The sequence below is a fragment of the Sminthopsis crassicaudata genome, chromosome 1 (genome assembly GCF_048593235.1).
Source record: "Sminthopsis crassicaudata isolate SCR6 chromosome 1, ASM4859323v1, whole genome shotgun sequence".
NCBI lineage: Eukaryota > Metazoa > Chordata > Mammalia > Dasyuromorphia > Dasyuridae > Sminthopsis > Sminthopsis crassicaudata.
The window spans coordinates 253,625,760-253,697,848 of NC_133617.1; the positions used below are offsets into that span (position 1 = coordinate 253,625,760).

Here is a 72,089-nt window from a genome sequence, read left to right on the forward strand (position 1 = left end):
ATTCTAAAACAATAACATATGGGAGGATTATAAAAGGTTTGCATCACTAAACATGTCAGAAGCATTATAAGAAAGCCTTTTGTAATCTATTGTCTTGACTGCTATAACAAAACAGCAAAGCCCACAAAATTAAAGAATGTATGATTTGGAAGGAATTTCAATGACCAACTAGTACTATCACCCTGCACAATAATCCCTGTTATAATGTATTTGATAAGTGATCATTCAGCATTTATCTGAATACCTTGAATATTATGGAAAGAACCAATTCTTAACACAGTCTTTTCCATTTTGATCTTGCTATAATTCTTGGGAACACTTTTCCTAACATAAAGAGAAAATATGCCCCTTTGCTACTTCTTTATCTCTAGTTCTTTTCTCTGGGGTCAGATAAGTGTAACCCAACTTCCATTTGACAATCCCATAACCCTCAAGTTATCTTTTCATCTCAATAAATATTGCCAATTTCTTTGCCTTGTGAAGAGGATCTCAAACTTCTTCAGTGTCCTGGTCACTCTTGTCTGACCATATTCTGTACTTGGTATTGTAGATAACAATAATCAAAGTTAGAGCACATATTCCACCTTTAAGAAACTTACATTATGTTTAACAAGGGGAAAACCAAATTGTTTATATGTAAATACATATATATGTAGGTATCTATCATATATATTTGTATTTACATATATACACACACATACACACCAAAATTATATACATATATTTATTATTACTAATAAGTAAACTTGTTGTTTTTCCCCAACAGAATGTGCTATACATCTATATATAAAATAGATTGTCCATATATGTATATGTATTCATATATGTTTATATACATATATGTATTTATGCACATAACCATACGTATTTGTAGAGAGGGCATTTATTTGTAGTGGTCATGCATTAGTATGGGGAAATCACCTTATGTGGGAAGGGACTTGGCAAATGTCTCACAATTGCTAAATATTTGCAGTGAAATTTGAACTTACCCAAAATGTTTCTTACCCAAAATCTAGCACACATTTCTCAACCTCAGAAAGATCAGATCATGTTTTAAAGGTGTATGTGTGTGTGAAGGAATATAACACACACATAATAAAAGAAGTGCAAAATGAAGGGAGAAGGCACTAGCAGTTTGGAAGGAGGAAAAAAAGTTATTGATGGTATTATTTGAATAGAATTGCTTCCCCCCCCCATAGTATTTTATTTTTCCAAATCTATATAAACATTTTTGTAAGACTGTGTTCCAAATTTTTTCGTTATCCCTCTCTTACCTCATCTTTCCCTAAGACAGCAATCTGATGCAAGTTTAATATGTACAATCCTTTTAAATATATTTCCATATTTGTTATGTTGTGCAAGAAAAATTAGACCAAAGTGGGGGGGGGAACATGAGAAAGAAAACAATCCCACAAAGAAAATACTGTGCTTCAATTCACATTCAGTCTCCATTGTTCACTCTCTAGATGCAATTGGCCTTTTCCATCCCAAGTTCATTGAAATTGCCCTAAACCACAACATTTTTAAGAGTCAAGTCCATCATAGTTGATCATCACTTATCTTGCTGTTACTGTATACAATGTTCTTTTGGTTCTGTTTACTTTACCAGCATCAGTTCATGTAAATCTTTCCAGCCTTTTCTGAAATCATTTTTATATAACAATAATATTCCATTATATTCATATACCATAGCTTATTCATCCATTCCCCAATAGATGGGCATTTACTCAGGTTCCAGTTCCTTGCCACTACACAATCAGCTGCTACAAACATTTTTGTATATTGTGGGTCTTTTTCCTTCTTTTATGCTCTCTTTGGGATATAGACTCAGTAGTGATACTAGAAGACAAAGGATATGTACAATTTTATAATCTTAGGGAATTTTGAATAAATAACAATTCTAAGAACCACTGATTAAATGGGGATACATTTCAGAGATGGATTGTTTTGCCTGATCAAAATCAGGAGGGGCCTTGACATCAGTTTTTTTCTCTGTCAATTGCCACTTATATACCCAGAGGCAAATCTTCTGTCTTTTTTGGCCCTTGGTTTTTCAAACTCTAAAATTAGGAATTTGAATTGATAATCTCTGAGGTCTTTTTCAGCTTTAAATCTATGAGCCTTTGATCCTGAGATTTTTGTTCAATGTCAACTATCTATCTATCTATCTATCTATCTATCTATCTATATATATTTTTTTTTCTTTTATGACAAGGATCTGTGATTTCATCCAAATGTGTCTTCATTTTAATAAGACAACTCTAACCCCCTCTGACTTAGCAGATGATCTGCTCAATTCCTGAAAGGGAACAAATAAAACAAAAACATTCACTGCAGTCAATATGCTTATGGGACCTTTTGGACTTGGTATCTTATCCTATACCTAGATACCTATATAGAAAAGACCTATTACTGGTTCCATATTTATGACAATTCCATTATGATAGGATCTGTAAGTCCTCAAACTTTTCAGATAAAACCATTTTATAATGATGCATCCATGAAGGCTTTTTGAAAGAAAATGAATAACAGTACAGTACATTTATGGGTAATATTAGAATTTATGAAGAGCTTCATATTACACTGTTTACCTCCTATAGTTGTTATGAATATGTTTTGTTATGTTAACAGATGAATTAATAATTACAATAGCTAGAATTTACATACTGATTTATGATTTGCTTTAAGATATATTTATTTGACCCTCAGAAAAAATCTGTGAGGAGGTGTGCTATGATCCTGATTTTACAGATAAACAATCTAAGGCTGAGAGTGGGTAAAGAATTTGTCCAGCATCACCCAAATGGCAATTGTCTGAGATAGTACTAAAATTCAGATCTTTACTCCAAGTCCAATGTTTTATCCCATTGCCTATTTCCCTTTAATTCATTAGGCAGATGAGCAGGACAAGCGTTATTAAATTCAGATATATTAAGTGACTTTCCTTTAATCATTTTAAGAAATGGGAACTGGGAGTTGAAACTAAGACATTCTGGTTATAGATAAGTGCTTTTTCAATTATTCTCATAATTCAATAAACATATATTAAGCAGCCTCCTCTGCATAACATTTTGTTTTCTGTACCTCCCTTTTTATTAACTGAGGATGTAAAGAGAGATGCAAAATAATGTTTGACCCCAAATTGTTTCACTTCTATTTAAGTGAATTTTGTGTTTATGTGTGGGGGGAGGGGGTGCTAGGAATAGTTATAGTTTCTATTCAGAAAAGTACATACAAGGTAAATCTGGAAAGAAAGGGAGCACTACCAAGTAACTCTTGAGGCTCCAGGAATACTTTAAACAGGGGAATGAATATGATATTATTCCTGAAGAGAGCTTGAGAGAGATGCATATGAGGAAGAGGTGCATTCTAAGCATGAGGGACAGTCTATCAGAAGACAGAGAGGTCAACTAGAGCTGAATAAGTACTCTCCCTTTTATCTCTTTCCCTTATGTTCATGGCCAGTTCACCATACAAGGATATACTGTCTTTTCCTTTTTCTGTGTGAGCAAAATATCAGTCCCAATAGATAAGGTATTCATTTAGTGAATGGGACAGATAGGAGGCATAATGTTTGGTGTGGAATCAGGAAAACCTGAATTCAAATCCTGCTTCATATATTTACAATTTCCCTAAGTGGACAGCTAGATGGCACAATAGATGCCAGATAGATAGAGTGCCAGAATAAAGAATCTAATTTTCATGAATTCATAACTGGCCTCTGACAGTTATTAGTTGTGTGACCTGGAGCAAGTTACTAAATCCTATGTGGTGGAGTGGAGTTTACTCATCTGCAAAATGAATTATAAAAGGAAAAGACAAATCATTCTACTTTCTTTACCAAAAAAAAAAAAAAAAAAAAAAAAATTAAAAGTCAATAAAAAATAAAAAAAATTAAAAACCTAATAGGAAACCCTCCCCTCCAAAAAAAAACAAAAAACAAAAAACAAAAAAACCCTCAATCCAAATGGAATTAGGAAAAATTAATGATTGAAATTACTAAACCACACGTCCCTATGCAAATCCCTTAACCTCCAATTGCTTCAGTTTCCTCATGTAAAATTGATATAATATAATATAATAAATTTTGTTCAAGGTTATGAGGTTACATGATATTGCACAAACACACACACATATATGTATAATTATGTACATGTTAATTAGTACTATTATTTTTATGCTACTTTAGTAATTTGGTTCCATTTTTCTTTGTATTGAAGCAAAATCTGTTTCCCTGAAGCTTCCAACTATGGGTTCCTACTTTTGCAGTCTGGCTCTAAACAGAATTAACATAATCCATTTTCTGCATAATAAGGCTTTAAATATTTAAGGATAGAGAACAAAGGCTCTTTCTTTTCTGGGATAAATTCTCTTAGTTCCATTAACACATCATCATTTCCCATGGTTTTCAGTTTCCTTCCTATCCCTGTCTCTCTTCTACTCCAGTTTATAAATAGCCTTCCTAAATTATGGCCCCTAGAACTATACATAATTTCCTTAATTTAATCTGACCAGAGCAAGTATAACAGGCTCAGCATCTCCTTCATTCAGGATGCTTTCATTATTGTGGATGAAAAACACTTTTTTTTTTTCTTTTTTTCTTTTCACATACCTCCTGTCCAGGCTCAAGCTATATTATTGACTTATATACATCTTTACATATATTAAAGTTTCTGAGCAAATTCTCCCTCTACTATCCTTTTCTTTCCCTCCCCCACTATTCTTGACATTTTTGAATTAAGGATTGCATAAGTACTGATTTTAGAAAGTCATGTGAAGATAGATCAGAATTATAGTCATCTAAAAAGATTGTGTAATAAGTACAAAGATTGCTAAGGGAATTAAGAAAATGTCAGTGACAGACAATCACTCCTATGTGAGAAAAAAATATTAAAGGACTAGACTAGAATGACTGTAGACTCAGGATTTTAAAAGATTGAGAGCATGGGGTTAGTATACAGTTGGAATTTTTATGTTCTTTCAGCAGGTACTTCAGACAATAATACAATGGTTGGTTTGTCCTTCCCAATATTAAAATGAATTTAGTGTTTTGTCCATTTGCTGTTCTGGTTGTCATGGAATCCTGTATGATAAGAGATTTATGTTTTAAGATATGTTTTCATTTCTCCCTCCCACCTCTATGCCACCCCTTAACATTACAAGTAAGGCTGTTTATACATTTTCTAGTGAAGAAAAGTGCTTTGTGCTTTTTTGGAGAGGGTTGAGTGCAAAGTCTCTTCTCAAACATATCATGTTTATGTTGAATAAAGAAGGTACAGTCATTTCAGCTGTTGGAGGGCAAATTGAATATTTCATGACACAAAAGGGAAAATATAGTTATTTTAATTGTCTCAAATAATTAATTTGGAGTGTTCTTTCCTTCTCATTTGTTGATCATAATTCCCCTTCATATATGTTCAATTTTGAAGGACATTGAATATGCCATGGGGAATTCATTCTTTTCCTTTATCCTAGTGACATTTCTGCCTGCTTTTAGTCAATCCTACTAAGCATATGCTGCATTTTATTATTGTTTGTATTATTTATTTCTTCTTGTCTATGTTTTACTTCCCCCAAATTGTAAAATTCTCGAGACTTTAGGATCATCTGTTTATACAATTAGAGTTAGAAGGGACCTTAGAAGTGTCTAGAAAGAGAGAATATAGAGGCTAAAAGTAAAATTAATTTTTCTGGAAATTTTGGGTAGAAAGGAAGGAGAAATATAGACCATATACCTCAGAGAAAATAATGGCATTTTCCTTTGCCTGGAAAAAGCAAGTAGTCTTAAATTTATTGCTGAACTAATTGTTTGGAAACACTTGCTTTTGAGCTGATCTCTTTGGGATTATGGCAATATAAGTAGCCATAACACTCTAATAACTATGACAGAGGTCATGAAAAAATCAATTTTTCTCTATATAAGTAGTGATTGCACAAAAAGAATCCTGCTCTCCCTTTTTTCTTTCATTCCAAAATGCGTTTATACACATGTAGATATTTGCAAACAGATATGTGTATATAATTCATGTCTGTATAATATACATGCATGTTTACATGTATTTATATATCTATATATTTAATGGGAAGCAGTTTTTTTAATAAACATACTATCAGAAAGAAATATACACACTTAATTAAGCCCATATGAATTATATCTCAGGTGTTCAAAAACCTTGTGATATTTGGTAATGTTAAGGGAATTATGGAGAACAGGAAAAATAAAAGATTGAAGCTGAACAATATTTCAGGTTTCAGAAAAGAAAAAAAAGCAATTCTGAAAATTAGGAATCAGTGAACTTGATATCAATGCCTAGTAAAATTCTATATTGTTTAATTAAATGTACTGTTTGTGGACATTTAGAAAAAATGTGCTGATAATTTAGAGCCATTAATAATAAGTTATTAAAGAATTTACCTTCTGTCACCCCTTTTAATAGCAATACTAAGTAAAATGAATGCTAGATTCTGGAAAATATGTAATCATAAAATGAAAAAAAAAGTTTTAGAGATAATTTAGCCTAATTTTTTTTTTATTTCACACATGTGAAAGTCTTATATTCTCATAAATAAGAGATGTATGTAAATTGCATGAACATGCAATTAGTTGGATTTGTAACAGTATAAGTTACAACACATCTAACATATTGTTCCTTAGAATTACTTTTGTTTTTAAGATTAGACTTTCAAGAGGGAGTTTTGAATAAGGAAATTGTAATTCCTTTTTGTAAAACTTTTTTTTCCACTTTTTTAAACCTGTGAGTTCATTGGCACATGAAGCTCTGGATACCATGCAGGTGGTGACAGATTCTTTATAAATTAAATGTCTTAGCAATTTATCTGGGTACATTGTGTGACTTGCACAAAGTTAAATTGTGTGTCTCAGGTGGGATCTGTTTGCAGACCTTACTGACTTTAAGGGCAACTCTTTTTTATCTACTATACACAGCTGCATTTCTTAGAACCATGATTCAAAAAAATTTTGACAAGCTGGAATATATCCAGATCAGAGTGACCAAGATAGTGAGGATAATCCATTCTATAAGTGGATTGGTTGAAGAAACTGTGCATATTTAGCTTAGAGGACCAACATTTATAAGACATGGTAGTTACTATCAAATATTTGATTATGTTCTGGAAGAGAATATTAGGTGACTTACATTATATTGTTCCTGTAGATATAATTAAATCTAATGTGTTACAGAGAAGCAGATTCAGGCCTACAGAAACAGTATGACATAGGCTAAAGAACACTAAATTTAGGGTCAATGAGAGACCAGGTTTCAAATTCTCTTAATAGCCAGACAAATTTAAACAAATAATATCATTTCTCTAATCCTCAATTTCTTCATCTGCAAAACAGTAATAAATGGGTCTTCATTCATTTCAGTCATGTCTGCCTTTTGATGATCTCATTTAGGGTTTTCTTGGCAAAAGTCCTAAAGTGGTTTCCATTTCCTTCTGCAGTTAATTTTATAGATGAGGAAACTGAGGCAAACAGGATTAAGTGACTTGTTCAAGGTTACAAATCTGGTCATATCTGATGAGAAATTTGAACTCAGATCTTCATAACTCCAGGTCCTATGCTCCATGTACTTTGCCACTTAGCTACTCCTGAAAATAAGGATACCTACCTCAAAAGACTATTTGAAAATCATGTACAATGGTTTAAAAAATTACTTTTAAAATATTAAAGCATTTTACAAATCCAGAATGCTAATAAATTAAGTGATATCAAACTGGACAGAGATATCCTATGACTTGCCATAAAATTCTGTTCAAATATCAGTAATTAATGTAAGAGAACAGATCTTAACATTGGAATTATTCTTAAATGGAAAAGAACCCTTCAAATTATGACTCCTATAGCTTAAGAGATATTCAGAAAGACACTTGAGGGTGCCTTCTCATGAACAGTATATAGTAGATTCACATATCAATTTAGATTATGGTTGGAAATATTCTAAACATTCAAGTCCTTAACAGTATCTGACATATAGTAGGTACCACATAAATACTTATTCCCCCCTCTAAGAGACCATTTGTCCTTTTACAATCATTGAATGAGAAGATGCCAATACTTGCCAAGTATTGAAATTTTGAACTCTTTCAACCTAAAGTTCGTCTGTTGCTGAAATATCTGACTTTTATTCTTGACTTTTGAATTTTCCCATTCTGTTACTGCATTAAGCAACGCAAGTCCATTGAAGTGGAAAAATTGAAAGATTAATTACCAATGATCCTAAGCAAAGTTCCAATCTCCTAAGTACACTTTCAGTCAGTATAAAAAAACTGGAAGAGCCAACCTTCTTTGCTGATATAGGATTACTCATGACAGTGATATTAGACTTGTTGATCTTGGTAAAGGGTGAAATAGAAACAGACAGGATCTCATGTCTCTAGTTGGATTTCTCTGTGTGTAAGCTGTCTATAGATATGTTGGTGCTGTCACTGTGTTGTATTAAGTATATTCCTCAAGAAGTCCTTTGTAACATAATAATGATGCTTATTTTTATGAGACAATGTTGGAAAGAAATCGCAGGATCAGACTTGGTTGGTTGTTATGGTTTGTTCTTGAAGAGGATCAAAATGACATCACTATGTTAGAGTCAAGTTTTAGTGTATCTGACTGTGCCTGATCAGACCAATATGAGTTTGAAATGCTATGCAACAGGTTGACACAAATTGAACCTATGAACAATTGGGATGGATTCTAATTTTGCACATCCTGTGTTTTTTGCTTTGGCTGTAAAGCACTGCAACTTATCTGATGAGGACTGGCATGCTGGGTAGTCCTTTTCTCCCATGTCATACATCCAGTTTTAAATTCTTAAGAGGGACCTTGAGAGTGTACTTGTATCATATTTTTCTCACCATCTTGAGTTCTTGTCCTATATGAGTTCTCCAAAAAATAATCTTTTTGGCAAGTGAATACTTGGCATTCAAACAACATGGCCAGCCTAACAGATTATTCCACCATGGTATCTTACATTTCCCTTCCTTTCACACTTCTTAAATACCATTTTCCATGACAGATAGGAGTTTTTTAAAATAATAGCTTCCTATCTTCAATATACATGCATAGGAAGCTCTCAACATTTATCTCTCCAAACCCTGTGCTCCAAATTTTTCTCCTTCCCTTTAATCTCATCCCTTCCCCAGCAAGTGATCCAATATATGCCAAACATGTGCAACTCCTCTACACATACCACCATATCCACCATGCCACACAAGAAAAATAAGATTTTTAAAAATGGGGAAAAAAACCCAAAAAGAAAGCAAGCATCAACAAAAAGGTGAAAATCCCATCCATACTCAGTCCCCACAGTCCTCCCCCTGGATGCAGATGGCTTTCTTTCTCACAAGTCCATTTGAATAGATTGTTTGTGAATTGGCCCGAATCACCTCATTGCTGAAAAGAGCCACATCCATCAGAATTGTTCATCATATAATATTTTATTTACTTATTTATTGTTTATTGAAGCTTTTTATTTTTCAAAACATATGCATGGATAATTCTTCAACATTAACCCTTGCAAAATGTTGTGTTCCAATTCCCCTCTCTTCCCCCATCCCCTCTCCTAGATAGCAAGTACTCCAATATATGTTAACAAGGTAACAATATATGTTAAATCCAATATATGCATATATAGTTATACAGTTATGTTGCTGCACAAGAAAAATCAAATCAAATTAGAAAAAAATGAGAAAGAAAATAAAATGTAAGCAAACACAAAAGTAGAATGAAAATGCTATGTTGTGAACCACACTCAGTTTCCACAGTGCTCTCTCTAGGTGTAGATGGCTTTTTCATCACAAGATCAATGGAACTGGCCTGAATCATCTCATTGTTGAAGAGAGCCATGTCCATCAGAACAAATCATCATATAATCTTGGTGTTGCCTTGTATATGATCCTGATTCTGCTCACTTCACTTAGCATCATTTCATATAAGTCTCTCCAGGCCTCTCTGAAATTATCCTCCTGATAATTTCTTTTTTTTTTTTAATTTTTTTTATTCATTTTTCCAAATTATCCCCTCCCTCCCTCCACTCCCTCCCCCCAATGGCAGGCAATACCATACATTTCACATGTGTTACAATATAACCTAGATACAATATATGTGTGTAAATACCATTTTCTTGTTGCACATTAATTATTAGCTTCCGAAGGTATAAGTAACCTGGGTAGATAGAGAGCAGTGCTAACAATTTACATTCGCTTCCCAGTGTTCCTTCTCTGGGTATAGTTATTTCTGTCGATCATTGATCAACTGGAAGTGAGTTGGATCTTCTTTATGTTGAAGATTTCCACTTCCATCAGAATACATCCTCATACAGTATTGTTGTTGAAGTGTATAGTGATCTTCTGGTTCTGCTCATTTCACTCAGCAACAGTTTATTTAAGTCTCTCCAAGCCTCTCTGTATTCCTCCTGCTGGTCATTTCTTACAGAGCAATAATATTCCATAATCTTCATATACCACAATTTACCCAACCATTCTCCAATTGATAGACATCCATTCAACTTCCAGTTTCTAGCTACAACAAAAGGTGCTACCACAAACATTTTGGCACATACAGGTCCCTTTCCACTCTTTAGTATTTCTTTGGGATATAATCCCAATAACAGCAATGCTGGGTCAAAGGGTATGCACAGTTTGAGAACTTTTTGGGCATAGTTCCAAATTGCTCTCCAGAATGGCTGGATTCTTTCACAACTCCACCAAAATTGTATCAGTGTCCCAGTTTTCCCACATCCCCTCCAACATTCATCATTATTTGTTCCTATCATCTTAGCCAATCTGACAGGTGTGTAGTGGTATCTCAGAGTTGTCTTAATTTGCATTTCTCTGATCAGTAGTGATTTAGAACACTCTTTCATATGAGTGGATATAGTTTCAATTTCATCATCTGAGAATTGTCTGTTCATATCCCTTGACCATTTATCAATTGGAGAATGGTTTGGTTTCCTATAAATTAGGGTCAGTTCTCTATATATTTTGGAAATGAGACCTTTGTCAGAACCTTTACTTTTAAAAATATTTTCCCAATTCGTTACTTCCCTTCTAATCTTGTTTGCATTAGTATTGTTTGTACAGAAACTTTTTAGTTTGAAGTAATCAAAATCTTCTATTTTGTGATCAATAATGATCTCTAATTCTCCTCTGGTCATAAATTCCTTCCTCCTCCACAGGTCTGAGAGGTAGACTATTCTCTGTTCCTCTAATCTATTTATTATCTCATTCTTTATGCCTAAATCATGGACCCATTTTGATATTATCTTGGTATATGATGTTAAGTGTGGGTCCATATCTAATTTCTGCCATACTAATTTCCAGTTTTCCCAACAGTTTCTTCCGAATAATGAATTTTTGTCCCTAATGTTGGTATCTTTGGGTTTGTCAAAAATTAGATTGCTATAGATGTACCCTTTTTTGTCCTTTGTATCTAATCTGTTCCACTGATCTACCGTTCTATTTCTTAGCCAATACCAAATGGTTTTGGTGACTGCTGCTATATAATATAGCTTTAGATCAGGTACACTTAGACCACCTTCATCTGACTTTTTTTTCATTAGTTCCCTTGCAATTCTCGACCTTTTATTCTTCCATATGAATTTTGTTGTTATTTTTTCTAGGTCATTAAAATAGTTTCTTGGGAGTCTGATTGGTATAGCACTAAATAAATAGATTAGTTTGGGGAGTATTGTCATCTTTCTTATATTCGCTCGGCCTATCCAAGAGCACTGAATGTCTTTCCAATTATTTAAATCTGACTTTATTTTTGTGGCAAGTGTTTTGTAATTTTTCTCATATAATTCCTGACTTTTCTTTGGTAGATGGATTCCCAAATACTTTATACTCTCAACATTTGTTTGGAATGGAATTTCTCTTTGTATCTCTTGCTGTTGCACTTTGTTGGTGATATATAAGAATGCTGAGGATTTATGTGGATTTATTTTGTATCCTGCCACTTTGCTAAAATTCTGAATTATTTCTAATAGCTTTTTAGCATAGTCTTTGGGGTTCTCTAAGTATACCATCATGTCATCTGCAAAGAGTAATAGTTTGATTTCCTCATTTCCTACTCTAATTCTTTGAATCTCTTTCTCTGCTCTTATTGCCGAGGCTAGCGTTTCTAGTACTATATTGAATAGTAATGGTGATAGTGAGCAACCTTGTTTCACTCCTGATCTTACTGGGAAAGGTTGCAGTTTATTTCTATTGCATATTATGCTTACTGAAGGTCTTAAATATATGCTCCTGATTATTCTAAGGAATAATCCATTTATTCCTATACTTTCAAGAGTTTTTAGTAGGAATGGATGTTGGATTTTGTCAAATGCTTTTTCTGCATCTATTGAGATGATCATATGGTTTTTATTAATTTGATTATTAATATGGTCAATTATACTAATAGTTTTCCTAATATTAAACCAGCCCTGCATTCCTGGTATGAATCCTACTTGAACATAGTGTATTATCCTGGGGATGATTTTCTGAAGTCTTTTTGCTAATATCTTATTTAAGATTTTAGCATCAATATTCATTAAGGAAATTGGTCTATAATTTTCTTTCTCAGTTTTCGATCGACCTGGTTTAGGTATCAGTACCATGTCTGTATCATAAAAGGAGTTTGGTAGGACTCCTTCATTCCCTATTTTTTCAAATAGTTTATATAGCATTGGGGCTAATTGTTCTTTAAATGTTTGGTAGAATTCACATGTAAATCCATCTGGTCCAGGGGATTTTTTCCTGGGGAGTTGATTAATAGCTTGTTCTATTTCTTTTTCTGAAATGGGACTATTTGAGCAATTTATTTCCTCCTCTGTTAATCTAGGAAGCCTATATTTTTGGAGGAAGTCATCCATTTCACTTAAGTTATCAAATTTATGGCATAAAATTGGACAAAGTAACTCCTTATTATTTCTCTAATTTCCTCTTCATTGGTGGAAAGATCCCCCTTTTCATTTGTAAGACTAACAATTTGATTTTCCTCTTTCTTTTTTCTGATTAGATTTACCAAAGGTTTATCTATTTTATTGGCTTTTTCATAAAACCAACTCTTGGTTTTATTTATTAATTCAATAGTTTTTTACTTTCAATATTATTGATTTCTCCTTTTAATTTTTGTATTTCAAGTTTAATTTTTGGTTGGGGGTTTTTAATTTGGTCTTTTTCTAGCCTTTTAAGTTGCAAGCCCAATTCATTAATCTTCTCTTTCTCTATTTTCTTCAAATAAGCTTCTAAAGATATAAAATTTCCCCTTATTACTGCTTTAGCTGCATCCCACAGATTTTGGTATGATGTCTCATCATTGTCATTATCTTGGGTGAAATTATTAACTGTTTCTATAATTTGCTCTTTCACCCAGTCATTCTTTAAGATGAGATTATTCAGTTTCCAATTACTTTGTGGTCTATTTATCCCTAACTTTTTACTGAATGTAGCTTTTATTGCATTGTGGTCTGAGAAGAAGGCATTTATTATTTCTGCCTTCCTACATTTAATTTTGAGATCTTTATGTCCTAATATATGGTCAATTTTTGTATAGGATCCATGAACTGCTGAGAAGAAAGTATATTCCTTTCTATTGCCATTCAGTTTTCTCCAAAGGTCTATCATACCTAGTTTTTCTAATGTTCTATTTACTTTTTTAATTTCTTTCTTGTTTGTTTTGTGGTTTGATTTGTCTAAATCTGAGAGTGCAAGGTTGAGATCTCCCACTATTATAGTTTTACTGTCTATTTCTTCTTGCAACTCTCTTAACTTTTCCTTTAGGAAGTTAGATGCTATACCACTTGGTGCATATATGTTTAGCATCAATATGGCTTCATTATTTATGCTACCTTTCAGCAGGATATAGTTTCCTTCCTTATCTCTTTTAATTAGATCAACTTCTGCTTTTGCTTGATCTGAGATAAGGATAGCTACCCCTGCTTTTTTGGCTTTACCTGAAGCATAATAGATTCTGCTCCAACCTTTTACCTTTACTCTATATATCTCCCTGCTTTAAGTGTGTTTCCTGTAAACAACATATTGTAGGGTTCTGATTTTTGATCCAGTCTGCTATCCGTCTCCGTTTGATGGGAGCGTTCATCCCATTCACATTTACAGTTAAAATTACTAATTCTGTATTTCCTGCCATTATATCATCCCCAGATTATGCTTTTTCCCTTGACCCCCCTGAACCCCTTCCCCAATATTCAATTTATAGACCCCCCTTATGACGCGCAGCCCTCCTTTTTTTTTTTTAGTGTCCCTCCCCCCTCCCTCCACGTCCCTTCCCTTATTCTCCTTTTCCTTTTCCCTTTTCCTCTCCCCCCTTTTAATGAGGTGAGAGAGAATTCTCTGAAATACAAATATGACAATTATTTACTCTTTGAGCCTCTTCTGATGAGAGTAAGATTTACACAATGATTCTCCCCCTCTCTAAATTCCCTCAGATATGGTGTATTTTCTATGCCTCTTCCTGGGATGTAGTTTCCCTCTTTTTATCACTCCCTCCCCTTTTTCTGATACTACCCGTTTCCCTTTACTACACCCCCTCCTTTTTTTTTCTTTTATATCAGTAAAATCAAATTATCCATGCGTACTTTCTATATACCCACAACAGAGATGTAGTTCTCAAGGGTTCTGTGTACCTTTTTCTGTTTCTCTTCAGTCTTGTGGATGTAGATCAAATTTTTTGTTTAAGTCTGGTTTTTTTTCTTAGAAACATATGGAATTCCTCTATTTCATTGAATGACCATCTTCTTCCATGGAAAAAGATGCTAAACTTAGCTGGGTAGTTTATTCTTGGTTGCAATCCTTGATCTTTTGCCTTTCAGAATATCAGGTTCCAAGCCCTTCTATCTTTTAATGTGGAGGCAGCCAGGTCTTGTGTGACCCTTATTGTGGCACCTTGGTATTTAAATTGTTTTTTTCTAACTGCTTGCAGGATTTTCTTTTTTGTGTGGTAATTCTGCAGCTTAGCCACAATATTCCGTGGTGTTCTTTTTTTAGGGTCTATTTCAGAAGGAGTTCGATGAATTCTTTCAACATCTACTTTCCCCTCTGTTTCTATTATCTATGGACAGTTCTCTTTGATAATTTCCTGTAAAATAGAATCTAGGCTCTTTTTTTGGTCATAGTTTTCGGGAAGTCCAATGATCTGCAGATTATCTCTCCTAGATCTATTTTCCAGGTCTATAGATTTTCCCAGTAAGTATTTGACGTTATTCTCCAGATTTTCATTTTTTTGTTTTGTTTGACTGATTCTTGGGTTCTCTGTGAATCATTCATTTCTATTTGTTCCATCCTGACTTTTAAGGAGTTATTTTCTTCATTCACAGTTTTTAGTTCTTTTTGTAAATGCCCAATTTCATTTTTAAATGAGTTATTTTGCTCTATTGAATTTTTTTCCATTTCCCTAATTTTTTTTTTGAGAATTATTTTCTTTTTCCAATTCAGAAATCCTATTTTCTTGGGACTTTTTTATCTTCTCCAATTCAGAAATCCTATTTTCTTGAGACTTTTTTATCTTCTCCATTTCAGAAATCCTACTTTCCTGTGATTTTGTTACCTTTTCTAATTCACTAATTTTGTTTCCCTGCATCTCCTGTGAATTCTTTATTTTTTACAACTCCAATTTCATAGCTTCTCTTTCATTTCCCCATTTTTCTTCAAACTCTCTTAACTTTTTAATAGTCTCTTCAAGGAGAGAGTTATGTGATGGGAGGCAGGAATTGTTCCCCTTTAGGTTGTTATCTGCTGACTCTCTGCTGTTAACTTCCTCGGGGTTGGATACCCGCTCTTTCTCTGTATAGAAGGAATCTATGGTTTTTTTGGGCTTCTTGCTCATACTTAAAAAATCTTTTGGGGTCTGTCCCTGGGGTAGGAAATTATTTATTTATTGCTTTACCAGCTTCCTCCCAGACCGGATGGATGCAGCGGCCCCTGCGCCTGAGCTAAGAGAGAGCTCTGGGAGAGAGTTCCCCACCCCCTCCCTGGAAGTGCCTCAGAGGTGACCAGCACTGCTGTGCCCTGAGGGCGCTGTGTTTTAGCGGCTTCCCTGAGGTTGAGACTGAACAGTAAAGGCAACTCAAAGCCTAACCTATGTGTCCCGGTGGGGCGTGGATGTCTGCAGCAGGTGATGTGAAAAGCCCCTGCGCTCAAACTGGGAACTGTCTGCCAGAAACCGCAGTCCCTAGTTCAAAGGTTCTGCTTCTCTGGGACTTCCGTTCCACAGCCTCCAGCCAGCCGAGCCAGGCACTATGAGTTACCGCCCCTCCCACTCTTCAATCTCTTAAGTACCCCGAGGTAAAAGCCTGGATTTCCTATATCGGCCACACCCCCGTGTCGAGATCTGCTGAGTCACCCCTGGGATCCAGGAAGATCCAATCTAGTTTTAAATTTGAAAGTGGCTTATATTTCTCCTCTGAACTGCTGTTTTATAAGCAGAGAAGAGCTAACAGCCTGTGCCAGATTCTTTTATGTCAGTGGATTCTCTGATCCCAGAGCCCTCCCCAGCGCGATTGGCGCAGTGTGCCACTACCCCACCGTCTGCGCTGGCCTTTCTTCTTCCTCCCCTGGGAGCTGACCTTTCCCGCTGAAACTCCAGATTCTCTTCAGCTGGTAAGTCGTGCTTCCAGTCCTTGTGGATTCTATCAGTCCAGCGCTATTTCTGAGGCTGATTAAATCTAGTTGGTTGTGAGGGAAGAAAGGAGCTTACACAGTGCCTTGTATGTTCTCCGCCATCTTGGCTCCGCCCCCCTGATAATTTCTTACAGAACAATAATATTCCATAACATTCATATACTATAAATTATTCAGCCATTTTCCAACTGATGTACATCCATTCAGTTTCCAGTTTCTTGCCACTACAAAAAGGGCTGCCACAAACATTTTTTGCATATCCCTTTCCTTTTTTAATGGAATACAGGCCCAGTTCAGTTACTTCTGGATCAAAGGGTTTGCACAGTTTGAGGCATAGTTCCAAATTGCTCTCCAGAATGACTGGATCAGTTCACAACTCCCACCAACAATTTTGTCCCAGTTTTTCCACATTCCCTCCAAAATTTAACATCTTTTCCTGTCATGTTAGCCACAGATAAAATTTTTTCAAAAAGGAATAAAAGGTCAATACAAATGATCCATACATTGAAAAAGGCTGAAAATACATATGATGTTTAAGCGCAATAGAGCTATTCCTTTCATGAAAGGGATAGTTTAGGTTTATCATCTAATAGTTCTTTATGTGAATCTCCATTTGATTTTTACAATTTTATGATATTTACTTTGATTTTTGGTGTGCTATTCTTTACATTTAAATTATTGCAGTTAATGTATACATTGTTTTTATGTTTCTTTTTTGCTTTACACTGCATTGCTTCATATAAGATTTTCCATGTTTTATGTATTCATCATACATGTCATTTCTTACAACATAGTAATATTCAATTACATTCATGTACCACAGTTTATTTAGTCATTCCCTAATTGACAAGCATCTACTTGGTTTTAATTATTAACTAATACAAAAAGTGCTGTTATAAATATTTTGTTATATAGGAACATTTTTTCTTATCAATTGCTTCTTTGGGATATAATTTGAGTGATGGAATCTTAGGTTGAAAGGGCATGGAAATTTAATTAAATTAATTTACATAATTCAAAATTGTTTTCCCGGATGATTGTATCATTTCATGGCTCCATCAACAATATTTTAGTATGCTTATTTCCCCATGACCCTTCCAACATTGGCTATTGCCATTTTTTTTCATTTTTGATAAATACAGGATTGTTTTGATTTGCCTTTTAAAAAATAAGTAATGTGGAAAATTTTAATGTCATTGTGAATATTTTGTGGTTCTTTTTGTTCATATATATGAACATTTATCTGTTGGACAATAACTATTAGTCATACATACACACACAAATACATATATACACAGGCATATGCACACACACCAGTATCATAAAATTTTGATATAAAGATTTTTTGAGTCTTTAGACCACTTCCCTTTTTCTAGATTCATAAATTTGCACTTGAGGTCTTTTTTCTGATTTTTGTGGAACTTTGTGTATTTAAAATGAATTTTAAATTCAGCTACTGTGTCTTTTGGAGTTTACAGGTTTTTTTTCTTTTTTTTCTCTAGAGGATATCTGTGAATTCTATCAATTGGAATTTCATTTTACCATGCTTAGAAGTACCAGGAAATTAAAAAAAAAAAAATATTATATATATATATATATATATATATAATTTCCTCAACTATAGTGTTAGTTCTCTCTTTCCATCCTTCCCTTCTCTCCCATGTTGCTTTGGGAGAACAACATTTTTGGGAAACAACCATAGGTTGTCATTACACATCTTGTCTTTGATTTCAGTATATTTTGCTTACATAGTGAATGTCTTTTATTATGTTTTTGTTGTTGTTTCTTTCCTTCTAAACTGTCCTTGATTGTTATGTATTTGTTTTCTTAATCTATTCTTCTTCCTTTTCTTTCTTTGGTAAGGCTTGCCACTGCAGATTCAAGTTTTTCTACACAGTTCATTATTTTTGTCATTGTTGTCCTGCATATTCATATGTCCTGAGACATAAATTCTGCATATACATTTCTTATTTCTCTTTTAAACCATTTAGCAAACCACACTCTGTTTTCATGTTCCCTTCAAAGCCTACTGGTTCCTCTGTCTAATCAAGTATAATTTTACTTTAATTTGAAGTATTTATTCATAAATGTATAATTCTTGACTAGATATGGAGGCCATATATTCTTCTTTTCTTTCGATTTATCTGTTTACATTCAAGGTCTTTGAGTTTTCTTTTTCATAAAATCTTCGGTTCCTTCAATCTTTCCCTGCCCTTTCTCCAACTGCTTTATTTTTCTTAACATTCAATTTTTGATTCCTCTCTGTTTTCTTATGGACTTTGATCTCAATGAATCTTAGGCTCTTCCTACTTTGAAAAATTTACTATTCGCCTCAAACTCTGTCCTAACAATTTTGGATGATTAGAACAGACTCCTTTTGAATAATGTACTCATAGCTCAGGCTCAGTGGAGTACTACATAATTTCCCACATACAGGGCTCCCATTCACTCTGTTCCTTAGTTTTCTGGTCTATCACCATTAGTTCAAAGCCTGTTCAGATACCTTTAAGTTAATAACGTTATAACACTGGTACTTCTTGGTTGCTGCCTCCCATATAAGCTTTTGAAGTACTGTGGTAAATCTCAATCTTAAGGCTCAATCTGTATCCTGGAGATGGGGTCTTTGCAGCACTAGAAAGAAGTAGGTGGGCATGGAGTATAGGATTGTTATAAATCTGTATAATTTATTTGTGTTTCCTATTGCAAACTTGTTGCTAGCAGGATGGGAGCTTTGAGAGGTGTGTTTAGTAAGTTCAGGATCAGTGAGTGTTTCTGATTTTCAGCCTTCTTTTGGATTCTGGATATAGAAACTTTGGAGCATTTAAAAGTACTCTCTTTATCTTTGACATGTCATTTATGGGTTTAAAAGGTTTCAGATATTTTGAGTATCAGAGAAAATGTCCATTTTGTTGCTTATGTGACCTTTAAGTCTTTAGGTTTTGCTTTTATTTATTTTTCTTTCAATCAAACTTTTGCCTTCTCTCCATAAAGAAAGGTTATAGTATTGCATTATTTTTTTGATCACACTCATTCGCTCATATTTTTACTAGACCTTCACTATCATCTGTTGGCACCTTTGAAATCCTTGGACTTGAATTAATGTATAAAACTAAGAGTTAGTTTTATGAAAAAACAAAAACAAAAACAAAAACAAAATAGATAAATCTTTGGTTAATTTGATTAGAAAAAGGAAAGAAAAACAAAAAACAAAAACACAATTCACCACAGCATCAAAAATGAAAAAGCTGAACTTACCACCAATGAAAAATAAATTAAAGCAGTAATTATTATACTCAACTGTAAGATAGCAAATCTAATAATCTAACTGAAGTGGATGAATATTTAAAAAATAAACATTTCCCAGATTAACAGAAGAAGAAATAAATTACTCATATAGAAAAAAATTTAGAAAAAAAAAAATTGAACAAGTCATTAATGAACTCCCTAAGAAAAAAATCTCTATGCCAAATGGATTCACAAATGAATTCTACCAAAAATATAAAGAATAATTAATTCCAATAATAGGTAAAGTATTTGGGGAAATAGGTTAAAAAAAAAAGGAGTCCTGCCAAATTCCTTCTATGACACACAAATGACAAACCTGGAAGAGCTAAACCAGAGAAAGAAAATCACAGAGCATTTTCCCTAATTAATATCGATGCTAAAATTTTAAATAAAATATTAGCAAAGAGATTATAGCAGTTTATCAGCAGGATAATACATTATGACCAAGTAGGATTTATAACAGGAATTCAGGGCTGGATCAATATCAGGAAAAATATTACCATAATCAACCATATCAATAATAAAACCAACAGAAAACATAGGATAACCTCAAGTGATGCAGAAAAAATCTTTTGATAAAATGCATCACCTATTGCTATTAAAAACACTAGAGAACATAGCACCTATAGCTAACATTATTTGTAATGGAGAAAAGCTTGATGTAAGCCTAATAACATCAGGGGATGAAACAAGGATGCTCAGTTTTAAGCGATAAGAAAAGAAAAAGAAATTAAAGGAATTAAGATTGGCAATGAGGAAATACAACTATCACTCTTTACAGATGATATGATGATATACTTAGAGAATCCTAGAAAATCATCCAAAAACCTACTGAAAACAATTCAAAGCTTTAGTAAAGTTGCAGGATATAAAATAAATCTACAATATTTCTATATATTCCTCACAAAGCCCATCATCAAGAAATAGAAAGAGAAATTCCATTTAAAATTATTATAAACAAAATAAAATACTTGGGGGTCTTCCTGCCAAGACAAAACCAAGAATTATAAGAACACAATTACTTCTCACACAAAGAATAGATTTAAGCAATTGGAAAAACATCAGTTGCTCATGGCTAAGCTGAGATAATATAATAAAAATGACAAGGGTCATACCAATCAAACTGTCAAAATGTTATTTTATAGTATTAGGAAAATAATAACAAAATTCACCTGGTAGAACAAAAGGTCAAAAATTTCAAGGGAATTGATGAACGGTGGCTCAGCAATATCAAACCTAAAACTATATTATAGAGTAGCAGTCATCAAAACCATTTGGTACTGTCTAAGAAATAGAGTGATAAATCAGTGAAATATATTACATCCACATGACAAAATAATAAAGCCTATAGCAATCTAGTATTTAATAAACACTCAAATTCAAGTTTCTATAATAAGAACTCACTCTTTTACAAAAATTGCTGGGAAAACTGGAAAATAATATGACAGAAACTCCATGTATAACTACATCTCACACCCCAGACCAACATAAAGTCAAAATGGGTACATGACTTGAGTGTAAAAGATGATGCAATCAACAAATTTGGAGAGTAAGGGATAATTTAGCTTTCAGATATTTGGAGAAGGAAGGAATTTATGCTCAAAGAAGAACTACAGAACATTATGAAAGACAAAATGACCAACTCTGAGTACATTAAATTTGAATTTTTTTTCCACAAGCTAAACCAGCAGAAACAAGATTAAAAGCTGGTAATTTTTTTTAGAGACAGTGTTTCTGATAAAGATGCCATCTCTAAAATATATAAAAAAATTGTGTCAAATTTATAAGAATTCAAATCTTCCTCAATTGCTAAATCTTCAAAGGCTATGAACAGATAGATAAATTTCAGATGACAAAATAAAAGCCATCCATAATCATATGAAAAAATGCTCTAAATTACTATTGATTAGACAAATGAAAATTAAAATAACTCTGAGGTACCATTTCATACCTCCCAGATTGCTAAAATGACAGAAAAAGATAATGATTAAATATTGGAGGGGATGTGGGAAACCTGGAAAACTAATGCATTGTTGGTGGAGTTGTGAAATGAGCTAACCATTCTGCCAGTGCAATGTGGAGCTATGTCCAAAGGGGTATAAAAGTTTATATATCTTTTGACACAGCAATGACATCTTTGGGTCTGTATCCCAAAGAAATCATAAAGGAGGTAAAAGAATCCATATGTTTGTAGCAGTTCTTTTTGTGGTAGCAAAGAATTGGAAAGTGAGTAGATGCCCATCAGTTGTGGAATGGCTGAATAAATTATGATATAGGAAGATAATGGAATATTATTGTTCTAAAAATTAGTGAACAAGCTGATTTTAGAAAGGGCTGGAAAGATTTACATGAACTGGTGCTGAGTGAAACAAGCAGAACTAAGAATACATTTATACACAAGAACAGCAGGACTGTGCAGTGATCAACTGTGAAAGATTGGTTCTTCTCAGTAGTTTAGCAATCCAAAGCAATCCCAATAGACTTTGGACAGAATTGAGTTACAAGATGGACTTTGAACAGAAAGTGCCATCTGTATCCAGAAAATGAACTATGGAGACTGAATATAAATCAACACATGATACATTCACTTTTCTGGGTTTTTTATTTCTTTCATAATTTTTCCCTTTTGCTCTTTTTTTCTGTTCTAACATGATTCATAAAGCAATGTGTATTAAAAATAAATTAATTAAAAGAAAAAAAAATTGACCTCATTAAGTTTCATCATTATTGGAGAATATACAATGATAATGGTGTAATAGCACTTTCCTATAAGTGGCAATCACATTATTATGACTCTGTTATTTACTCCTTTTGGGAGGCATACAATTTTGTGATAGCAATATAAGAAACAACTATAAATAAAGCCTGAAAAAATACTAATTGGAATTAAACTGAACAAGAAATTGCAGAAGAGTAAAGAAAGAGATGAGAATAGTAGAGGTAAATTTGAGAGAAATTGGAGCAAAACAAGAAAATTATGAAAAGAGAAAAAGTTGATAAAAGGAAATACAAAAATACAAATTCTTAATAGTATAGGCCGAATTTTACTAATTTGCAAAGAGGTAAAGGTGAAAATTCATTAAAGAAAAGAACTTCATAGAAGAATTGGGCAAATGGAGAAAAAGGTGAAAAAAAAAACTTTTTGAAGAAATTAATTCCTTAAAAATTGGAATTGGACAAGTAGAAACTAATGAAATTTTAAGAAAAAAATGGAAGTCAAAGAATTTTTAAAAAAGGAAAATATGATCAAAAAATTAAATAATCTGAAAATTAATAAAAATCATTGTATTACAGGAAGGCTATGATAATGGGAGGGATCAAGAGGAAAGGAAGAGAAAGAAAAAGAGAAAGAGACAGAGAGACAGAGACAGAAAGAGACCGAGAGACCAAGCCAAATTATCATCTTTCAAAAAGTTATCAAGGGAATCTATGCTTATATCTGAAAACTAGAGGGTAAATAGATATTGAAAGAATCCACCAGTCACCAGAAAGAATTTCCAAAATGAAAACTCTCAAATAAAGGAAAAAACACAAGCGTATATTTAAGGATGTAAGTATACATACATATATACATGAAAATAAAATTCAGTTGGTTATACAATTCTATCTTACATAATAGAGGAATAAGTGGGAAAGGGAATATGAAATATGGGGAGGATGGTAAAAGGGAAAGTAAATTAAGGAAATGGTAAAAATCATAATGACTTTTGAAGAAGGATAGAATAAAAAGAGGGAAAAAATAGGTAAACAGAAGTAAACATGTTTCTAACTGTGAATGGTATTAGCTAATTTATAAAACAAAAGGCTAGGGCAGACTAGATTAGAAATCAGAATCCAACAATGCATCTTATACAAGAAATATATGTGGGACAAAAAGCATGCACAGAATTAACATAAAGAACTTCAACAAAATCTATTATACCTCGGCAAGGATGGCAATCATGATTTCAGACAAAGTAAATGCAAAAACAGACCTAATTAAAAGAAATACCTATAGAAGCCATATTTTACTAAAAAGTACCATAGTGAGTAAATTCAGGGGATTAGGAGAGCAAGTAGTTAATTGGGGGAATTGAATGAAGCAGGCTGACTCAATCTTGTAACTCAATTCTAGAACTATCTTAGTTTCTATTTAATTATGGGTCTAGTTCAAAATCAGTCACGACAGTGTCATGGAAATAGGAAATGTAGAAATCATGTGTGAAATTAAAAGACTCAGTGAGCATTAGTGCATGGGAAGAGGTACAATAATGAAAAGTATGGAAAGGTAGGCTAGTCTCACCCACTGAGAAAGCAACCAATATAATATCAATTATATAGTTATAAGTGTGAAATAATGAAAAAAATTCATATCACAAAACAAAGAAAAAGAAAACAAAAAAATCATACTTTACTATGGTCTGAGAATTTGTCAATTCTCTCTCTCTGGTGGTGAATAGTGCTTTTTCATTATGATTGCTTTGGAATTGATTTGAATCATTGTATTGACATGAGTAGTCAAGTCTTTCTTCATTGATCATCATTATATCATTTCTGTTACTGTGCATAATGATCTCCAGATTCTTTTCTCTTCATATTGTTAGTTCCTATAGTTCTTGCTGGGTTTGTCTGAAACCACCCACTTCATCATTTCTTATAGCATAATAGTACTTCATCATAATCATATGCCACAATTCCATTAGACTTGTGATGGAAAGAGCATCTACATTTAGAGAGAGGACTGCGAGACACATACTATGCTGTAGACCACAGCATAGTATTTTCACCTTTTGGTATTTATCTTTCCTTATTTTTTTTCTTTCTCACTTTTTCCCTTTTGATGTGATTTTTCTTTTGTGGTATTATAAACATGGAAATATGTTTAGAAAAATTGTACATATTTAACCAATAATAGATTACTTGGTATAATAGGGGAAGACAAAAGGAGAAGGGAGGGAGAAAAATGTGGACATAATTCTAGACTGTTCCATAGAATGGAACATTATTCTACACTTTATTAATGTACATATTTTCCCTTATCTTCTCCAGCAATTGTCATTTCTGATAGGTGTGGGTAGTAATTAATAGTTATTTAATATGTTTTTCTCTACTATCAATTTAGATCTTTTTTTTTTCATATGATTATAAACACCTTTGAATTCTTCTTGTTAATATCTTTGATCATTTAACAATTGGGGAATTGAGCCTATTTTTTATAAACTTGATTCTTTTCATTATGTATTTAAAAATGAGGCTTTTATCTGAGTAACTTGCTGTATATATTTTGATACTGCTTCATTGTCTACTATAGTGAATGAAAGATGAAATCATGGAGGAAAACAAAGACACAATCTTCTGAGAATATTGGTTTATTAAGAAATGCATGGCAATTGTATTTCAAGCAATAATCAGGGATTGTTACCTTTGGAGGAAGATGAAACTTTCAGATGCCACATATAGGAAAAGTACTGAGATTTGGTGTTTCCATTACTGAATCTGAATAGAGATTCTAATGAAAGTGAAAAACATCTGTATAAAATTATGTTGTCATTTATTTAAACTAAATTCAAAAATAAATCAGTCACCTTCATTGTATAGAGAAGAAAATGGAGACCCAGAGAGGCAAAAGAAGTTGGCCTTGATATAAAAGGGGCAAGATCTGAACAAAGGGCCTCCCAGTTCAGAAGTTGGAGGACAAGCACAATAAAAAAGGAAAAAGAGCAAAAGAATAGCATGAAGAAGGGATGGAGAATAACAGATGAAAGGAGACAAGATAAATATGAAGAATGAGGAGGAAGAAAAACATTTCAGGGAAAAATGTGGAGAATTAAAGGAGAACAATCCTGAGGTTACATAAATATTTTATTGCAAAACCAGAACTAAAAAGTAGCTCTCTTGATAGTTCAATGACAATTATTAAATGGTCAAATTACCTAATAATTCAGTTTTTGAATTAATCATTTTTCACTCCATATCTCAGGGGAAGTGTTGTTTTTCAATTCATTTGCTAACTCAAATATTAAATCCTGGATAAATCAGTTTGGGAAGTGAGATTAAAATTAACAATCCCTGTTCTAGTTAAGTAGAGATAGTGACATTTTAAAAATCATATTCTTCAACAAACTTTGACAATAAAGGGTAGTAAAGTAGCATATTTATTTCACTTGCCCCTTAAGAAATGTGGAATAATAAAAATACTATGTCCAGGTTTTGAGCTATTAATATTTTATTCTTTTTTTGGTGAAAAAATGTTATGAAATATTTGAAAATTCATCAAAATTCAGATAGGAACATAAACAAGTAGTTCAAGTAGAATTCTGACAGAATTTTGCCTTCATGTGTGTATATGAGTATGTATATATGCTTATGTAGCAGTAGAAGGAGAAGTAATAGTATTGGTAGCAGTAGTAGTGGTGGTGGTGGTGGTAATTAATACTACTATTTACTTATTACTTGCCATTGAATTGAGTGCCTTTTGTATGAAAGATAAAAACTGCTTAAGACTTCATTACAAGAACCATCCCTTATTAGCTATGTGATTTAGGTTAGGTTACATAACCTTTTGGATCTTATTTCCTTTGTACTAGGAATTTTCTTTGGCCCAGCTGAGCTCTAAAGTCTCTTCTAGATCTAAATTACAAATATGTGACTAAGATGAATGTAAGATGAAGCACAACTGACATTTCTGTAAGTCTATTAAAAAACAACAACAACAACAACAACAACAAAACCCAAAAACTTGGCCTATTCAAGTCAACTAAAAGTTGCCAGTCTACAATTAAAAACAAAAAACTGAAGAAATGAGCTTATTTCTTTTGTATTTCACCTTCCACTAAAGTGAATTTATGAATTCACTTGTTAAACTTGATCAACTAGCTAAGATAATTTTAGTTTCTGGTATCTTTACTCAAGTCTATCCCCAGTTATTAAAAGTACTTAATTAGAATTAAATATTATTTATGATGCATTTCCCAAAGAAAGCTAAACAAATGGTAAATAAGCTCTAGGAGTTTTAAAGAAAAATATATAACTATTGAATACTATAACAGACAACTAAAGGTATTTATAACTTGACAATTCTGAAGGTAGGTGAGATACCATGAACATGCTGGTTTAAAAAGCAAATAATCATAACATCAACAATACTATATAACACATAATATCTATCTCTTTATATCTGCATTTATCTATCTGAATAAAATATTTATAATTGGTTAACTGGAATCATAGAAGCTGATTTGATCATGATGTGAGATAAAATAGAAAAGAAAAGAGGGCTTATCCAAAAGAGCACCTAGTGGAATACAAACCAGTAGTGGGGAGTTACAGAAATAAGAACCAATAAAGGAAATTGAAAAAGAACAATCTGATAAATAAGAGGAACTTAGAAGAGAAATGTTCTTGTTTTATGTTATTTTTAAAGAGAAAACTAGAAAAGAATTCTATAGAGGAGATATTTTCTAGGTAGATCAGATGAACAATGTCAAATACCACAGAGGAGAGCAAAAAAAAATGCATATATACATACATATATATAATATATATATATATATATATATATATATATGTGTGTGTGTGTGTGTGTGTGTGTGTGTGTGTTTATACACATATATGTATATATGTGTATATATATATATATAATTTATATCTATATCTCCCTATCTATCTATATATGTATGTATATATGTATATAGACTGATCAAAGACCATAAAATTTGATGATTAAGCTTACTGCTGAGTTTTCAAAAGGCAATATGGGTGCTAAGATAAGAATGTTACATGTTACAAAATGTTTTTTGTTTTGTTTTGTTTTGTTTTGTTTTTGAGGCTGGGGTTAAGTGACTTGCCCAGGGTCACACAGCTAGGAAGTGTTAAGTGTCTGTCTGAGACCAGATTTGAACTCAGGTCCTCCTGAATTCAAGGCTGGTGCTCTCTCCACTGCACCACCTAACTGCCCCACATGTTACAAAATGTTAAAGAGAAAATGAGAAGAGAGAAATTGGGCACCTAATGAAACTAATTTTATTAAGGAGTTTAGCTGAGAAGAGGAGAAGAGATATGGGATTATAGCTAGTGGAGATAGTTGGATCAAGTGAGAATATTTAATGATAAAGAAGACCTAGAAATATTTGTAGGAAAAAGAGAAGGAACCAATGGGTAGCAAGAAATTGAAGATCAATGAGAAAGTAGTAATAACATTAGGGTTTATTGACTGGACAACATGAGAAGGTGCATAATGAAGGGTGTTTATGGAAGGGAAAATCATACCTAATTGACTCATATAAAATTCTATGGGATATTTATTTATATGAAACAAATTTTATTTAAACAAAATTTAGGGGAAAACATTTTCTAAATTGTCTTTTCTAACTCCTTTCCCACTCCTAAATGGCAAACTGACATGATCTTCAATATTCTTACCCATAAAATAAAGGAGTTGGAATGCATAGACTCCAAGGTCCTTTCTAGCTAATCCTAACCTTCTTAAAGGTTCAAATTTTAAATTGAATGTATGTGCTGTTTTGATGTTAAACAAACTCTGGGAACCCAGATTTCTTCTCAAGAATTATGTTACTTTTTTTCCTTCTAATCTCTGGTTATACAGTGTCATTTATAAATAAGCTTTCTCCCACTTGGTTTTGATAAGATGAGGTATAACAATCACATTCATTTTGTCTTTAGGCTCAACTGGTCATTGATAATGTTCAAAGGAATTTTAATAGGGTAGAATGCTGAAAGTCAATATACAGTTTAAAAGTAATGCACAAGTGCTTTATTTTTATCATTAAAGCAATTGTACTTTCAAACTATCATTTGATAATTATTAATCCTTGCCTTTCCCCATGAAAACTTTAATAAAGTCTCTTCTGTGAGCTGTAGCTCATTCTCGGAACATCTGATATTTATCACTACAATCTAAGACATGGCTTTCTTTCCATCGATCTATTTCTCTTTCTGACTTTGTCTCTCTTTGTACCTTTGTTTCTATTTTGGTCTCTCTATGACACTCAGACAAGAAAAGACAATCTACAAGTCTAGTTTAAAGGGTGAATAGGGATATTCTATAACATATGCAGTCGTGACTAGCCTGAGAAATAATTATAAATAACATCTCATTTATCATCATTCATTGTCCTCCACCTCACCTTTCTCTCTCTCTCTCTCTCTTTCTCTCTCTCTCTCTCTCTCTCTCTCTCTCTCTCTCTCTCTCTCTCTCTCTCTCTCTCTCTCTCTCCTCTTTCTCTGTGTCTCTGTCTCTGTCTCTCTCTCTCTCTGTCTCTGTCTCTGTCTCTCTCTGTCTCTCTCTCTCTGTCTCTCTCTGTCTCTGTCTCTGTCTCTCTCTCTCTCTCTCTCTCTCTCTCTCTCTCTCTCTCTCTCTCTCTCTCTATATATATATATATATATATATATATATATATACATATACATACATAAATACAGAGTATGTATATGTATGTATTCAGAGGAAAATTTCTTTTTCAGCAGGAAATTCTGTGGGTCTTATTGTCCTAACATTGAAAAAATGATACTTATTGTGAAATTTCAAATAACATTTATTCTCTTTATTTAGAATGAAAGAAAAAGGACTATTCTTAAAGCTTCTGCCAGAACTAAAGATAGGCACAAAACATAATTGCTCAAGAAAATTATGAGACCCCAGAATCTTTTGCTTTTGGAGTTCATTATATGGCCACTATATAATCAAGCAGAGCTTGATTAACATGACACATTTCACTGAAGCAGCCCCATGGGGATTTCCAGAAAAGCCAGTTTATTACAGTGCTATTTTTTGATATAAGACCTTGTATTTTCAAAATATGAAATGTTTAGTTGTTTCAAGATAGGGTCAATAAATAACAATAGTTTAAGTTGTCCATATGTTTATGGTTTTCAGAGCACTTCCTTATAACAAGGCTGGGAAGAAGCTACTATAAGCATCCATTTTGAACAGAAGATAAAAGTGAAGGTCACAGAATTGCTCAGGATTCACACATTTAGCAGGAATCAAAAGCAGGACTGGCATAGTCCAATTTTGGATTTAACACCCTGACTCAATTATTATTTTTTTTCCTACCAAGTAATAGGTTGAACTTTTAAGTTGAATATATGTACTGTTTTGATGTTAAACAACTCTGGGAACCCAAATTTCTTCTCAAGAATTATATTACTTTTTTTTTTCCTTCTAAGTTCAAACTGATTCTATTTTTAAAATCAGCTGATTGAACAAGACAATAGATTCACCAAAGAATAGCTTAGCACTTAACTCCATCTCCATTATGTTTGGCTATTTTAGGGATGTTAAAAAGAGTTTTCAACAGTGCATATATTTTCCATAATCCAATTGCTATTCTCCATTTTAAAGTTAAATAGGAAGAGTTTTCCCTATAAGGAAAAAGGAGGGAGGATGTAATATCCAAACCATCTGGTTGAATTTCCATGGTATAAAATCTGAAAATCTAAAAATTTTTGCCATATGATGGATGTATTAAAAATTTCAGGAAATGTATATATTTAAAAAAAATGTTAATTCTTCATCTTGAGCAAGAAGAATGTTATGAAATGAAAATTATTGAAACATACGTGCTGATTTCATCATGGTTTCCCATTAAAGACATGAGACAAATAAGAGAAAAGCATTTTGGGATTATGAATTTTTGATTCACAAAATGTTTGTCTAAGAATGAATCTTGGATTTGGGGACTGGGACTTTGTTAGGGGAATTCCTCTCTCTCTGAGCCTGCATGCAGTTTCAGTTTTGTAGGACTAACCCAGGTCATCAGGGCCCCTGAGGCAGGAGGTTGTATCTTGCAGGAGTTATAGGAACTGCTAATAGGTTCCCTGAGGTGGCCAGGGGTGTGTCCTCTTGCTAGGTCTTCTCCTTGGGTGCTCCACAGGCCTCCTTCCCTTGGCTCCACCTATGGCAATGCTGAGTGGGTGGGCACAGGTAATCTGGGAATAGAGGAAGCATAAATAGATAACTCTGAGCAGAACTCACTCTCTTGCTTCCAGCTACCCTCACTGAGAGGATGACTGTATAAAGATAAGACTGTACCTACTAATCAGCTTCACTCTCTGTTTATCAGGGTAGGTTTTGAAGACTGTGATGTGTGACTCTGGCAAAACCTGCTCTATTTAGAGAGAAGTGTGCTTGGACATTCTAGCACAAGACTTAAAAAGGGAATGCAGATCTCATGACCAGAAAAAAGGCTAGTTATTTCTTTTTTTTTCCCCTGAGGCAATTTGGATTAAGTGACTTGCCCAGGATCACACAGCTAGGAAGTGTTGTGTCTGAGGCCAGATTTGAACTTAGGTCCTCCTAATTGCAGGACTAGTGCTCTATCCACTGCATTACCTACCTGGCCCTAAATAGCTATTTCTACAAACTTATCATATAACATAACCCAAATGGAATTATGTATAATATATAAGGGACTTACAGTTTACATCTAAGAATATAAAGTGGATCAGCATTAACAATTTAAGTACTTAAAGAGTTTTTAATCTTTATCTCCAAATGACTTGATGTGGCCACTATATTCATAGGAAGCATCCAGTGGAATGCCCCAGGCATCTGTAATTGCTTTTATGTAATTCACTAACTTTCAAAATGCCTAACACAAAATAAACACATGCATTTACACAAAAATAGACATGTTTCTAAAATAATATTAATATAGAATTCTATATAGATTTTTCTTATCTTCACCCTACTCCAATTTATAAAATTATTTCTTTTTTCACAAGAAAGCAAGAGTCAGGATTAAGTCAGACCAAAAAAGGCAGGCCAAAGTTAGGCCAGATTTCTACTTACAAAGATGAGTTCATACGCCATATAAAGCTCATTTAGGGAATTTACTGGTGTCATATAAAGAAAAAAAGTGAGATTTTCTAGAGAAGAACATGTTACAGTCATTGATGGTGTTGATGTGATACTTGTAGAAGGTGTTTGAAAGAATATGAGATATAACTTTATCATAGAGTAGGGTTAGTATATGTGGATAGAAAAGTTAAATTTAAGTTTGATATGGGAAAAAAAATCCCTAATAATTTGAACAATTTGAAAATGGAATATATTGTCTTAAATTGTAGTTTTTATTTAATAAATTATTGTATCTATTTTGACTTGTTTTGTACTTAACTAGAGACATTAAGTCAGGTTAGTTAGTTAATAGATAGGTTTCTATCTTAAAAGTGTTCTCTATATTTCTTTTTCTCTCTTCTATTAAAGGACAATAATAACTTTTTTAAACTTTTTGTTGCAACTACATATTGATAACTGTTCCATCACAGAATTTAAATTTGTTTTTTTTTCTTCAGTTTGAGATCAAATTCTAGTTTCTTTTTTTATTATAGCTTTTTTATTTACAAGATATATGCATAGCTAATTTTTCAGCATTGACAATTGCAAAACCTTTTGTTCCAACTTTTCCCCTCTTTCCTCCCACCCCTTCCCCCAAATGGCAGGTTGACCAATACATGTTAAATATGTTAGAGTATAAATTAAATACAATATATGTATACATGTCCAAACAATTATTTTGCTGTACAAAAAGAATTGGACTTTGAAATAGTGTACAATTATCCTGTGAAGGAAATAAAAAATGCAGGCAGACAAAAATAGAGGGATTGGAAATTCTATGTTGTGATTCATAGTCATCTCCCAGAGTTCTTTTGCTGGATGTAGCTGGTTCTGTTCATTACTGCTTTATTGGAATTGATCTCATTGTTGAAGAGGGCCACATCCATCAGAATTGATCATCATATATTATTATTGTTGAAGTATATAATGATCTCCTGGTCCTGCTCATTTCACTCAGCATCAGTTCATGTAAGTCTCTCCAGGCCTTTCTGAAATCATCCTGCTGGTCATTTCTTACAAAACAATAATATTCCATAACATTCATATACCAAAATTTATTCAGCCATTCTCCAATTGATGGGCATCCACTTAGTTTCCAGTTTCTGGCCACTATAAAGAGGGCTGCCACAAACATTCTTGCACATACAGGTCCTTTTCCCTTCTTTAAGATCTCTTTGGGATATAAACCCAGTAGTAACACTGCTAGACCAAAGGGTATGCACAGTTTGATAACTTTGTGAGCATAGTTCCAAATTATTCTCCAGAATGGCTGGATATATTCACAATTCCACCAACAATGTATCAGTGTCCTAGTTTTCCCACATCCCCTCCAACATTCTGCATTACCTTTCCCTGTTATTCTAGCCAATCTCACAGGTGTGTAGTGGTATCTCAGAGTTGTCTTAATTTTCATCTGATTAATAATGACTTGGAGCATCTTTTCTACACTTGTTTTCCATGAGCTACGACATAGAGAATACATATTAAATAACAAAAATAGTATTAGAGAAACAGGAATACAATCACCTAGTTCTTTGGAATGGCTTAAATAAAATACAACCATAATAGCAGAAGTCCAGTAATACATCTGTATTACTTGGAATTTGGTGAATTTTATTTAAGCTTAGGCTAGATAAAAGTTCAATAACTTTAATATCTGAAGAAAACCATGTGGACCTTAGTTTTTCTAAAGAAAAGGTTAAGAGTGTGAACTGAGGACTATGGAATGGGACATAATATCCTAGATGAATTTGATATGTCAGAGATAGGTTTGTATTATAATAAGAACCAAATACAAATCTGAGCAGAGCATGACTAGTTTTATATATATATTTACCTTGGACAAATATAGTGGGAATGAGATGTATTATGTAGAGGTGCTGTAGAGGTGATGAAGTAGAGTTTCACACTGAGAAATCCCTATTTCTTGGATCATGGGGAAGTCCTGAAAGTGAGGAGACAAATTGACAGTGTGTGGTACGGAAATGGTGAGGGAACACCATTTAATAAAAAAGCTGGAGAGAGCTCTAGAGAAAAGCAAAGTTTATTGTACATTCTCGGGAGAAGGGCGTCCCACTCTTCGAGTAGACTATCGAAGAGAGGAAGCGCCTCCTGTGGGCAGGACAGCACCTTTAATCCCTAATGCAAACGCCCCCTCCCACCACTGACCCTCATCCTCATTGGCTGAGAGTCTTACATTCTAAACGCGAGATCTACCCATGAAATTGAACTTGACCAATAAGTACATAGTTGCCCATATTTGGATGAAATAGGGAGATGTCATAGGAGGGGAAGGCAATGCCCTTCAGAGTCCTTCAGGCCTACTCGAACTCTGAAGTAGATGAAGCCTTACTCGATTTTCACAACTGTCTTGAAAGATCTCACCTCATCTCATTCAACAGGAATCAACATTTTATAGAAGCAATATTTGTACTACTGCTCTAGAAAGTTCTATGAAAGACCAGGATTGGATGTTTATTGCAGAGAAGACTCTTCTTGGATAAGAATCTTTCCCTCCTGCATTTTAGTTTCCTGGGCCAAAGCCCTGTTCATTTTATTCTATTTCACTTCTGAAACCATAGAGATGGCATCACTAACAGTCCAAAAAAATGTTCCTTTCTTATCTTCTTCCTACCAATTATTTCTATTTAACCCTCACATTTTCCTGAAATGCCTAATTCTTTTTCTTGTTGGAAGTGGGGAAATAGTAAAAAAAAGAAAATTTCATGATGCTAAAAACTCAGATGATTTCCTAAGTATTGTTTGGAATATTGAAGACCAGTAGTTGTAACTGCTAGAAGCTGTTTTAAAAACAAAAGCTAAAATAAATGTAATTCTGTGGGTGGATATCTACATTAGTGCTTCAGAGAGTTACTGCAGATGTGATGTCTGAAGTATAAAAAATGAATATCTACAATGATTTGGAACATAGAAAAAATTTATTAGTGAAAATTGATGATATGAACAAAAGAAGAAGGTGATATACCTAAGAAGTCAGCTATAAATGATCTGAATTAGAAGTAATTTATACCAAGTTATAGAGTGGTTGTGAAATTAGAGAGGATATATAAATCACCTGTTTTAAACAGGTAATAAATTCTACATGACTTGTTAATGGTAGGTAACTCTATATACATATGAAAAAAATAAGGCGATAGCTAAAAAATGTGATTTTTTTTAGAAGACTGAGATTGAATTTTCAATATCCTTTCAACATAAGTCTTCCAGAGAAAAATTGAAAACAGAATTGTGTTATAATCTCCTCTGAGTGCTACTGCTTCATGTTCATTAAGATTAGATTAAATGCTATCCCCCAAAACTTAATTAAAATAAAGACACATTTCTAATTTATTTTGCATTTGTTTGCAGCATGATAAAGTGATGGAAACATTAGAACTGAAATCAGAAGATATCTGGTTTAAATCCTGAATCAGTCACTATTAATTGTGTAAGCATGGTCATCTCTCTCAATTTCTCAGAACCTGGATTTCTTTATCTGTATCATGAGTAGCATAATAATTGGACTACCTAATTTACATAGTTTTATGAATTGAGAAAAGAACTTTGTAAACTTTTAAACATTATATAAATATAACGGTTTTTAAAAATTAATTTGATTATTAGTTTAATGTGAAACAGATGATGTGTACTTAATGGTAAGGATTTAAGGGTATCTATCATAGATGGCTTATCATATCCTAAAATTCAAGAAATAATAATTTTGTTTACATATCTCTCTTCTATGGATGAGGAAACTTGAGAACATTTTTATTTGATATGAAACCTGGCGCCAAAATTATACTGGGTTAGTACAACAGATTCAATCTAGAGTAGGGGCAGGGAGGAGTTCACAGTCATTCTTTTTTATATTGTTTAGTCTCCAGTTGGACTCCTGAGGGAACATCAGAATTTTGGTCATACTCAGATTTCAACAGAAGTGGAGGAAAATTCAGCAGCCTTCATGAAAGTACCCACACTAACAAAAGATGGTATTGTGCTCTCTTTATCATATCCACAACAAATGCAAAAACTCTTGCAGGAGTTCATAAACAAGTCATTCTATTTTTCCTTCTCTAGCAAGTTTCACCTTCTCCTGAGGAAAGTCTATAGTATTTTGGGTTCATAGCATAGCCAGCCAGAGTTCTTACTGGAAATTCTGGTACTTAGTGTCTTTGGTACCTTTGATCAGGGGTCTCCATAAAGAATCTAACTTAGGTGGAAGGCAAAGGATTTATTTCTGTGGATCATCTGGTAACTTCCATCTCATACTATTCCAACAAACATTTATTAAATGCTCAATAATAATAAGTAATTTTTATATACAGTTTTAAAATTTGCATATGTTATCTCATTTATTTCTTCCAACACATTGGAAGTATAGATAATATTGTCATCATTTTTAGAGATGATGAGGATTCAAGAGCTGAGTTAACTAATATCTCCAGAACTATATAGTTAAGGGTCTAAGGTTGGAATTGAACTTGGACCTGTCTTCCTGACTCCTCTCACAGCATTCAAGCCACAGAACCACCTGACTACACTATGCTAGGTCCCTACTTTCAAAGAATTTGCATTCTATTGTCAGGGGTGGAGGTATTCATTATAAATAGATATGTTAATACATGATAATTTTAGGAGAGTTAGGAAAAGACTAACAAATAGGAAGGATAAGAGATTTCTTGTATATAATCTGGGCCTTGAGGAAAGCTAGGGAGTGGATAAGAGGAAGGGAACAGAGCATGAAATACTGTGATCAAGAAATAACAAATATAGTAGATAAGTTTGGCTAAAATATAGAGAAAGGCTTTATATAATAGATTAAGAACTGTTTCTGGAGAGAGGACTCAAATTAAAATGTGAATTCTGCAACTTCCTGCTTGTGAGGCTTATGGAAGTGACTAAAAAAAATCACTAGATTTCATATACTGTACCTACAAAATAAAGTGTTTTAATTAAATGAAATCTAGGGTTCAATTATAAATGAATGATTTGTGTGTGTGTGTGTGTGTGTGTGTGTGTGTGTGTGTGTGTGTGTGTGTGTAATGTCAATTAAACTTGAAAAGTTGTCTGGAAATTGATTATGGATGAGTAAATATCAAGGTGAAGTGCAGTAGGAAAGCACCAATGAGTTTTGATTTAGGAAAAGACATCACTAGACTTGTGTTTCAGGAAGATTATTCTGAAAAAAATATGTGGAGAATAGAGTAAAGAGAAGAGACTTGGTCCAAATAGTCTCCTGTTCCAGACCAGCTGAAAGATGATGATGGTCTGAATTAGGCTGGTGGATACAAGATTGTATCTTGTATTGATTACATTTTAGAAGGTATACTTCAAAATAACAATCAGTTTAATAGTGTAGATATAAAGTAGTATTGCCACCTGGGTGTGTTAAATGATAACTGTTCTCAAACTCAGAAGGTAAATTTAGAGGAAGAAACAGTTGAAAGGGTAGATTTCTTGAGTTGCAAGGGAGGTCATTAAGTTGTAAATTTCTAACATATATCACCAACATATAGTTGATGATATATGATAAGGAGAGGGATTAAAAATGGCAGGAATCATCAACAAACTACTGAACACACAGATGCTGATTAAGCCACCTCCAGTGTTTAAAGAGGGAGCAAAGTAGATAACAGTTCCTTTGGGCACAACTAAAATTATGTGGCAGGTTATGGATAATCATATAATAAGAGACAGAACATTGCCCAGAGAGATGGAAGGAGAACAAGAAGGCAGAAATATCTGAAAAACTGATAGTCAAGTGAGAAAAAAGTATAATGTTCTACTATAATCAATTATTAAATTGGGATTAAGTTTTTTTTGTTTGTTTGTTTGTTTGTTTGTTTTCCCTTTCTATTTCCTTATTTAGGAGATAAGTCAAGTCTTTGAAGAACAAAGCTGTTGATGAGATTGGCTTTATCCCATGAAAAAATTGTCTTGGGAGGCACCTCACCTATCAAGGATAGTTTATTTCTGATTAAATTGTAAATGGAATCTAATCTAAGTGAATTATAGCCATAAAATCATTATATTTACTTCCTTGAACCACCCCCAATAAAAAAAAAAAAATCAAATGTTCTGTCCAGAGTACTAGAACTCTGAATCTCAAGATCAAGTCCCATTTTCAGGAGGAGTAGCTGAAGATTTTTGTTTTACTTCTTCATTAACATCTCCATTCTCAAATTTTCATCATGATGTAATAGGAATTTGTGTCCCTCTGATCTTTGGGAGGTGGGGGAAGACCTGTTTTGGAAAAGCCCTAAATCTCAACCCCTCCCAACCTTTGGAGCATCCCCACCCTTCTACTTGATTCCCCTGGGCAATTCCCACAAAAAATCTTCACCTACAATTCATTGGAGATCTTGGCCTGGGGTATAATTACCACCCATTATTGATTAGTCCCTCAAATCATCTGGAGATCATTCCCTAGAAGGCTAAAAAAAAAAAAAAAAAAAAAGACTCTGTACCTAAACTTTTACTAATTCCTAATCAGGAACTATCCTACTGAGGGACTACTCAGTGTAATAAATCTATTTCTGCCAAAGACCTCCCTTTGAATTCTTTCACAAAACCTGCAACACAGGCCTGGGACCCCAATTGCTATTAGGGTATCCTCACCCCTCAACAATGGCATGCGATACAAAGGATGCCCATGATATTTTAAATGTCTAACCAAGCTCTAAGCATTCATAGAACCTATTTTTCCTACCTTCATGGCCTATTGGAATAAATTGTTTGTAAATGCATATTTCACCAGGGAAGTCTTCACATGCTTTAGGTAGACAAGATGTCTACCTAACCTCCCATAACTCAACAATAGGTTAAAGGCTCTTTGGTTGCCCTCAACTTGGTTTAGCCCATTTGCCAAAATATTTTACTTGAGTATGGCCATTGTGCATGCTAAAGTTTTTTGGAGACAGGTGAAATTTTGGTGATAGATGGACAGAAAAGGTAGAAAGCAATACTTAGAAGGGCTTGACAACCCTTCTATCATAAGTACTAATGTTCCCCACTGAGTCTAGGTTCTCAATCAGAACCCAGTACCACATATCTTTTGCTAACTCTTGTTTTCCAGCTTCTTATGTGTTGTTTTATCCAATTGGAATGTAAGTTTTTTAAGAGGAGGGATTGTCTTTCTTACTATTTATATTTGTATCTCAAACAGCATAGTGTTGGCAAATGTTGGAAATTTAACAAAAGCTTGTTAACTGGTGAATATATATATATATATATATATATATATATATATATATATATATATATATATATATACATATATGTATGTATATATTTATATTTGATAAGGGTGGATATTTCATACAAATCTCTTACATAAAGTGTATATTGTTTATATAATGATATATAAATTGATATCTTTGTAAATTTTGTCTAACATTTATACAATGCTCAACAATATAAGTGTATGATAAATATATAAATATATATATGTATAATGTGTGTGGTGTGTATATGAAAACATATAAGTAAATCTTCCAGAAAGTTCTTAAAGTTCTAATGAGAATAACTTTATGATATTCCTTTTTTTTTTAAACAAAGGAGAAAAAAAAGATGGAAGAAGCCTTTTTCCAAAGCAGAAAAAATATAAATTAATGAAAAGATAAAGATCAATTTAAATGCTTTTGTTATGCAAGGAGTCAGAAACCTCAGAATCAATTTTCTTACCAAAAATCCTTTTTAAAAAAAGAATAAGAGCAGTAAACTTCTTTCTAAAAATTAGGTTAGACAGGAACATTGGATAAAACTGATAAAGTGCCATAGAAACATAATATATATAATATGCTTCTTTGGGGAATTAGGCTTCTAAAAAATCTTTATTAGTGCCATGCCCTTCTTTCTATCTAGTGCTGCTTTGGAAGCAGTAACATTGTTTTGCAATGGCTGGTTTGAAAACATAGATGGTGAATTGGACAAATTCTTAAGCCAAATATGATTGCTTATGTACTGGAGTCTGGAAAACTACAACAGTGGATATTCACAATATCTGATAGATATTCAGTTGCTCCTTCCCACACCTTTTAATTTGAGAACACCACATTTTAAGGTCTAATTTACCATGACATTCAATTTTGAATGAAGTTGCATTTTATTTCTAAATCTTTGAGATAATTGGCAAGGGTGGTGAAAGGAAAGACTGACACTGAAATCTCTTATCAGAGTAAAAAATGGTAAGGAAAATAGGAAAGAGAGAATACCCAGAACTGTACTTCTGTTTTCACTAATAAACATTACAATATTAGGAACAGAGTGGAAGGACACTTGGTAAGGCATGGAGTAAGTCAAATATGTTTTTGTCAGTTTTTCCATTATCAGGTAAAAAAAAAAAAAATCAATGAAAATGATTGAATAATATTAACTATCTTTACAGCTCTAATTAATGTGATTTTTTTTTTTTTTTTTTTTTTTTTTGCCTTGATTTGCTAAGAACTAAGCTCCTAGGGTACTTTCTATAGTCTCTCTCTGGTAATACCTTAACTTCAACTTTCTAATACATCTTTTTATAAATGTTATTATAAAACATAACATGCATTTTAAAGTCATTGTAATTGAAGTAATAACTCTTCAGGTTCTTTTGGAAAAGCATTTTTAAAAAATAATTTTAATAGCCTTTAAATATTATATAAAGATGAGGTTTTTTTAAAATTATAATTATCCAAGGGATTAAACCAAATTCTAAGTCAGGTTTATAGATACATGTCTGTGTGAAGATATTACTGAGAAACCTGGGGATGAATTAAGAAGAAGATTGCTTTTAAGTTAAGGTTTAAATATTGTTAATAGGAATACAATCAGTCAACAATAGTGGAGGGGGTAAGAGGTGGTATTCCACGCGTAGAGAATAGTAAAAATAAAACACTGAGCAAGAAAAATTTTGCCATCACAGATCTTGAAATGTCAGGAAATTTAGAGATTATCAAAAATAATCCTGTAATTTACAGATAGAAAAAGTTAAGATTGAAAAACTAAATTATTTTCTAAGATTATATATGTAACAACTATCAGAAATAAACTTGAACCCATGCCCTTTGACTCCAGAAGCAAGGCTATTTCCATTTTACTATACCACTAGGTAGAGACCTTCATGCTACTGCCTGATGAACCTCATTTAGACATGCCTTTATTAGAAGTACTAATTTCACACACACACACACACACACACACACACACACACACACACCAAGATCTCCCTATCACACAGAATCTCAATGATTAGAGAAATCTGAGCAGATCTCCTATTTCTTGTGTCTCAATCACAGCAAGCTCTCCTGGTTAGAAAAAATTGGGAAAAGTCAGTACAATTAAGGTTTATATGACTGTTAAGAATTACATTATATCATAATTGGTGTATATATAAGGCCTGAAATATTGTGAATCATTTTTAAATCATTTTATTATGTTAACTTAAAAATAATCATCAGAGGTAGAAAATACATTTTAAAAGAGGTGATACAAAAATGAGAAGGTTAAAAAATAACAATAGTTGAATTCCTTACATATACCTTAAACTTATACTGATGCAAAAATCTTAAATAAAATATAAGCAAAAAGATTACAGAAAAGCATTCCCAGGATAATACACTATGACAAGTGGGATTTATACCAGGAATGCAGGGCTGGTTCAATATTAGGAAAACTATTAGCATAATCAACTATATCAATAACCTTATACCAAAAAGATCTGGAATATATACCATACTTACTGATGGAAAATTCCAAGAAAAAAAAAAACAAAAACAAAAAACAATTATAGTGAATCATTTTTCCAGCCAGGTCAATAAAGGAAGACAGATGTCACCATCTGTTAAGGCTGGCATTAGTGTATCTCAGGAACACATCACATATGAAACATTAAAATTTTGAGACAGGCTATGTACCAGGGGAAAAGGAGGCAAATGAACCATACTGGGATGTCTTGACCATCCACATGGAATGGGAGTAGGTGCCAGCTGGAAATTCTACTGCTCAATATCAAGTTTCAAGTCATATATCCAGGATGGACTAAGAAAGGACTGGCATATGGAACTGTTGTAGTCCTCATCCAGAGCACAGACAAGAAACAAGTTCAGAATGAGGAAGCAACGGTGTAGCTCACATCCCAAGGGGAGATCTGGGCTCAGTTCCAATTTCAAACTAAGTTTGAAATCTAAAGAGTAATTATCAGAGTAAGCTGATGAGGCTGAGTCCAACCAAAGTCTGCTTTTACTCAAAACTAGATTCATGTTAAGAACTTTCCAAGATCAAACAGACAACTTCTGGGATACTGAAAGCTTACAGCTCCCTAGCCTAATCTATAGCAGAGATCATGAAATAATACAATACTCAATGTGCTAAATAAACAACAATACAACTGGTTCAGACCTTCAGAACAAGGTCTGGATAGACCTTTTATCCAGAGTGGAACAGAGACTCTTCTTAACATGAAGCCTAAAGTCAGAAGATAGGTTGGAAGAATGAGAAAATCAAGAAACATATCCCTCAAAATAATAAGGTGACATAGATGATTAAGACACAAAGAAGAGAATGACTGTCAAAATCCAAAAGTAAAAATTAAAAGAAAAAGACCGCTTGAAGGCAAATTCAACTAGAATTCTTAGAAAAGATAAACAGAGTTTAAAATGTTTGAAATAAAATAAGACTTCTAGTAAGAGGAAAACAAACAAACAAACAACACTTCATGAAATTGGGAATGGACCAAATCAAAGCAATGACCCAATGAGACAAGAAAAATTAAAACAAAGTTAAAATACCTAAAAAAGGAGAAAATATAAGAAATCTTATAGCACAAACAACTGACTTAGAAAACAAATTAAGGAAAAATATAATTGGGCTAAATGAATTCCCTGAAGAACAAAGGACCAAGATATCACATTTCAAAAAATCTTAAATAAAACTGCTTAGATTTCTTAGAACCAGAAAGCAAAGTAGAAAGGAAAATAATTCATCAGTAACCTTGTTTCCTGGTTAAGAAAAAATACTGCAAGAAGTCATAAAGAAATAATTTAATACTAAAGAGACAAAGTCAGTGTCACACTAAGTTGTCAACCAACACTGTAAAAAAAAAAAAAAAAAAAAGGAAAGCTTGGAATATATATTCCAGAAGAAGAGACTATAGGCTCATAGACCAGAATAATTTAGCCAGCAAAGCCTAAATATAATCCTACAGGAGAAAAAAAAAAAATGACCCTTCATTGAAACAGAGGACTTCTAAGTGTTAGTGGTAAAAAGATCAAAGCTATGTCAAAACTTTGAAATTTAAACACAGAATCTAAGATGTAAATTAAGATAAACACAAACAATCATAATGGATTATAGTCTATGATATACAGGTTATAGTCTATTATAGAAAAAAATGATACCTATATCCCCTCTGAAACATGTCATCATTAGAGATTATAGAGGAAGTCTAATTAGACAAAAGACTTGAGTTTAATTTTCTTATATTTTCGTGATATTAAAAAAAAGAATGGAAAGAGTGGAAGATGAATACAATGGATAAATCTGGGGGAAAGGAAAAAAGGCTGGAAAATTATATCACAAATTTGGGATGTTTAAGTTGATGATTATATATCAAAAAGGAAGCATTAGCCTGAGTGGATGACACTTGAAACTTACTCTCATTTGAATTGCTCATAGGAGGGAAGAATACACTCACACAGTTGGGTAAAATACTGTATTTTACTCATCAGGGCAATAGGAGGCAAAAGAAGATAATGGAGAATGGTTTCTTGAAGAAAATAATATTGTATTTGGAACTCAAAGGAAGACAGAGGAAAATGAACTGGAAGAGAATTTTAAATGTGGAATACAATATGTAAAAAACAATTCCATTCAGAAGATAAACTGTCTTTTTAAAAAAACAACAAAAAGGTACTGAATCACACTAAATCACAATCTATGCATAGGGGAGTAGGGTATAAGGTTTTGAAGATAAAGGGTGTTAGGTTATATCCCTCCTTTGAGCAATTCAAATAAGATGAGTTTCAAGTAGCATCCACTCCAGCTACTCTTTTTAACTTTCAAGTAGCATCCACTCCAGCTACTCTTTTTAACTTTCATCAATTTGGACAGCTCAATTATGTGACATGATTTTCTAACTGTCCTTTCCCTTTCCCAGCCCTATTCATTATATTTTCTTCATGTCTTTTTTTATTCTTTTATATAATAAAAAGGTTTTATTTATGAATGGGTAAATAATAAGTCACTGGAATCTACTGAATAAAGAGATGACATGGTCAGACTTGGCTTTAGGAAAAACAATTTGACAGTTGAACAAAGACATGGAGTGACTTAGAAAAATTGAGACAGGGGCAGCTAGGTGGCGCAGTGGATAGAGCACCAGCCCTGAATTCAGGAGGACCCAAGTTCAAATCTGGTCTCAGACACTTAACACTTCCTAGCTGTGTGACCCTGGGCAAGTCACTTAACCCCAGCCTCAAAAAAAAAAAAAAAAAAAAAAAATTGAGACCAATCATCAGTTATTGCACAATAAGCCATGAAGTGATGAGAGATTGAACTGTGGTGACATAGATGTTAGAAATAGGATTTTTATCAGAATCAACATTTCCTCTATACTACCACTAAACAATGTGATTACCAAATAATTCAACTAATACACAAATGGTTAATATGACCAAGAACTCCTAAAGGATGAAAGTGAAAGATTTTCTGGAAGAAAAAAAAAAATAGCAGTAAGAAATCCCTTGATGAATATAAGTGAAAATGAAGAAAACTCTGGACAGAAAAATATCAGCAAAAAGAAAAAGATCTTAGTGAAAAATCCCTTGAGGGTATAAATTGAAAGTGAAGAAACTTCAGAGTGAGGTAAAAAATTATGTAAAGAAAAAAAAATCAAAAAAAGAAAAAAGAAAAGGAAAAAAACTCAGTGTGAAGAAAAAAAATCCACATATGCCATTCATTGCTTTTAGGATCTTAGTTGATTGTGATAATGAGGTAAATAAGAATAAGGACTTCCTTCCTTCTCTTTTCTCTGAAGAAATGCCTTCAACTATGTCTATCAAAGAAAGGAAACCTTGAATTTATATAAAGATAAAAGATCTCTCCTTTTTCTCCCCTTTTTTCCTTTCCACAAAAGAAAAAAAAAAATATTTAAGGCTGATCATAGCAGACAACATTGATGTCTGGTGAAGGAAAAAACATGAGTAAGGGAGAATCTGGTAGAAAGAAAAACCCTCAGGGCAAAGAAAAATCCCTCAACTTGATTCAATCCCAAGAGTACAAGATATTTATTTTTTAAATCCTGAAATTGCAGCAACAAAAATGAGTAAATTTAAAAAATGTGGTCTTTACAATGTCAAGGATGGTCAAGACCCAAATTTAGGAAAGGAGAATTATACAAAATCACTTCAAACAAAATCTCAAAGAAAAACAAAACAAACAAACAAAAAAACAAAAAAAAACACCTTTGTTCAAAGGACAATAATTCTTGGAAGAAATGATGAAGTTTTAATATAGATATTATAAAGAAAATAAGAGCTATGGAAAAAGAATTAGCAACTTGATATAAGTACAAAACCTTACTCATAACAAGCCTCCAAAAAATCAGAATCTAAAGAAGTATTAATAATGTTTGAGGCTATAAAAATCCTTAAAATAAAACAAAGAAGTATGAAAAAATAGAAAAAAATGTAAGACATCAAAAATAAATGAACTGGAAAACAGTTTATGGAGAGATCACTTCATAATCAGAGAAATATCTGTGATTTGTGATCCAAAAAAAGAACCTCAATATTTTATTTAGTGAAATATATTATTGAAAATTTTGCATATGAATTAGAACAAGAGAGTAATGTGAGAATAGAATTTCCTAATAATTTCCTGAAAGAAACCCTTAACTGGAAACTTACCAGAATGCTATTATCAAAATCCATAAATTCCAGAAAAAAAAGAAAAACAATTCTAAAAGTGTTAAGAAGGAAACAATTAAAATATCAAGGAGCCACAATTTTGATTGTACAAGATTTAGCAGATATTAACATAAAAAAGAGGTGAAAATGGAACAGAATGTTCAAAAAGATAAAAGCTTAAGTTCTAACCTTCAGAACGCAAAACATATTAAAAATTTAGTTTAAGACTATAAAGAAAAAAATGCATTGTCAAGTAAAATGAATATTTTCAAATATTTTTGGTGAAATTAAGTAGCTTTACTACACATCTCGCAGATTGTCTAAGATAACAGGAAAATATAATAACGAATGTTAGAGAGGATGTGGGAAAATTGGGACACTAACACATTGTTGGTGGACTTGTGAACTGATCCAATGATTTTGGACAGCAATTTGGAACTATGCTCAAAGGGCACCAGACTATTAAAAAGCAAAATACAAATGTATCCTGTTCTTAAGGAATAATCCTGTAGCATAAAAAATAAGTTAAAATCAAAACAAAAGATTAGAGCAAAAACTACATATGTCAGCTGAATAGTAAAAAAATAAATTGGGATAGCAATAATAATTTTCCTTTTTTTTTGTTAGACATGCACACAGATGTACATATGCAATTTTTTCAGTTACATGTAAAACTTAATTTTAATTTTTGTTTTTAAAATGTTTCAGATTCTCTTCCTTCTTCCTTCTCCACCTCCACTTTCTCATTGACAAGGTACATGTTAAATTATGAAAAACATTTCACTAAAAGTCATATTTCCTCCTTCCTCCCCCTCCCCCCAAAAAAAAAAACCCTTAAAAAAAAAGTTTAAAAATTATGCTTCTGTCTGTATTCACACACAATCATTTCTTTCTTTCAGTATGGATAGCATTTTTCATCATAAGTCCTTTAGACTAGTCTAGGATCATTGTATTTCTGAGAATAACTAAGTCTTGCCGTGGGATGAACACGGCATTGCTATTACTTTGTACATAGTACATTTAATTTGACATGAGTTCATAGAGGACTTTCCAGGTTTTTCTGAGAATATCACAGCAAAAACAGACAACAAAAAGATAAAGCTTGAAACATTTTGCTGAAGAGTATGATAGATTTGAATACTTAACCTACTTTACTAGATGATATGGCTAATGTCTTAAACATAAAAATTTGAAAATAAGGAGAAATAGAATAAAAACCTGTAAGAAGACCTTAATTTATCCTATGACTCCTAGTTAAATTGGAGCAAAAATAAGTAAGAAATTAAGTTTTTATATATATTATATATACACACATATATATATATATTTAGAAAAATTAGGTTTGATAAAATCTAATGATAATTAAATAGGAATGAGAAATATCCTACATGTTCACATCTTTAAATGGCAGATATAAACAAATATTTAAGACATTAAAAACCTCACAAATTCCAACAAGTAGATACATTATAATATGATTTATTGACCATAATTCAGATAAAATTATATTGAATAATGGACACCTAATTTTAAAATTAATTGTAGATGAATAAAAAGGAAAAAAATAGCCAAACATTATTATGTGCCCAACAAAAGCATAGATAATAATAGAAGAAATTATATATTCATCATTATCCATCTTTTCTTTGCCTCCTTAGGGTAAGCTATTTTTTTGTTCTCTGTCATGTGCTTTTTACTTTATTCATTTTCCCCCTTTGACATGTCCTACTTCTCTCAAACAGGCAAGTTAAGCAAGGGAATATATCAATTTATGCAGTCACACACATATACACACATATCTATTAAACTCATTTCTCACACATAAACATGTATCTATATACACACAATGCACATATATACATTTGCATTTACACATATGTAATCATGCATCTAAAACAATATTAATATGATTGACATATAATGATTTTTCTCTTGATTGAATCATTAAATTGGTGTCTGAGATCAAAGATTACAAGTCTTACTTTTTTTCTAAATGATTCTACTTCTGATCCTTGTGTTTATGTATTTCTCTTATTTCCTATCCCTACTCTTCTACTTTAATTATACTCCTTAACTTGATTTGCTATTTCTTAACTTCCTCCCCACTCAATAATCCTTTTTATCTTCTCCTCTGCCCTTTCCCTCTCTTTATCTCATTCCCATTAATCTATATTTCTTTATTTTACTCCCTTTATTCTAAAACCTTTCTGTTCCCCACTTATCCTATGCCATCTCTTCCATCCCTCTTTATTCCTTTCCCATTAATCTATACACCTTTTCCCACCCTTCTTATTCTTTATAAATTTTGGAGGGTGTTATACCCTTCATGATACATATGTGTGTGTGTGTGTTGTGTGTGTGTGTGTATATATATATATATATACACACACACACACACATACATACAATACACACATACATGCATACACACTCTTCCCTATTTAACCCATTCTAATGTGAGCAGGTTTTTAGAACTACCAGCCATCCTCCCCCCTTTAATGCCTCTGTGTGGGTTCTTCCTCTGCACCTCATTTATATAGCATAAGTGTTATTTTTATCTTTTCCCAGATAATTTTGCTTTTTTAGAATCAAATCATATTCAGTTTTGTCCCAGTCTTTCTTCTGAACTACTTAATTACTGATCTCAATCTTAAACATATGATATAAATTTTCATGTAAAAACAACAACTTTTTGAGTCCCTTGAAAGTATTCTTTAATGTGGGATATTATCAATTAAATTTTCTATGAAGTTCAGATTTGGTTGGGACAAAGTCCTGAAAATCTGAAAATTTGCTAATGTCCAGGCCTCATACTTTTGACTTATGATATATGGTATTATGGATTTGTTAGAATTGTAGGTGCTGATACATTTTTAGTTACAGCATATTTGAATTGTTTCTTTGATTCTCATTGTTTTTTGTTAAATATTCTCTTTGATCTGAGGGTTTTCAAAATTTGGCAATAATATTCCTATGTAGGATCATTTTGAGCTAGTGATTAGTGAATTTTTTCTATTTCTTCTTTCCCTTCATGTTTTATCACTCCAGGATAATTTTCTTTGATTATTTCTTGAATTAGTGTATCAAGGTCCTTTTTTTAATCATAGTTTTCAGGTAGTGCAATTATTCTTATATTTTCTTTTCTTGATGTGTAATTAATAATAATTCAAATTTGAATTGTGTAAAAGAAAAGTTATATAAATGATAGTTTCATTAAAAGTGACAAGAATCGACAGGAATTGAAAACATGCTGAGTTTTTCAGGATTTAAGCAAAGCTGTCCTTAATATGAATTTTTTTTTGTCTCTAAGCACTTTTACTGAGAGAGAGAGAGAGAGAGAGAGAGAGAGAGAGAGAGAGAGAGAGAGAGGCAGAGACAAAAGAAAAGAGGGAAAGAAGGTAGAAGAGAGGGAAGGTGAGAAAGAGAGAGAGAGAGAGAGAGAGAGAGAGAGAGAGAGAGAGAGAGAGAGAGAGAGAGAGAAAGAGAGAGAGAGAGAGAGAGAGAGAGAACATATCAATCAATTGGAAATGCACCTGAAAGAATAAAAAAAACCCAATTATTTAAAAAAAGAAACACATGTACTGAATTGTAAATTCCAATAACAAAAGATTAAAAAATACAAAAATATTTTAACAAATAGAAATGAGACTTGATTTTAAAAGAAATATAAAACCAAACAACCAATGCTGAAAGTGATAAAGGATACTTCATGACAAATAAAGAATTAAATAATATTAGAAATTATGATGCTCAATTATTAGACACTACAATTGATACATAAAATAAATATTTAAAAAATACAAATTTTCCCAATTAACAAAATAAGAAATGGATTGCTTAAATCACAAACATTTAAAGGAAGAATATGAATCAATCACAAATTAACTTCTAAAGAAGTGAATTCTATTAAACAATCAAAGAACAATTAAATCTAATACCACATAAACTATTAGCAAAAAGTAGCAAAGAAAGGGATCCTATCACCTTCTTTCTGTGCCACAGATATAGTCTTAATGTATAAAATAATACATTAGTAAATGAACAGTTATTAAGTACATGCTACGTATCAATCACTGTGCTAAGCTCTGGGGATAAAAAGAAAAAGTAAACTTGCTCTCAGAAAGCTCACAGTAGATGGAAAAATAATACATAAACAATATAAAAATTATTTTGAAATAAGAGGCAAGATACTAAAATTTGGGGGAGTAGAAGAATAAAAGTTACTATTTTAGTTAGGATTTGAAGAAGGTAATTTGAAGACAAATGCAAAAGATCTTGGCAACATATTGGATATGGAGAAGAAAGAAAGTGAATAAAAAAAGTATTTCAAATTTGTTATGATCTGGATAACTGGGAGTATGTGGTATCCTCAACAATGAAAAATAAATTAGGAAAGAAAAAGATCAGAGATAAAGTGGTAAGTTTTGAACATGTTTGAGTTAAAAACATTTTTATGAGAAATCTAACAGATAGTTGGAGACACAAGGCTGAAGCTAAGCCAAGATATTTGGAAGAGATGATCTTTGAATCTATGGAAGATGATGGAACAATAAATAAACTAGTATAGAGAAAGAAGAAAAAAAAGGCCTGTTGAGAGTACAATGGGAATCCACTTTTATTGAGGATGTTTAGATGATAATTCTACACAGTAGACAAAGAAGGAGTAGTTACCCAAAATAGATCAAGAAGGTGTGATCATGTAGATAAAAAGAGAATCTGTAGAGGATAAAGTTACTAAAATCTAGATAGAAAAGATTATTAAGGAAAAGAGTGTGCTTGATGAAGTCAGATAGGTCTCAAAACAGAAGAAAGAATCTAATGAACAGTGATGCAAAACTTTAAAATAAAACATTAGAAATGTTAATCAGCACATCACACAATTTATACAGATGGATTTATTTAAAAATTCAAACTTGGTAAAATATTAGGAAAAGTATAATTCAAATTAATAACAAAATCAAAAATTATATGACTATGCCAAAATATTAAGAAATAATTTTTCACCTGATACAACATTTATTATGTTAAAAAAAGTTGAAAACATAAGATTAAATGGAAAATTTTTTAAAAGACAGATACTCTCTATATAAAGCCAAGAGCAAACATATATAAAGGAAAAAAAATAAAACTTAAACTCTGTCCAAAAATATTAGAAGTCAAATGATGATACATACCATTTTAAAATATTATATTTGATGTAGAGCAAGTATTCCTAGCTATAGAAAAAAGACAAGAAAAAGAAATTGAAAGAATAAGTCCAGATAAAGAAAATATGAAATTGCTTCTTTTTGTAGATTGGGTAATATTGTAAAGTACCCTAAAAAGTCAACTAAAAGTTAATTAAAGCCACACCCTAAACATTATAGAATATAAAACATACACAAATCATCAGCACTTTTGTATTCTATCAGTAATATGTAGCATAAAGGGATGGAAAAAAAATTGGTTTAAAATTACTACCAAATGTTTAAAATACTTGGGAGTCTACCGAATAATATAAGAGGTATAAAAACATAAAAAGTATAAGAATTATAAAAAGATAACTAAAGCTATTTTGTATATTATTAAACATAGACTAAAATAATTAAAAAATATTAATTGCTTGTGGGGTAATACATCAATATTTATAAAATTATAGTATGACAGTTATATTAATTTTACTTATCCAGTGCTGTATTGACTATTGTAAAGGCAAAGAAACTGAGGCAGCATAGAGATCAGAGAACAATTTAATTGATTAATTAATTAATTAATTAGTTAATAGAATTAATTTATTGGAGAGTAGATCAATCCTTCCTGAATATCCCATACAGAATTCTTTTAAAGGCAACAAGAACAAGGGGGAAGTACCTGGATGGGGCTGACCAAATCGGGGAGGTACTGAGAGACTCCATACATTCTAAAGACATCTAAAATGGATAAGGACTTTTATACCATTAAACATTTTTTTTTTTGGAGGCTGGAGTTAAGTGACTTGTCCAGGGTCACACAGCTAGGAAGTGTTAAGTGTCTCAGACCAAATTTGAACTCGGGTCCTCTGGAATTCAAAGCTGGTGTTTTCTATCCACTGTACCACCTAGCTGCCCCTTATACCATTAAACATTAAGAGAGAATAAGTATAGCCTAAGGTCTAAGATATAAGATCTTTATCCTGTCAAACATTAAGAGGGAATGGTTATAACTTGAGGCAGAATTACTAAATAGGACTATGAGAGAAACTGGGTTAGGACATTAAGAGGGAACTGGGGCACAACACTATCAACCACAGGATTATTTTATAGATTAAGAAAAAATAATAATGAAATTTATTTTGGAAGCAAAATGTTCAAGGAACTCAAGGAAAATAATGAAAAAAAAGTGAGAATAAAGGTGACCTTTTAATGCCAAATATCAAACTATACTATAAAATAATATTCAAAATAAATTGATAGTAGCTAAAAAATAAAAGGATTAACCAGTGGAATGGAGTGGATATACAACACACAGAAGTTAAGTGTATCTAATATGTTAATATTTGATAAAAATTACATGCTAGGTTATTAAATAAAAAAAAAAAAACTTACTGTTTGACAAAATATGGTGAAGAATTTGGCAAAAAAAATGGAGAACTTTTCTAAATTGTGTTTTAATGTGAATTTATTAGAAGGAAGGCTATCCTTCAATAGAAGTCAATTTTGTGTTAATTGTTAAACTTTAGTTGCAAATAACCAAAGTACTTTATTAGATGGCACCATAAGCCAAGAAGAAAGAATGGAGAGAACATTAGGTAGGAGAGGTCTGATTCCAACTACCAATCAGTTTATTCTCCTCTCCTCTAATCTTCCCTTCCCTTTTCTCTCCTTTCCCTACCCTAACCCCTATCAGTTCCCGTCTATTTTTCCTTAACTTTACCTCTCCATATTTTTCAACTTCCTTTCCCCTTCCCTGTCCTCCCTTTTTTCCTTTTTCTCTCTTCCCTCCCACCCCCTTACTCTGGTCCTCTGTCTTTCCCTCCACTTGTATCTTCTCCTCTCCTCTCCACAGTAAACTTTGCTCACCAAAATACAGATTAATTTCTGGGATGGAAAGGACTAATACATCATTCTTACTTACTTGACAATTGGGTTTGCAAGTTAAAAACATTGTTTCTTACCTCTGATATATTGGAGACTATAGTAGATATTTTAAACAGACTTGGGATAAAGATGGCTTGAGGAACCAATAATTCTGATCACAATACAAAGTCCAGATCTGTCTCATACCTCATGCGGATAACCTATAGATTGTGTATGTGCAGTGAGCAATGGATTCATATGCCAAAATTATTTAACAGGTAAATAGTTCTTGTAGAATTTTGACCCAACTACACTCAAGTAGTGCTTTCCTGTTTCTTGCATTATTCATATTCTAACATAGTTTATAGTATTAGAAGTAAATGTATTTTAATTCTAGCAGAGATTCTAGTATAATGACATGCACTCTTCTTTTTTTTTTTTTTTTTTTCTTTTGAAACTGTCTTTTCAGTTCCAATTGCATCATTTTCAAGGCTATAGCTTTCTCATGGCCAGGGCAAAAATGTTCTAATAGTGTTGGCAAAGGTTTGATCTTTTTTCTTTTCACTTGGAAAAAAAGGGAAGATTGAAGTTCAACAAAAATTACTGGTAATACATGCATTTCTTTAGGACACCTTAATTTAATACAAGCTACTTAAAAATAAGTGATGTGAAGTAGTGTTTGTGCCAACAAAAGGAAATGATTGGCTTAAATTTACTTGTGACATAGTGCCACTTATGTACAGACTTTCCTGGAAAGCCTCCATGGCCATGTATAAACAGCAGCCTAATAATCAAATTGGACTTATCTAGGATAGCTCACACTGATAGTTCTACAGAAAGACTTATGCATTCAATTATTCTTCAGAATGATTTTAGCCTTCTAGTTTTTCTTTCTGCTCTAGCTAATGCATTGCAATGCTCTTAGTGATAGAAAAAGTTCACTGCCCTTTTCATTGGCTACCTGTTTTATTGCTTCGACCATATCTCTTTTTAAGTGGAATTGGAAGTGAGTCAAAAAGAGTTGGTCACATTTTATTTACCTCATTCCTCAACCTGCAAAGCTCAAATTCATCCAGAAATTATGGTTTGGGGGAAATATAAGCCATTGTTCTATTTTGCCTTTAGTATCCCAGATTGTTCCATAGAGTACAGGGATAATAATAATATTAATATTAATAATAATAATAATAATAATAATAATAATAATAATAATAATAATAATAATGACAACAACAACAACTGCAACAGGAAATCCTAAAATAGATTGGTATCTTTGAATAATAATATTTTCAGTTTTCTTTGTTACTGCTGAGTGGAAAACACTACAACAGAAAATGTAAATATTTCAGACCTCAAGAAAAATAAATATTCACTATTCTCCACATTCAGTTTCTTGAAGAGACTTTTCTCTCTCACATTGATCACTGGTTTTTTTTTTTTTTACTTATTTGGACACTTCAAGGATATGTAATTTCCTCGAATTATAGTCCATTCACTAAGGCATGTTACAATCCCTTCAAATTCTAGTGCATAGTTTCATGGATTGTGATGCCCAACACATTCTACAGCTATGATCAAGCTTCAGGTGAGAGCTGCTTATTATGGCTTGTTTATTCATTTATTACTGTTTATTTCTTGGATTCTAGAGATGCCAAAATCCTATTAGAAATTCTTCATCAGGGGGCAGCTAGGTGGCGCAGTAGATAAAGCACCAGCCTTGAATTCAGGAGGACCTGAGTCCAGATCTGGTCTCAGACACTTAACACTTCCTAGCTGTGGGACCCTGGGCAAGTCACTTAACCCCAGCCTCAGGGGAAAAAAAAAAAGAAAAATAAATTTTTCATCAATTGATTGGACCTGATAAGCTTCTTATCGTTATGTTATTCTATGACATAAAACATTTTATTATTGGACCATAATTTTAGCAAATTTTCATGTTTTATATCAGTTTTGAAATTTCATTAGCTGCTACTTATATACCGGACACAGTGCTAGGAAGTTTGGCTACAAAACTAAAAGAATAAACTGTCTCTACCATTAAGACATTTATATTCTAATGGATGACAATATATATTTTTGTTTCATAAGAAAAAGTTTTGTTTTCCCCCAAAGGGCTATTTTTTCCCTTACCTTTGTCATTCAGTTGTTCATTATAAAGGGCTTGTAATTTTGCAAGATATTTAAGGATAATTTGAAATCCCCCAATAATTTTTTTTTTTTAGTCTAATGGATCTGTTTCTATGAAAGAAAGCAAGAAAGACGCATGAGATGAAGCCATGGGCCTTCCTTAATATAAAGTAGATCTTAATACATCTATTTTTTTTTTTTTTTATTCATCAAGCATTTGTTGATTACTTATGGTAAGCCCGGAAAGAGAGAGAAGCATAGAGTATGATATGTTCTTGGTTCTTATTATTGCTGTAGTTGCTGAGAAATTGTTTCATTTTAGTCATGTCTGACTCTTTGTGGCTCTTTTTGGGGTTTTCTTGGCAAAAATGGTGGAGTAATGTGTTATTTGCTTCTCCAACCTATTTTACAGATGAATAAAACAGTGTAAAGTAACTTGTTCACAACTAATAATTGTCTGAGACCAGATTTGAACTCATGAAGATGGGTGTTTCTAATTCTAAGTCCAATGTTCACTGAATAACAAAACTAAAGGAGAAACATTTATAAACATTATTATAAATATAATATAAATATTATATATAAAAATCAATATATAATAAATAAATATATAATATATTATTAAATATATAAATATAAATAAATATAAATAAATATAAACCTGCTTCAAAGCAGGTCCAGATTGCCTCTCATGGAAGTGCCCTGTTTCTGTGTTCTCCCACCATGTAGATTGGACGAGTCTCCTGATACACTGCATAGATGGAAAAAGCTATTTTTTTTTTTTTTAAGTTAGCAGACTGTGATAACCTCATTTTTTTTTCTTTCATTCTCTTTCCTACTGTATCCATAGGGAAAAGATCACAGTTTACTCAAACCATCTTACCATGAATTCAACAAGTAAGAGATTAAGGATTTTCTTCCCCTTCTCTCCCTTTGAACTGAAACTTCTCTTGGCCTACCCATGGTGACTACTGTTTTGTGTACTTTGTTATTCTCAACTTCAGGTATTGGCAACTATCCTCATATAAATGAAGTTTGAGTCTTGACAACATTGAAGCCAGAATTTCAAGCCAGATGTCCAGCCAGCCTAGGAGAAGAGATTTGAGAACTTAGGATGCTTGAAAATAGATTCCAAGGAGGGGGTTAGACTTAGAATTTGGGACTGTGTTATATAGAAATTGTGCTCAGGTGTGAACCTAAGTTTTTTCTTTCTTCTTAGAGTATAAGATGAAACTTAGGGTGTGTGTGTGTGTGTGAAGACCTATATATTAATGTATATTTCTATATTTATAATTATGCCTTTGAAGTAAAATTTTCTTTACAGAAGCTAATTGAAGCAGTGGATAGACTGAACCTGGAGTCAGGAAAATTTATCTCTCTAATTTCAAATCTGGTCTCACAAACTTACTAGCTGTGTGACCCTGGGCAAGTCACATAACCCAATTTACTAATTTTATTTTTCTGTAAAATGAGTTAGAGAAGGAAATAGCAAATTCCTTCAGTATCTTCTTTGCTAAGAAAACATCAAATAGGGATACAAAGAGTTGGAGATTACTGAGAATGACTGAATAATAAGAAAAAAGCAAATGTTAGCAGTTTAGTGGAACTAGGATACAAGGAAATCAACTTCCTAACATTGATGGGCACATTATCACTGTGTCCTGAAGCCATTTGCAGAAAGCTTAGTTCCTATTCTCCTTATAAGTACTTAAGAACCTTCATGGAAGAAGAGATGGAAAATCCCTAGCCTTCAGGTAATAGGGCTGGGATAGTCAGTATTTTCATTAAATAGAGTCTCAAGGAAGGATTTGTGGAAGAAATGTTGGCTGAAGGGGTTTAGGTGACTCTATAAAAAAATACATCAAGTAAATGCTTGTCCTTTGCAGATTGGTTTCTAAACCAGAATATTGCAGTTTATATTTATTCAGATGCATTGAATGCTAAATTAAGAAATGTTCAGCTCTTATTTATCCAGAGCTTTTTTTTTTTTTTAAATCCAAAAATACTTTCCCTCATTCAATAAGAGCCAGCAACCCTAATGAAATGTGAGTTTGACACTATTATTGAATATCCTTTGGAGATTTTCCTTAGCATTTGCTTATTGATTCTAACACATTCATTTTAGAAGATTTAGTTCAAGCATAGAGTAATAGATTTTTATTTCTCTTTAGTATGGTTTATTTCTTTTTAATAGCATTGTCCCAATGCATTTAAAACAAAATAAAACAAAAAGTTGGAGTAGGAAAGTTTAGTGAATAAGAGATAATTAATATTAATGAATTTGAAATTAATTGAAGAATGGAAAGGAGATATTCTGAAACATGGATAACTACCTGTTAACATACATCAGTATTATTTAGTAGCTGAAACAGGATAAGGTAAATTTCATCATGAATGTCATGTCTTTCTCATCATAGAAACATATGAACTAAGGATTTTCTGTACATTTCCCACTCTATGCACAGAGAATACATTTGTGTTTAAGTAGACTTTGGCCCTGGCTCCTAGAAGGTTACAATACAGAAAGAATTATCATAAGAAGAGAATCAATCAAGGATGCTCATGATAAGAAGCAGTAACACTTGTGTGGTATCAGAGGATCATAGAACTAGAAAGGACTTTAGGAGCAACCTCCAGAGAGGTTAAGTGATTTCCTCAAAATTACAAAGAGAAAACATTAGACATATTTGAATCAAATGAAGTGGCCTAGATATACCAGATCTAAAACTATATTATAAAGCAGTGATCACCAAAACCATTTGGTATTGGCTAAGAAATAGATTGGTTGATCCGGAATAGGTTAGGTTCACAGGACAAAATAGTCAGCAACTATAGTAATTTAGTGATTGACAAACCCAATGATCTGAGATTCACTGATACAGCAGTGTTACTACTACTGGGCTTATATCCCAAAGGGATTTTAAAGAAAGGAAAGGGACCTGTATGTGCCAAAATGTTTGTGGCAACCCTTTTTGTAGTGGCTAGAAACTGGAAAATGAATGGATGTCCATCATTTGGAGAATGGCTGAATAGGTTGTGGTATATGAATGTTATGGAATATTATTGTTATATAAGAAATGACCAGAAAGATTATTTCAGAAAGGCCTGGAGACACTTACATGAACTGATGCTGAGTGAGATGAGCAGAACCAAGAGATCATTATATACTTCAACAATACTATATGATGATCAATTCTGATGGCCATGGCTCTCTTCAACAGTGAGATGAACCAAATCAGTTATATTTGTTCAATAATGAAGAGAACCAGTTACACCCAGCAAAAGAACAATGGGAATTGAGTGTTAACTACAACATAGCATTTCTACTCCTTCTGCTTTTGTCTGCTTACATTTTTGATTTCCTTCTTAGGTTATTTTTACCTTCTTTCTTTCTTTTTTTTTTTTTTCCCCCTGAGGCTGGGTTAAGTGACTTGCCCAGGGTCACACAGCTAGGAAGTGTTAAGTGTTAAGTGTTAAGAGACCAGATTTGAACTCGGGTCCTCCTGAATTCAAGGCTGGTGCTCTATCCACTGTGCCACCTAGCTGCCCCCTATTTTTACCTTATTTCTAAGCCTGATTTTTCTTGTGAAGAAAAATAATTCTATGGATATGCATACATATATTTTGTTTAACATATACTTTAACATATTTAACATATATTGATCTACCTGCCATCTTGGGGAAGGGGTGAGGGGAAGAAGGGGAAAAATTGGAACAGAAGGTTTTGTAGGGATCAATGCTGAAAATTTACCCATACATATATCTTATAAAATAAAAGCTATAATAAAAAAAAAAAATTAAAAAAAAGAATAGTTTTGATGAAATGATAAAAGAAAGCAACTCCTTGAAAAAGAGAATTTCTGAAATGGAAAAAAAAATCCAATGGATAAAAAACTTATTTAAAAGTGACCAAATATAAAAGGAGAAAAAAAAAGCTAACTGAAAATAATTCACTAAAAATTAAAATTGAACAAATGGAAGCAAATGACTCAATGAGACATCAGTCAAACCCAACTAAAAAAGAAAAAAAAGACAGAAGAAACGGTAAAATATCTAATCATAAAAATGTTTGACCTGGAAAATAGCTCCAAGAGAGACAATCTAAGAATTATTGGACTACCTGAAAACCATAATGAAAAAAAGAGCTTAGACTATATCTTTCAAGAAATCATCAAGGAAAACTGTCCTGGTGTCCTAGAACCAGAGGGTAAAATAGTCATTGAAGAATTCACCAATTATCTTCTGAAAGAGACCCCAAAATGAAAACTGCAAGGAATATAGTAGCTAAATTCCAGAGTTATCAGATCAAGGAGAAAATGTTTCAAGTAGCCAGAAAGAAACAATTTAAATATGAAGGAGAAGCCACAATCAGGATTACATAGAACTTAACAGCTTCCACTTTAAAGAATCAAAGGGCTTGGAATATGATATTCTGGATGGCATAGAAACTTGGACTGCAGCCAATTATTCAGCAAAATTAGACATTATCTTTCATAGGTTATTTTCATTTATTTTTGATGAAAAGACCAGAGCTGGCAGAAAATTTGATTTTCAAATACAGAACTCAAGAGAAGCATAAAAAAGGTAAAGCAAGAGGAAAACAAAAAACAAACAAAAAAACCCTATATTTTTAAAGGTTAAGATGTTTACATCTCTATATGAAAAAATGACTTGTTTATCTCTTGAGAATTGTATCTTTGTTATCAGTATACTTAGAATGTATTGGTAAACTTTGACTACTATGATGATATTAAAAAAAAAAAAAACAACTATGGGTGGAAAAGGGATTGTACTGAAAGAAGAGGGGAAAGGGAAGTAAAATGAGATAAATTCTATGACATGAAGAAGAAAAAAAAAAAGACCTATTATACTTGAGGGAAAGAAGGGAAGAAAAAAAGCATTGTGTGAACCTTAATCTCATTGGATTTAGCTCAAAGAGAGAATATCAGACATATTTATTTTAATATAGAAATGTATCTCATCCTATAGAGAAGTAGACACAGAAATGGGAAAGGTAAAGGGGAGGTAATATAAAGGAGGACAGAAGTAGAAGGGAAAAGAAATAATAAAGGGAGAAGGGCTCTAAAAGGGGAAGGCAGATTGAGGGAGGTGGAGATTAGAAGCAAAACATTGATGAGTAGGGAAAGGGGGAAAAGAAAGAGAAAAATATAACTTGGGGAAAATGATGGCAGAAAACACAGAGTTAGTAATTTTAACTGTGAATGTGAATGGGATTACCTCTCTCATAAAATAGAAATGGAGTGTATCCAGAATCCTACAATATCTTGTTGATAAGAAATACATTTAAAGCAGAGTGATATATACAGAGTAAAGGTACAAGTCTGGAGAAGAATGTGTTATGCTTTAGCTAAAGTAAAAAAAAAAAAAAAAAAAAAAATATATATATATATATATATATATATATATATATATATATATATATATATATATATATGGAGTAGAGATTCTGATTTCAGATCAAGCAAAAGCAAAAATAGATCTAATTAAAAGAGGAAAGAAGTTATATCTTGCTAAGGGGTCCTGTACCATAGATAACAAAGCATTATCAATACTAAACATATAAGTACCATGTGGTATATTACCTAGAAGAGATGGTAAGAGAGCTGAAAGAAGAAATACACAACAAAACTATACTAGTGGATAATCTCAACTTTGTTCTATCAGAACTAGATAAAATCAAACTGCAAAATAAATAAGAAAGAAGTTAAGGAGATAAATAGAATTTCAGAAAAGTTAGGTATAATAGATCTTTGGAGAAAATTGAATGGAGACCAAAAGGAATATACTTTTTTCACAGTAGGTGCATGGAACCTATACAAAAATTGACCATGTATTAGAATATAAAATGCTCAAAATCAAATGAAGAAAGGCAGGAATAGTAAATGCATCTATTTTCAGATCATGATACAATAAAAATTATAGGTAATAAAAGGTCAGAGAAAAATAAAACAAAAATTAATTGGAAACTAAACAATCTAATTTTAAAGAATTAGTGGGTGAAACAACAAATCATCGTCACAATTGAAAATTTCATCCAAGAGAATGACAGTAATGAGAGAACATACAAAATTTATGGGATGCAGCCAAAGCAATTCTTAGGGGAGGTTTTCTCTCTATAGATACTTGCACAAAATAGAGAAAAAGATCCGTGAATTGAGCATGCAACTAAAAAAGCTAGAAAAAGAACAAATTTTAAAAACCCCATTAAAGACCAAATTTAAAATTCTGAAAATAAAAGGGGAGATTAATAAAACTGAAAGTAGGAAAATAATTTAACTAATAAACTACACATGATAACACTTTAAAGTTAACCTATATTAATATTTTTCCTTTTTTTTTTAATGCCTAGATGGTGAATGAAATAATTCAAGTCTTGATTTGTAGCTTTGATTGATTTCCTGTGTATATGCTCCCATTGAAAATTTAATAATTAGTTCCCCTGAGCTGACTTCACCTGGCTCTAGCATATTTCTGCCTTTACCTTGACCTTAGACAATTTAAAGATTATTGCTTCCACATTTCCCATTCAAAAGTTGTTTCAATTTAAAAAGTCAATTACTATTGAGAAAAGATGTTCTATATTCCATCTTTCTGTTGTTGGCTCACAATGAAATGATTCTTTTATTTCTTTGGTACTTTAAACAGTGCCTGGCAAATAGTATGTATTAAATAAATGCCATTTCTAATATTTTTTCTTTACATATATAGCAATATTTTCTGTCTGTGTGAATGATATTTGCTGACACAAATTCATTTTTTAATTTACTACCATACTGCTCTCCACATATTCTAATTATTTTTTCCCCCATAATATAAAATACATTAATATTATATGCATTTTCATTTTTTGGATATCCATTCAAAGGGATTCCTAAATGTTATTGTTAATTGCAAATTTAAATAACTCTAAAATATCATTATGATATCTGTATACCAAAAATATGAAAAAAGGGGGAAATAACTATTTAAAAGATTAATAGTAGCTATTTTTTATGTTTTTAAAAAAAGATTAATAGTTGCAAAATATTGGAAATCAAATAAAAAAATTGGTAATCAGCTGGGGAATGGAAGACCCAAATTATGGTATATGATCATAATGGAATACTCTTGTATTGTAAAAAATGACAAGCAGGAGAGTTTCAGAAATACCTGGGAAGACTGTTATAATCTTGTGCAAAATGAAGTGAGTAGAAACATGAAAATACTGTATACACTAATAGCAATATTGTAAGGTCAAGCAACTCTGAAAGACTTAATTACTCTGATCAAGACAATTATCCAAGACAATTACAAAAGACTTATGAATAAAAATGCTATCTACCTCCGGGAGAACTCATGAGCTTTGAAAGCAGTTTCAAGCATGTGGATTCTTTATCTCTCTTTTTCTTTTTCTTTCTTTTTTTCTTTTTTCTTTCTTTCTTGCTGTTTTCTTTTGCAACATGGCAAACATGGAAATATGAAAAACATATCAGTAATGAAATGGATGTAAAATATTGAATTCCATATCACATATGTTTAAACAATGCTAACAATTGGAGTTTTTCTTCAGGGTTTGTTTTTACCTTTTAATTTTCTTGCTAACTGTGATGACTTTATATACTTATTTAATAATATATCAAAGCACATAATACATTTAGGACAGGATTCAACATGAATGTTAGTGAGAGTGAATTCATATTTCAAATAAGTTCAACAATTTCTAATTAACTTTCAATAGCTCTATTGTCAGATAAGGATACATCATCATGTTATTGGCTAATGATAATAGATGTGGGGCAAGTTTCTTCTGGAAAAGGGTAAGTGCTGCTATTTTCTCATTGGCAATTTTTGCTCATGCTATTAGTATTATCATCCATCTATAGTTTCTTGTAAGGAATTTTTTTTTTAAGCTACTTGACCAAACTTGTGTTTCCTTAATAAAAACTATAATATATAATCAATACATTTATTTAACCATTTATATATAAATTGTAAAATACTACAATTTGTTAAAAATGAATGAATTGATGTCGGGGGGGACACTATCACCTCTTGAGAATGTGAAATTCTTACTCTTATTTCAATATGATTTGTGACTATCCATATGGGAACATAATTACAAATCCAAATATTAAATATCAGCAATTTTTTTCATATTTTTGGTTAATTATAGAAGTAGAAACTCTAACATTTGTTCCCCTAAATTAGTAGATTGTTTTCTCAGCCTCAATTTTCTCTTACAAGGTTTTAAATAATTTCAACCTTTCTGGTATTTAGCCTTATAAGGAAAGCATTGTAATTTTCTTTATGAGTACTGGTCAGAGAAAAATATTAATTTTGGAAATACTTAAGAATATTTAAGTTAATTTATTTTAAACATGTATTAGTTATTTCATTAAATGTTTTCCAAAAATTTTAAGAGCCATTTTTGAAAATTTTGAGTTTCAAATTCTCCTCCCATCTGCCTAATCCCCTACTTTGAGAAGGCAAGTAATTTGCTATTGATTATACATATAAAGTCATGCAAGACATGTTTATATATCAGCCACTTATCAAAAAAAATCACAAAAAACTCCAAGAAAAATTAAGTTAAAAACATTCTTGATTTTATCAATTCTTTATAAGAGGCTAGAAGTTTTCAATATGAGTTCTTTTGGTTCTACTCACTTCACTTTGAATGAGTTCATGAAAGTCTTCCCAAGTTTTTCAAAACCATTCTCCACATCATTTCTGATAGCACAATAGTATTCCACCACAATCATATACCACAGTTATGTATTGGTCATGTATTTGCCAAGTGAAGGTTATCTTCTTGAATTCAGTTCTTTGCCACCATAAAAGGGATGATATTAATGTTTTTTGAATAAATAGTTGTTTTTCTTTTTGTCTTTTTTCTCTTTGGCCTATAGATCTAGTAGTGGAATTGCTATATCAAAATAAGTACACAACTTTATAGCTCTTTGGACATAATTCTAAATTGTTATTCAGAATGGATAGATTAGTTTACAATGCCACTAACAGTGCATTAGTATCTCAGTTTTCCCACACACAGACAATTATTATTTTCCTTTTGTGTAATGTTAGTAAACCTTAAAGATATGAGGCAGTATCTCAGTTTTTGAAATTTGCATTTCTCTAATCAGTAGTGATATTCAGGAATTTTTCCTCTGACTATTTTAAATATTTAGTTGTATGTCCAATTCATTGAACTGCTTTCTCTCTTTTATTAATTTAAACATTTAAAGTTATAAATCTTCCCCTAAGTATAGCTACATCCATAAATTTTATATGTCTAGTAATTTTCTTTAATTAAATTATTGATTGTTCCTATGATTAAATTTTTGGCATCCTTATTCTTTAAGATTGATTTATTTCATTTCCAATTAATTTTTAATATATGCTTCCATGGCTTTTTGTTGAATATGAATTTATTGCATTGTAGTTTTTAAAGGGTTCATGTAAAATTTCTGCTTTTATGCATTTGATTGCGAAATTTTTTTGCCCTAATACATGGTTAATTTTTGTGAAGGTACCATGTGCAGCTGATGAAAAAGGCATATTCCTTTGTATTACCATTTGGGCTTCTTCAGAAATATAACCTACCTAACTTTTCTAAGATTCTATTAATTCCCTTCTCCTATTTTTCTCTTGGAAAAATACATTTCTATTACCAATTGAGAGTATATACATACAGTCATACATATATACCTCTATTTATACTATAAATATACATTATACATAATTAACAATCACATTACTGTGAAACTTATCTAAAATCTGGTTTTATTATAAGAGAAATTAACATGCATAGGAATTCAAGGAATTAACAATCCATTCAGAAGTTTGCATATTTATAAAAGTAGGACAAGGGAAGGAAGGGAAACCATTGATCTCCACCTAAAGAAACATGGCAGAAGAGGAATAAAGATTCAATAAAGATAGGAAAATGATTAAAAAAAACAAACAAACAAAAAACTTCTTGAAAGCGAGGAGCAAGGCAATAGTAAAAGCTACATTTTCTCCCCCTTGGGACCTGCTACACTATTAAAATAAGATGGTCTGGTTATCTACAATGATTCCAGCTATTCAAATAATTTCTTAGCTTAGTGCAGACTGACCCGGGTCTGTCTTAACTTCCATAGATGCATAGGGAATCCAGCATGTGATGCAAAATTGAGGGGATGCCTATCAGTTGGGGAATGGCTGAATAAAATGTATGTTGTTGAGGACCATTCTAAGTGTGGAAACCCAGGGAGCCTCTAAAAAGCAACATTTAGAGTGGGTTGGTTCTTCAGCCTCGCCAAAGCTGTGAGTCACAGCATTAGTATTCTGTTACTCTAGATTGTAATCGTTCTCTTGGAGCAGGATTCTTAGGGAGCTTCTGGAGATAGCCTTCCTTTAAATTCAGTTCAATTAATCCCAAAATGCAGCCAGGAGTTAAAGTCCTTTAGTGTCTCTTTCCAAATCTTATCTCCAGATCCTTTATTTTCTCCTTCAAGTCTTGTCTCCTTCACTTGGGGCTCAGCTAGCTTTCTTAGAGGCCTCTCTTTCTCTTTGGTTCCCGAAAGCTCTTGCTGCTAGTCCTTTGTCTCTTCCAGCTCCAGCCTCTAGCTCCCTCTGAATCCAAAGCCTCCAGTCAGCATGAAGATTGAAATGGGAATGAATCAAACTCTGCCTCCAAGAGTGTGGGAATGTGGGTTTCCCAGAAGTCAATCCTAGTTGTGAATCTCCCAAAGTCCTCTCCTAAGAAGTCCCCTGAAGTTCTCCCAGGAAGTCCTCTCCTTGACTCAATCCAGACTCTCTCCCTCTTCCCACTGAATCCTGGCTCCTTATATCTTCCCAGAGAATGGGCTTGTAGAAGCTCCTTAAAAGTATGCTATCTTAAAGGTGTGAATCTCATGTGTGGACCAATGAATGAACTCCTTTAAAGGCGTAAACTCCTTTAAAGGTTTGAACTCCTTTAAAGGTATGAACTAAGTACATAAGTATTAGCACCTTGTTTCAAGTTCTAGCCCATAACACCAGCTGTAAATTATTTCACTATTCTCAGCAGTACAATGATTTACAACTACTCTTAAGGGCTTATGATGAAAAATCCTATTAATATCAAAAGAAGAAAGGGATTATGTCTGAAATCAGACTGAAGCATATTCTTTCTCTTTCTCTATCTCTGTTTTTTTTTTTTTTCTTTCTTTAACATTATTTTTGTTGATTTTTTTTTTTTTTTTATTAGGGTGATAGACCTATGTTTTCTTTTGCAACATGAGTTTTATGGACATGTTTTGGATAACTTCACCTGTGGTCTCTTAATGGGGGCTGGTGATAGGGATAAGGGAGAGAATCTGAAACTCAAAGTTTTTTTTATTATTATTTTAAATTATACATATATATTAACTTTTCAAATGCACATTTCTTTATGAATCAAGTTGGGAGAGAAAAATCAGAAAGGGAAAAACCACAGGAGAGGAAAACAAACAAACAAAAAAGAAGTGTTAATTTACATTTACATTAAATCTTATAGCTCTTTTTCTGGATGCAAATAACATTTTCTATCCAGAGTTATTGGGAATCCTTGAATAATTGAATCACTGAGAAGAACTAAGTCTTTCATAGTTGATCATCTCATAATCTTGCTGTTACTGTGTAGGATGTATTCCTGGTTCTGCTTGTTTTGTTCAGCATTAGTTCAGGTAAAACTTTCCAGGGCTTTCTAAAATCAGCTTGTTTAGCCATTCTACAATTGAAAAATGGTCAAAGGATATGAATAGATAATTTTCAGATGAAGAAATTAAAACCATTTCTAATCATATGAAAAGATGTTCTAAATAACTATTGATAAGAGAAATATAAATTAAGACAACTCTCAGGTACCACTACACACCTCTTAAATTGGCTAAGACGACAAGAAAAAATAAATATGAATGTTGGAGGGGTTGTGAGAAAACTGGGGCACTAATACATGGTTGATGGAATTGTGAAGTAATCTTTTTTTTATTATTATTACAAAACATAAGCATGTTTTATTTCAATCCTGTTGGGATGAAAAAAAAACACAAAATGGGGTATTCTTTACATACATGAAATCAAAACCAACTTGCAAGGAGTAATCATCTTTTCCCTGCCTCCTATATGGGGTCCAAGGCTGGTTGGGGAGGGAAAATGGGGCAAGAGTTAAGACACTATTGGCACAGTAACATGGTCAATGCACCAAAAGACAAGAGAGAAGACAATTTCCCAGGAAGGAAGCCTTGGGCTTCAATTGCTTCCCCAGTAGAAGGGGAGTGGAAAATCTTTGGCTCAGCAAGAGTAAAGTTGGCAGAGATCAGGGTTCCCCTCATAGGCCTCTCCTTGTAGATGACAGGCCAAATGGAGTCAGACAACTCATATAGCACATGATACCTTTGGCTTTCTCAAACCCTTTTCTTTCTTGGGTTTGGATTATGTACAGCAGGTTTCCTTCTCTCTCTTCTGGAAGGTAGCTGAGTTAGTAAATACACAGAATCCAGCTCTGGATCAGATACAATGTCTAACCAAGCTACAAGCAGACAGTGGTGACTTAGTTCTGAAGAGGCAGAGGCCAACCAATTAGGCAGGCTCCCTTTGTGAAAGTTGGCCTTTGTGAAAAGTATGGCCCTTAGTTGGCAGGTTGCCTCTGAAACACTTGGTGAGCCTGGCCCTTGTGATTCTTCTACACCCCCCTCCCCCACTTTCGTGGACATGGTAAGCTATCTCAAATGAGAAAAAGAACTCATTTCTTTTGCTCTAGGGTTGAGGGACATTATGAGCCCTTATGGGACAGGAATACAGAGGGGTTCTTCACCTGTCTAGGAATTAGGCTGAGGCTTCAAACTTACCACCAAAATCGAAGTACAGCCCATCTGGGCACAAGACGCAGAGAGGAAAGGAGTTTTTTTTTTTTTTGTTTGTTTTTTTCCCACTGTTATGAATAGGAAAATAATCTTTTAATGGCAACCCTGTAATTCTCAAGTCAAAAAGGGAATGTGCCAAGGGGGACAATGGATCAAGCACATGGGGCCCTGCCCTTGATACATTTACAAAGCAGTCTAATACTGATTCAAGTAGAACAGTGAGGTATCAGGGGCTACAGAAATACCCTAGAGCCAAGGATGGGGTTTCAGGCCTGGGCCCCTCCAGATCAGTGCTCACCCTCTTACAAAGCATTCCAGGGGAAACATCCAGAAAAACCTTGAGAACATGGGCCAGGACGGTGTCCATATGTTCCAGTTCCAGGACAGCCCCTTAGAGTAGAACAGAAAGTGGGAGGGATGTGACAAAACACAGCAGCTGAAGCCAGAAACCAGGCCTCTCCCTGGAGGGGAAGTTCTTTGTAACAGGAGGAAGCAGTTGGGGGAGCTGGGCAGGCAGGCAGCAGCACTCAAGGTTAGGGAGCAATTAACAGTGGAAGGCTTCTACTGTCTTCTGGTACCGGTCTTTGTCACCCCTTTCCACTCTTCCCCTACCTCTAAGGCTCAAAGCAGCTTATAACTGGTTGGCCAAAGAGGATGTAACTAATATCTAGACCGACTTTTAAATTTAGCTTGTGAAGCTAAAAGACTTGTAAAAAGAACCAGGTGAAAAGGTTTTTCTGAACATCTCAGTCTGTGCCCACTATTTACATCTCTCTCCTTGAAGGAAAAAAAGAACAAAAAACAGCACTGAGAGAGAATGGAGAGACATGTCTCGAGTCTTAAAGGAAGGCAAAAATGGGAAATGCCACATGACTTGGTCCCAGGCATCCACCATGCCCAATGCTTCAGCTGCTGTTACTGTATCTCCTTCCTGTCAGAGAACAGGAAAATGGAAGGGAAAAGGGTAGTCTTGGGCATGCTGTACTACTGCATTTGCTGGTGTCACAATCCCCCTGGGCTGTGAAGGGTACTGGGAGGGGAACCCATTCCTTGGAGCAGCAGAATGAGGCCAGATCTTCAGGATGGTCCAGAATGGTACCCATATGCCTCAGTGGGGTTTGTCCCTTTTCTCCAGTGCAGTTTGGCGTTGAGGTCAGCGGTATAACCTGAGCTGCTTTCCTCAATGGTTCTCCCTCCCTTTCCCCAGGCTGGGGGATAATGGGAGGGAACTGGGAAGGTCACTGAGGGGGCAGGGGGATGCCTAGGGGGTCGGTGACCTGGCCTTCCTGCAGGTTTTCACCAGCTATTCCAGCCAGAGCTTGGTGGTGGTATCATCTTTGAGCACCTGGGCAAAGGTGGTATCTTTCAGCTGGTCAGGCAAGCACTGCCTGAGTGCTTCACGTGCCCTGGGGTTATCTGAAAGGCGAAGGTAACATCTGACCACATGTTTCAGCCTACGGGCAGAAGGCTCCTTGGACAGCTGCAGGACCATCTTACCCAAGATCATGGTGACATGGGAGAATCGCTCATATGTCTGACAAATATAGGCCAATCCAGTATCATCCAGGAGAATCTTCTGAAGGATGAATGTGGCCACCGTTTTGGAAAGTTCACTTCCAGATTCCATAATTCGCAAACATAAAGGGATAATTTCTGTAGTCAATAAGAAGTTAATTACTTCTTGTTCATCTGTTTTGACCAGGGCCCCAATAACTCCAAGGCTAGTGAGAGGAAGATATTCAAAGGGACGAGTCTTGCTGACTGTGTGCAAAAATGGATACAAGAAGAGGGGGATATGGGCTGCAAGAAATGCTAGTTTCTGGGTGTGATGCCACACATTGCAATAGTGCCAAAGCATTGCAAACTCTGTTTGACTGATGTGCAGTCAAGGTAGGTGGATTGATAGATGGGTAAATATTTACAATTTCCTGTAAGAGAGCTGCAATAGTACCAAAAGAGTGCCACAACATGGGAGCAAGATCAGGAACAGATTCACGCATTTTACTCAGCTCCAGGAGAGCATTTTCCCTTGTCTCTGGACTGGACAGCTCATTGATCCACTAATAGATCTTCTCTCTATCCACTTGGGCCAATACTGTAGGCACAGGCGCGGCTGTCACAGGGCTGTGCATCTTGGGAGCAGGCCCTGCTCGCTTGCCGCCGCCGAGCGCCCCAATCCCGCGTTCCCGCTTCAGCACCCCGGAGGAGAAGCGGCTGCCACCGCCATCCGCCTGCTGCTCAATTGTGAAATAATCTAACTATTCTGGAGTGCAATTTGGAAATATGCCCAAAGGGCTATCAAACTGTGCATACCCTTTGATCCAGCACTGTTTCCACTAATTTGCATCTTAAAGAGATCTTAAAGGAGGGAAAAGGATCCATAAGTGTAAAAATGTTTGTAGCAGCCCTTTTTGTAGTGACTAGAAATTGGAAACTAAGAGGCTGTGCACCAATTGGAGAAGGGCTGAGTAAGTTATAGTATATGAATGTTATGGAATATTATTATTCTATAAGAAATGATCAGCAGGATGATTTCAGAGAAGCCTGGAGAGATTTATATGAACTGATGCTAAGTGAAATGAGCAGAACCAGGAGATCTCTGTACACGGCAACAGTAAGATTATATGATGATCAATTCTGATAGATGTGGCTCTTTTTTAACAATGACATGATCTATCAGTTCCAAAAATTGTAATGAAGAGAGCCATCTACACTCAGAGAGAAGACTGTGGGAACTAAGTGTGGATCATAACGTAGTATTTTCACTTTTTTTGGTTATTTGCTTGCATTTTATTTTCTTTTTAATTTTTTTTTTCTTTTTGATTTGATTTTTCTGGTGCAGCAAGATAATTGTATAAATATATATGCATATATTGGATTTAGGATATATTTTATCATGTTTGACATATATTGGATTACTTGCCATTTGGGGAAGGAGGTAGGGAAAAGGGGGAGGAAATTGGAATACAAGATTTTGCAAGGGTTGATGTTGAAAAATTATCCATACATATGTTTTGAAAATTAAAATGCTTTAATTTAAAAAATCAAATCAAATCTAAGAAATAGAAAAAAAATCTCCTTATTCATCATTTTTTATAGATCAATAATATTCATTACTTTCATATACTACAACTTGTTCAGCCATTTCCCAATTGATGGATATGTACTCATTTTCCAATTCTTTGCTACCACAAAAAAAGCTGCTAAAAACATTTTTGCACATGTGGGTCCTTTTCCCTCCCTTATGATTTCCTTGGAATACAGACCCAGTAATGGCATTGCTGAGTAAAGAGTATACACAGTTTTGGGCAAATTGATTTACATGAAATTCAAAGTTTTAAAAACAAATGCAAAAAAATGTTTTAAATGGGAAATGTTTTCTGAAGTTTGTTATATTATTTTGTACTTAAGTGCTTTAAAGTATCAATGCATAAAAAAAAAAGTTTATGGTGTTTTTATAGACAATGTGCCTGTCCTTTAAAATTTTAATATGCGTCTTATTCATGTAAATGTCATAAAATTCTTCACTGTCTATCTATCTCAGTTGTTTTCCATAGTGGCATGTAAATAAATTAAACTGAATCAATTAAGTAAATTAAACTGAACTTTAGCTGAATTTTACATGTGTATCTTGATCTAATGAACAAGCATAAAAACATTTTGTATTCATACAAATCTACATTTTTTTTTGCCCAAGTATGTAGCAGTTTATCATTTCCAAGTTTTATCAACCTTGCACTAAAAAAGTGAGTTCACCTGATAACAGTTGGGCCATCAAAAGTTTCATGTACAAATATTTACAATCCAGTTATTCAATGTTTCTGTCATTCTTATTCAGTCACAATGACACGATGATGATATTTTTTTCTATAATGCTATTTTGATGCATTTTCAGCACCTCATTTTTCAAGTATTAGATGAAAGGTTTCACAGTTGTCTTATGACATTATCTCATCTTTCTAAGATGGTCAAGAAAGTGGCATAGAAAGAAAGCAATTCAAAACTAATTCCCAGAAATTCTAATATTAACCAACTAGCAGACTCATCCTTCTTTCTCCATGGGGATTTTCCCAGTAGCATTGACATTTATAAATGTCATTCCTACCTCCCTTCCTCTCACCCCTGAACCCTGTTCAATTTTTTTATCTGTATTAAATTTTCTTCTAAACATTCACATTAACTTCTAATTTTTCTATTCAAATTAGCAATAAGAAAAAAAAAAAGATGAAAACATTTAATTCCTTCAAGGAACCAAGATTATTATTTCATTAATTTGTTCATGAAAATACTAGATTTGGAATATTTTCCCAATGAGAATGATAGATGTTAGGTGGGCATACAGAGAAATAAAGAGAGAGAGACAAAGAGAGACAGAGAGAAAGAAAAAGATAAACAGAAACAAAGTTAGAGGAAGAGA

The 72,089-nt window shown here is 33.0% G+C and overlaps 1 long non-coding RNA gene and 1 pseudogene across 1 annotated transcript; one reads left to right on the top strand and one right to left on the bottom strand.

Moving 5' to 3' along the window:
- The first annotated feature begins 24,611 nt into the window (after positions 1 to 24,611).
- Positions 24,612 to 37,846, top strand: LOC141548865 (uncharacterized). The gene is made up of 3 exons (XR_012484137.1): positions 24,612 to 24,692; positions 35,637 to 35,748; positions 37,629 to 37,846. It is a non-coding gene; the product is annotated as an uncharacterized LOC141548865 (long non-coding RNA).
- Positions 37,847 to 68,917: 31,071 nt separating this feature from the next.
- LOC141553834 (CCR4-NOT transcription complex subunit 9-like) lies at positions 68,918 to 69,804 on the bottom strand (annotated as a pseudogene).
- Positions 69,805 to 72,089: the final 2,285 nt, after the last annotated feature.